This window comes from Natrix helvetica (assembly GCF_964273705.1).
Source record: "Natrix helvetica genome assembly, chromosome: 1".
NCBI lineage: Eukaryota > Metazoa > Chordata > Lepidosauria > Squamata > Natricidae > Natrix > Natrix helvetica.
Genome location: NC_138548.1, coordinates 302,148,108 through 302,220,196, shown reverse-complemented (window position 1 = coordinate 302,220,196; position 72,089 = coordinate 302,148,108). Strand labels below are relative to the sequence as shown.

The 72,089-nt window shown below is 38.6% G+C and overlaps 1 protein-coding gene across 1 annotated transcript; it reads left to right on the top strand.

Moving 5' to 3' along the window:
- The first annotated feature begins 26,103 nt into the window (after positions 1 to 26,103).
- Positions 26,104 to 58,337, top strand: RFT1 (RFT1 glycolipid translocator homolog). Its single transcript, XM_081935879.1, has 13 exons — positions 26,104 to 26,268; positions 30,378 to 30,463; positions 32,297 to 32,413; positions 34,129 to 34,318; positions 35,728 to 35,829; positions 36,423 to 36,557; positions 39,186 to 39,264; positions 41,310 to 41,360; positions 43,708 to 43,838; positions 46,475 to 46,619; positions 48,979 to 49,084; positions 54,115 to 54,364; positions 55,340 to 58,337. The coding sequence occupies exons 1-13, from the start codon at positions 26,170 to 26,172 to the stop codon at positions 55,505 to 55,507; spliced, it is 1,659 nt and encodes a 552-aa protein (XP_081792005.1). The 5' UTR covers positions 26,104 to 26,169; the 3' UTR covers positions 55,508 to 58,337.
- Positions 58,338 to 72,089: the final 13,752 nt, after the last annotated feature.

Below are 72,089 nucleotides of genomic sequence, written 5' to 3'. Positions count from 1 at the left end.
TAATCTATTGTGGTATTAAAAGAATTGCTTTTCACTTCTCTTTTCTTTCTTTCTTTGTTCTTATAAATCTTGATTTATTTAACAGTTTTTTAAAAAGTCAAATCTCTTATGATTTAAATCTAATTCATTTTCATGATTTCCCTTTGTTCTTGTTTTTTACTAAATTCAGCAGAAAGAGGACTCAGCTTTTCTTTGATTACTTGTAATTTTAGTGCTTTCTATCTTTAATTACAATCATTTTAATATGTTTCTAGGAATGAAAGCTGTCCTTTGGGAAAAGGGTTCTCTTTTTATATTATTTGGCTGCTAAGAGAGACAAAATTGCCAAAGTGTGACGGAAGAGAAGGAAGAATTAGTGCATAAAATTTAAACTGAATTATTATATTTATTTCATAAGTTAATTTGAATGCAGCAAATAAAACCCATTCATTTCCTATACAGATTCCTATTATCTTTCTCACAGTTTAAAGACTGCTTATTTCTACTGCTCTTTCTCAGTATAACAACTGAAGTCAGTTGTATTTTTCCTCCTTCCTCCTTCCAGTATTAAGGTCCTGACCCCTGCTTTGAATTTATGGTTTAGAAATGGCTTTAAGTCTTGAAAAATTAAGTCATCCTGATGATGCAGAGATGCCCTCAGGATATATTTAATTACCTATTACATATATATGATTTCTGAGATCCAATTTTCATGGGAGCTCTGTTCAATCTAACTCATCGTTTACAACTATTTTTCTTGCATTTCTTTTTGAAACAGATTCCATGAGGATCCCATTCTTCTACATAATATAATTATCTTCAAAGATACAGATCTTTAGTTGGGAGTCTCAACTGATTTTCAGGATTATTCCTACCCACCACCATTACCCCATCTTTGTGGGGGGGCTAATGTCAGAAAATCGGACAGGCTTAGAATTATTTTCCCTCTAGACACTCAATTATCATTCAGCAGCTATAAAAGAAGAATCAAGACCAGGAGAATTAAATTGGTTTTATTGAAAACACATGGATCTTCATAATAATAATAATAAAAAAAGAACACCGGGAAGGGATTTAGTACTCCAGACCGCTATATATGAGATTTTCAGAGTTTAAATGATTGTCTTTTTCTTCTGCCCTTATGCAATGATTATCTTGCCTATAATTTTTTAGCATGGATTTGGGGGCCACTATAGTTTTGGTGACCATATTTTTTTTGGAAAAATATAAAGGATAATCATGAAAACAGGGCAAATCTGAAAATAATTCATAAGTATAAATGGTTCAAATTGCTTATGTTTATAACTTTGCTTTACAAAGGAAAATTCAAGAGCAAAACCAAGAAAAACTTATTACAAAAATTCATATTCTTATAAAATCAATGTAATAATTTAAAAATACAATTCAATTTCCATATGTTTCACATGAATATGAAAGATGGTGCCTTAAGTGGTACTCTTTGTAGAGTAAAAATCTAAAAGTTCAAAACAAAGCAAAGCGAAGTTCAGTTTTTGAAAAATAAATAAACCTAAATTTTCTGAAATACAGTACTGTAAGGGACTAATCTTTGTAATAAAGGACACTGTAGGCACAATGTTTTGAAATGTTCCTGTTGAATCTCAATCTCTTCAAATTTTATATCTGCAGTGGCTACAGCTACAGCTTCCCAGACTGTCCCCCTCAGTTTGGTTCACAAGTTCATTTTAATATTCTAAGCCTAATTTATGACCTCAAATAATCTTTTTAAAAGTATTAAAATTAGGATGTTTCAAAGCATGAAAGGAAGAGAAAAGGTCTACATGCAGACTGCTGCAGGTTTTAAGTTTCATATGTTTCTCATTCTCTTAAGAGGATTCTATTCTGTAATAGACTTAAGTACTGTAATGTGAACAATCTATATGGGCATTTCTTATTGACTACAGTACAATATTCTAATCCTTCTGCATATTTCCCCATCCTTAGAATCTTAAAAGACTGCATATTAGAGGGGGAAAAACACCAGACACTCTCTTATGCTGTAGACTATTACGCTACGTGAAGTAATAGAATAGTACCACTATTCCATTTAATCCAGTTTTATCCAGTGCTTGCAATTTCAAAATGGATAGGAAGCAGCTAATTTTGCAAGAATTTTCCAAGTGTGAGCACAGCTCACCTTAACACTTGTACCATTTATTCCTGGTGGAATGTAACTTCTCACATACATGTTTATTCAGGTGTTTAGACAGTCTTCCACATAGCTGTAGGATCCCCTTCCCTCAGCTCTAAGCCAAGAGGAGGAAAAAAGCTGAAGAGGACAATACATAGTGAATTCACTGTGCCTGAAGACTTCTATCCAAAAACAACATTTGTGTCAAGGTTTGGCAATGTGTGGGCATCCCTTGGCCTCCACAAGCAGTCTTTGTACTTTGTACTGAATCAGTAATATCCAGCTGTTGAGAACTTTGAAGAAAGCTCTTTTGGCAATCCACAGTCACTTGTTCTGAATCCTTTGCTTTATTTTTAAATTGGAGCTAGGTAGAAGCTGCCTTTTCAGAATAAAAGATGCAGATAATAAAAATACATCCACCCATCAAAAAGCCTCAGATGTACAATTACAACCTCCACAGCCTCCGTCAGACTGTATGATGATTATAGAGAAGGGTACTCAGCTCATTGCTTAGGCAAAGGAAGGCACCATGTTCTCCAAACAATCAAACACTGGAGTCTAATTACTGGGATAGGCAGGATTTACTTTATTTTCAGAGCTATATTAGTCCTAGCACAGAAATAGTTATCTTGGTAATAATCATCTCAGAATTGCTGAGGTAATGATAGTAAGGAGTCTGATGGTACCTCAAAGATTGACAGGTTCTTGATTTGGGGAACTAAAAGCCACTGCAGCAAGATGTTTGATGTGCAGCTCTCAGTGGCATAGAACCATACACAGCGATCCTGCTGTATGCTAATTTAACATTTGGAGAGAAAAGAAACTCATTGTAGTGCCAACTGAATCCAAACAAAATAAAATCAATTTGGTTGAAACATTTTAATTTAATGCATAATGCATGTTGGAAGTTTCCTTTTCAATTTTTCAGTCATCGAGTGCTTAATTTTCAGGAAACCAAAACGTTCTCTCATAACTACCTTGCCATTTTGTTCTCTTTGTTTCTCTTTCAAAGCTTGGGAATAAGGGCCCCAATATTCAGAAACAAACTGATTGGCGCTTAGAAAAAATAATTGGGAGACTTACGGTAAATAATTAACATTATTTCTCCTGAAAAGGATTCAGCATTCTTGGGCAAAAAACTGAAATAAAAAAAAAACCACTGAAGCTTAGAAGTGTTCTACTGCCATGCCAATGAATGCGCATAGTATTAATTAAACCTGAAAATTCCCTTCTCACCCATATGGGTGTTCTGAGTCTTCCTTAAACTTGGGTGCTCTACTAGAGGGCTAGTAGCTTGAGGGTTCTGCACAGGATCTTAGCTATTCATAGCATTTCACTCTTCTGTGTGTATACATACATACATACATACATACATACATACATACATACATACATACATACATGATTCTTTTGAGACTAGTATAGATCTATTTCAAGCTATTTGGCTCTCATCAGATAGCCATACCCTTACTGGGAATCGAACCTGGGCTGTATTACATATCAGGCAGTTGTATTAGCCACTAAGCCACAGGCTCTCCTCCTTTATCACTAAGCCAGGGAAATAGGTATGTATTGTGTCACAACCCCTGGTATGCCCAAATATGGGAGGGAGCACACTGCTTCCCTTTTCTATCTTTCGGCTTACCCTAGGAGCCATCCAGGCAGAAAGCCTTTTTAAAAAATGTTGTCTTTGTTACATTTGTGTTGCATTTGTGCTGATAAATAAATAAAGGGAGACTAGTATAGATCTATTTCAAGCTATTTAGCTCTCATTAGCTAGCCATACTCTTACTGGGAATCGAACCTGGGCTGTTTTACATATCAGGCAGTTGTATTAGCCACTAAGCCACAGGCTCTCCTCCTTGTGGCTTAGTGGCTAATACAACTGCCTGATATGTAATACAGCCCAGGTTCGATTCCCAATAAGGGTATAGCTAGCTGATGAGAGCTAAATAGCTTGAAATAGATCTTTCCTAGAAATGATCTTGATTAAAACATATGGTTTAATAGTATAATCTAGAGGTCCTACTACACCTAATAGGATAAATAAGCAAAAGGATGTAGTGCAGAATTAAATGTAGGGATAATCTTTCAGGGATCAAGTGGATCCTGAATTCTCCAACTGTTGAACCACTGCTTCCAGCATCCTTCACTTAGTGGCATGCAGATTATGGCTGTCAAAATCTGTTTCAGCAATATGTGAGGGTTAGAGATTCCATGTATTAATATTTCCAGAGTGTTGATAAAAGTATAGCAAATGTAAACTAAGTTAAGATAGACTTTACCATAGTTACTTGCAGTCCATTTTCAAGGTTCTGACATCCCGTTTCCCCCATCACATGATCGCTTTTTGGTCACTTGGTAACCGGCTTGCATTTACAGCTATTTGCAGCATCCCATAGTCATGTGACCACAATTTTCAGTGGTTTTTTAAAACCAGTTTCTGACATTTACTTCTGGTTTCTGACAAAAAAAACCACTCCCATTGAGGAAAAATGGTTTGCTTAAAAACTGCAGCATTCACTTAATGACCATGGTATTTGCTTAACAACTGCCACATAAACATTAATAAAACTGGAAAAAAAATAAGTTAATGACCACCATGACTTACAACTGTAACTTACAATTATTGTAGTAAGCTGAGTACTATCTATACATCCAGTGGTATTTGCCTGCTTGGTATGATCTGGAAGATAAGCCTTTCTCTGAGTATATCAGCAAGAAGGACTCGATCAGAGTTCTTAGACACTGACCCTCTGTTTACAATACCTCTTTAACCCCAATTCTATCCAAACCACCCAATTGTATTAAGATTTGGCTTTTCCAGAAGACCTTCGGAAATAAAAGGGCTATAAAAGGGCTGCTGTCAGACTCAACCTTCACTGGATTGTTCTTACTTGTTGTTAATAAAGAGCTGTTGTTACCATTAAGCCTGTGTGTGCCTAACACCCAGTGGTGGGTTTCAAATTTTTTGGGAACCTACTCTGTGGGTGTGGTCTCCTTTGTGGGAGTGGCTTGCTGGCCATGTGACCTGATGGGAGTGGCTTGCTGGCCATGTGACCAGGTGGGAGTGGCTTGCCAGCCATGTGACCAGGTGGGAGTGGCTTGCTGGCCATGTGACCTGGTGGGAGTGGCCAAGACAGTGTCACTGAATCCTTTGCCCCAATGGATGAACTGCAATAAGATTAAAATAAGTACAAAAACAATAAAAGAGCTACTTACAGAAGAAAGATGTTTGTTCTTGCCAGTCTTCAGTATCACGGACTCTCTTCTCCTGCTCAAAGAAGAGACACAGAAATGAACTCTTTCATTGCATGCACTGCATTGGGATGTAACCAGCACACAAAATAATAGAAAAGGAAAATTACTGTCCTTTTCTGCATCTTCTGCACCACCACCTCACCACTTTGCTCCAACAACCTGCACAAAGGACAGACACAGAAAGCAAGACCTTAATTGCTTGCACTTCACTATCTCAAGGATGAACACAACACAGCACAGACCACACCACACCCAGCAATAAAGACAGCTACTTACAGAGGAGGGATCACTGGCTTGCCGGTCTTCTGCACACCACCTTATCGATTGACTTTGTTCAAAAAACCTGCACAAAGGACAGACACAGAAAGCATGACCTTAATTGCTTGCACTTCACTATCTTAAGGATGAACAGCACAGACCACACCACACCCAGCAATAAAGACAGCTACTTACAGAGGAGGGATCACTGGCTTGCCGGTCTTCTGCACACCACCTTATCAATTGACTTTGTTCAAAAAACCTGCACAAAGGACAGACACAGAAAGCAAGACCTTAATTGCTTGCACTTCACTATCTCAAGGATGAACAGCACAGACCACACCACACCCAGCAATAAAGACAGCTACTTACAGAGGAGGGATCACTGGCTTGCCGGTCTTCTGCACACCACCCTATCTATTGACTTTGTTCAAAAAACCTGCACAAAGGACAGACACAGAAAGCATGACCTTAATTGCTTGCACTTCACTATCTCAAGGATGAACACAGCACAGCACAGACCACACCACACCCAGCAATAAAGACAGCTACTTACAGAGGAGGGATCACTGGCTTGCCGGTCTTCTGCACACCACCTTATCGATTGACTTTGCTCAAAAAACCTGCACAAAGACAGACACAGAAAGCAAGACCTTAATATCTTGCACTTACACCTTACACAAGAATAACACAATGAAAGAGATACACTCAAGTACTTACTTGTGTTATTGCTTTTCTGGTTGTTGATATCTCCATACTGTTCTTAGGCTTCCAGATTCCTCTGTTGCAGCTTTCCTTGTCTTTACTCGTGGATCATCACCTGTGTGGTGGTGCGCTCTGAGCCAAACTTTCACTGTAGGAATTGGGTCCCCCCTCTCAACAGGTGTGCCAACAACACTTATCACCATCAGATTACTTATGTTTGGAACAATTAGGCTTGTTCTTTGCTCTGAACATATGAGGTTCATTTTTGAGAACCCCCTTTCCGCCTCTGCTGAACTAACAGCAATTGTCCTGACAATATCTCTAGCTTTTTGGATACTGTCAGGAATTTTGTACTTCTCTGGATTTTTCTTGACATTTTCCAAAAAATCTCTGTAGTCGTTAAATTAATTTCATAATTAAAAATACTGCTAAATGCATCCAATGCTTCCTCTGCATCAGCCCAAGGAACGACTACATCTTCAATGTTCCAGTAATCTGGCTCCAAATATGTGATAAAGTGTAACTTGTTTGCTGCTGGCAATAGGCAACCTGTTCTTAGATGGTTGCAATCCATCAGCCTTTTCTTTAAATTGGTGATGATGCTTTCCAAAAGTTTTCCATGAGGAAGGGCAACAAATTGTTTATTTGGAGCTAAATTGATGTTTTTGAAGGCTTGTGTTTTTAGCAATTCCACAAGTTGGTTTTCATATTTGCCCTTTTTCTGTCTAAGCACTTCAAAAGCATCGATTGTTCGCAATACTAACTTTTCGGCCACGATGATATTTGTCTCTCTCCCTTGTAGAGCATCTGACAGACGCGAAATCTCATTTAGGATGTCGATCATCAGGGCCAAACAGATCCGTCCAACCTGTCCAAGGAAACCCCTCCTACTGAACTGCGCAGATCAGGCAGAGCTACCCAAAAGCCCACCTACCTGCGTGACTACGTTACCAGTAGGATTGTTCCATTTAAGAGGGGAGGGGTGTTAGATACTCATACCAACTACAGTAGTTTACACCAAGGTCCTCTGTTCCAGCAGGAACAGAGGTTTAAATCCTATTGGTCGAAGGTCTGACAGCTCGCTATAAAAGGGCTGCTGTCAGACTCAACTTTCGCTGGATTGTTCTTACTTGTTGTTGTAAATAAAGAGCTGTTGTTACCATTAAGCCTGTGTGTGCCTATCCATTACCCAATCTAACACAAGCCATTCAGCATCACAACTGTTTTGGTTTGTTGTTATTGTCATTGTTGCATTCTTCCAATCCTGAATGTGCAACAAGAAAAAGAAAAGGGGTGGGCAGAGAAAACAGGAGACTGGGCCCTATGGGGTGAGGACGTTTGTAGATGCTTAAATGGAATATAATAATATCAAAGGCATTCAATAAATAAATTCTAAATTCTCCGAAACAGGAGCTTTAAAGTGAAAATTTGAGCAAGAGAGAGCTGTAATAATACTCCAATGAATGTATTTTATGGAGCATATGGTGTAGACATTACAGTTATGCCAAAAGAGAGGAAGAGTTAAATTACATACAGTAGATATTAGAAAAATAATGACATTGAAAGGTAACCATATAGTTACAGGCCAACCACTTAACACTAAATGAAAAGCTTATTACACATTTTTGTGGTCGTTTTGTAACATTTTTTTAAAAAAATGTGTTGCTTGCAGCACATATGGAAAAGATCTGTTCATGTTAATTGATAAGTAAATCTTTTAAATTTAAGAAGGCTCTCTGTAGATGTGTAGAAGGTCATGATGTTCCACTCTAGATGTGATTCATATGTTATTGAAGAAGAATGGGTGCTTTTTCTCCATTTCACTCCCACATCATTCCAGGAAGCTTCCGTAGCAAAGAGCTACATATGTAAGGTACGTTGCATGGTTCCTCTCCCTAAATAACCATTTCTGCGAAAAGGAATTATTCACCCTTGCCTAGAGAGCTTTCTGACAAAGACTTTGGTGGACCAGCATGAGAACTGATAGGAAAGCAACCCCATCAATTGCTCTGATAATGCATGAATCAACATTGAATCTACAGGGTGTCTGTTAAACAAAGCACAGTGAAAAAGCTTGACTTGCGCATGCAACATATCTACCCAGTTCCTCACGAGAGAGAACATTTTGATACATTCCCTTTACTGTTATTTGGTAAATGAGTTCAATGTGTAGTGTTTCCTACAAACTTTTAAGGATAACATTTATGTAACATCTGGAGTTTTCTGTAACATCTGGAGATCAATAAGGATTTAGTTTGGTTTGGCTTTTTAAAAAAAAGTCCCACAATGTTTTCTGCAGCTTGGGCTATAGGCATTGGTTTCTTTTGAGGCACACAATTTATTTCATAGCCATATAAAAATGAATTACTAGGTTTCCCACAGCTTAAAGTTGCTCTTACTGCACTGCTGGATCTGGTGGAAAGCAATTGTATTATTGACATGTAAAAATCTTCTTTCCCAAGCTGATAACTCTAAACACATTGGAGCTCAACTTCCTGAAATCCAGAACTAGAGCCTAAATGCTGGGTTTGAATTTTTGAAACCTGTAGTTTTAATGCATCTGGAAGGCATCAGGTTGTAAGTGCATGGACTGGTTGCTAGGAAAGCTGGAGTTATACAGCAATAAATATTTTCATTGAATTACATGTTCCAGAGTATTTATTGTGTATGCCAAGCAGTTCTTAAGATTGTTTCATATATGCACATATTTCATGTGTTTTCAAGATGCTTATGAAGTGACTCCATGGAAAAGTACGATATTTGGTTTCAACAGAGATGAAATAACATTTTGATCAATGCTGTGATTGTCCATTCATCAGTATTTACTTAGAGCATAATTCTACTTTTCTACGCAGAAGTATGCAATGACGTGGGATTTATTCTCAGATAAACAGAGCAAAATTGGGGAAACAAATCAACCATTATATCAGAGGTGAAGGATGTTGGAACTCATAGTTTAAGAACATTTGAGAACTTTTTCCCAGCAGATTCTTTATTGTTATGATAGAGGAATATATTATACTGATTTCAAAGCTAGTAGAAAGTAATAGTTTGATCTCTATTAAGTTTTTCTACTTCCATTTTTAACTATTGAAATTGATGGCCATAACCTCATTTGATGAATGAATTCCATAGATGAAGGAATGTTGCCATGTATGAAGAAAATGTCAACTGTCAAACGCACATAAATGCACATAAAATCCACTACTTCTGAAATACTACACTGTCTTCCACTTCTCTTAGGATATCCTAGGGCATTCCCAGGGTATAAATGTTTTGTAAATACAATTAAACTACCAGTATTTTCTGCCAGGAAAATAGAAATGTATATTTTAATAATTTAGAGCAATGTTAGAGGGGGGAAGTCTGTGTGTTTATAATCACGGCTGAATGGAACAGGCTGAACATTTGAAGGAAGAAAAGAGTTGTTACAGAATGAGGAACAAAATGATGGATCCTGAAAATGTAGAAAAATTGCTCTAAAAGTTTTCTTGCTCTACAAGAAAACTTGAAGAAAAAAAATGAAGCTGCAGGTATAGACAATCCTCAACTTACAACCATTCATTTAGTGACCGTTAAAAAGTGATTGAAAAAAGTGACTTTTAACCACTTTTCACATTTACAACCATTGCAGCATCTCCATGGTCACGTGATCAAAATTTGGGTGCTTGGTACTTGGTTCACATTTATGATGGTTGCAGGCATTGACCCCTGATCACCTATTCTGACCTTCTGACAGGCAAAGTCAATGGGGAAGCCAGATGCACAACTGTGGCAAGAAAGTTCATAAAATGGGGAAAACTCATTTAACAACTGTCTTATTTAGCAACAGAAATTTTGGGCTCAACTGTAGTTGCAATTCAAGGTCTACCTATAGTTGGTATGTCACTATTTTGGAGAACTAAAGTAAATGAATGCTAACTGAACTTACTAGTGTGTGAATTATGTCTGCCAATAACAAATTTCAAGGACATGACAGGACAGCTTCCAAGATTGCTTCCAATCATCCCATCTTGCTGATAGATTTGGAGACATACATCACTACAAAGAATACCTATGATTATATCGCCAAAGCCTTCAAAAATCTCATGCCCATGATGCTGTGTGATCAGGTACTATTATTGTTGATCTATCTAGGCAATGGAAGACGGAAAAAGGAAAGAATAATACAAGTCATTGAAGTCTAACATGTACAGGGGAAAAGTTTGCTTTTGGAACCATGGTGGATTGGACAGCTGTCTTGAGATGAATTGTACTTCACAAGGACTGGAAAATACATTTGGCTAAAGGACTGTGGAATGGGCTTAAAACCAATATCTGTGGGAGATGGAAACAAAAACTCTGAAGTAAGATCCTCAGAGATGTATACTATAGAAATTGGAATTCTGGTGAAATTGGCTTCTTGAGATACACAATCAGAAAAAATGCTGGCTCTTAGAGTATGTACCCTTCGTTTTGTGTCGTCTAATGATCAGAATATTAAATACATGTCTGGCTTCATGCTAGGTTCATTTACTCTGCCATAGTAACTTTTTTCTCCTGTAGCTTAGAAATCATACTTGAACATACAGATAATGTGAATCAGGCAAAGTTCAATTTAAATAGTCTAATTGATATGTATGGTATAAGACATATTTAATTATGTCTGAACAACTAAAATCTTGATTCAAAGAATTACAAACAAAAGAATATCCAGACTATTCCTGAGAAATGCATCAGGCTGGAGTGGAATCAGATGTGCCTTCTTGCACTCTTTGGAAGAAAGGTAAGATATCAATATAGAGTATACAAAATGATGGGTGGGAGAAGATTCTATTAACATAAATAAGGAAATTGGGATAAGATGTAAGTTCAATGATGATGATGATGATGGAGATGATGATGATGAGTGGTGGCTTTCAGATTACATCAAATAGTTCTAGTGTTGGATCTGGAAACTTTAAAAAATATTTGAGGACAAGATATGACAATATTTTCTTTGTTAGCATATAGCTTTAGGGACAGACAACAATTATTGCCAGTAATTTTTATATGTAATTGATACTAAATATGTAATTAGAAATAGATTGCTCTAGATCCAACTCCGTATTAACTACTAAAACAATCCCTAGAAAAATGATACAACAGTAATGGAAGGGCAGAAGTGCATTATAATTTCACCTTTGCTGGAACTCATTCTATTCCTTTAATGAAGTGAATACTTATTAATAATAAATTTGTTAAGTCTTTACAGGATTATTAGAAGCCCCAGGACTCTTTGGCTTTTTTGCTACAGCAACAAACTACAATATCTACCCTTTAGATTTTTAAAAATCTATTTAGCATAATTGCTGTTCCTCCTTTCATCATTTAGAGGGTTTTTCTCTTCAGAATGGGAACTGTGCAGAGATTTCTAGAATTGAACATCAGCAATTCTACTCCTTTGAACACAGTCAAATATTAGTTTTTCAGATGTAATGATGATTTAGTCTTTTGATATTACTAAGACACTGGTTATTAAAGCAGGATTCTGCTCTCTGCCTTTCCTGCAGATGTTCTCTAGATTTCATCTATTTGACACCCATATGTGGGGTAGCAATAAAGGAGAATATTTGTAGCTCAGGGTTTTGAAATGAGGAATCCTTGGTCCTCTCTGAGCATCAATCTTGACTGATGATGTTACCTAGTTTGGGTAAGGAAACTTCTTCAAGAATACAACCAAGCTCACCAAGCACACCAAGCACCAAAGACTCCCAATCTTCATGTCTTTATACTCATTCCTTAATTCTAGATAGTTCCAGGGCATTATATTTGAAGACAAAGAAAAATGAGAGCCACCTGAATTCCAAGTTTTTTGTTCAAATGACATTTATCAAGCATATTTTTCTCAGAATGGACAATAAGAAATGTTCTACATGCAGATTCAATAATATATATTCATGTATTTATTTAAAATTATGTTTTATTTTCTCTAGGACTAAACCACTTTATTGTTTAAACAATACAGAGTGTTTGTTCTGAAAAAACAGCAGGTACACTGAATTAATTCAAGGAAGACTAGAAGACAAACTACACAATATATCAGAATACATGTTGTGATTCTATAATGGGTTTCTTGAAAATATCCTTTTGGGAGATTGCAAATTTGAAATCCAGGAGCAGGAGGAACAATGATAGATCTTCTGTTGCAGGATTCGAAGTAAGTGGTTCTGAAAATAAATTCTACCTTTTTTTTTAACCTCATTTAGACTCCTACAGACTCCAAACAGTGGGGCAGAACTGAGACCACATTCTGTACCTTACCATGGCAAAGATGGATAACTGAGAATTATCACTACACTGATTGTATTTAACCATATGCTGATGGATATTCTCACAGAATGGATTCATATAGATGTTAAACAAAAGTGGGAAGGGAAAGAATCTGTGAAGCACCTCACAAAGTAGGGGGCTAGGGATAGACAGGAAAAAGGAGGAGAATCACTGCAACATTGCTTCCTATTACCGGTCCCCTGATACCATGGTTGATGGTATTGGAAGCTGCTAACAGATCTAGGAGGGAAATCCAGGAGTAATGCATTGGTACCTGGCCCCATCTCACTTGATATCCCTCACCCTGCCAGTGGGCCCACCATCCTGGACCCAACATTTGGGAAGCCAGGCTCTGCCTGTCACAAGCCAGGACAAAGGATGAGTGATGGAGGAGTAACACCTCCTTAAAAAACCTTAGTCCAGCTGGCCTGGCTGGTAGCACCTCGTAAGGGCCCCTTTCCAGGGTTATAGAAGAAGACGGTCAATGGTTTTGAAAGCGGAAGAGGGCTCTATACCCCAACAGTAGATAAAGCGGCAGAACCATCGTCTAGGGGAAGGGAAACTCTGATTACAAACCTCCACTACTACTATAGCCACTACTAGAAAAGGCTTCAGGAGTCAACCTTGAGGAAAAATCCAGAGCCAGAGTCCCGGAAGCAGTTCGTGACTATGCACAACCACATTCTGGTACCTCTTGCGACGCAGCTGAAACCAATCGTATTGGCTTTGCCTTTCCATTGGACTATTTCAGCGATGAGGAGATGGGGGATCTGTTGCTTGGGTGTCTATCCTCCATATTAATCTGTTGGTGACGTAGAAATGAGGATCCAGACAGGAATCAGGTTGATGGGAAAAGGCACCTGATGGAAGGCACCCTGAACACTTCAGGAGCTCCCTATTTATTGTAATTCTTCTCCACACAGCAAAAGCTCATTGGACAACATAATACATCTGGCAAAATCTGATTGGTACATAAACGCATGCTAGCCTCATGAACAACTCATAGTATAGCTACGTGACCCACATGTTTACTGACTGACTTCTTGTTCCCTGCTACGTGCTTCTGTCTACGTGGCGGATCTAGCATTCCTTCTGATAAGGGAAAGGATTAGTGGAAGAAGTTAGTCTTTCAGCGTGGTTTGCCAGCTACTGAGTAACCAATTACCTCCACATTAATCTACCCAGGTATTGTGCTGGAGAGGATACTCCAGCTTTGACTTCTTTCCAGAGCACGATACCATAGTCTTTTGAGACTGAAGGATGCCAATGCAATGCCAGTGGGCCCTCTCAAACTTTTCCCATTGAGTGCCATAGCAGAGAGACCCTTCTGTCTTACATGTAGCAGCCTGTAACATCAGTCATCATCCAAATATTTCCAGTTTTCCCCAAAACTTCCAACCTGCATAACTGCTACTACTTTCCCACTTGTAACCACTTTGAAACTTCCTTTCTTTCCTTTGGTGTGCAATTGAAAAAGTCTGGATCTGGGTGGAAAAAAACAGACCAGCCTACAACAATTACCATCTTCCATATGTTGTGAATTGCAGAAGGGCTAAAATGGCATCATTCCCCAAGATAAATCCTGCAGGATTATGGTTGTTTTTTTTAATATATATATTATTATTTTTATTTTTATTTAAAAAAGACAAAACAACACATACAGAACAAGAGCAAGGAGAAAACAAAAGAAACACAATTTCATCAAGCATGTCATTTGGTTACAAGTTTTTGTGCAACGGTTTTTACAATTAAGAATAAAGTCACTGATTATCCATTAAACATAGTTAAATGTTTCATTGAGCATTGTGTGTTCAAGTTACCATTAATATTCTTTCATTTGTGACAACCCTTATTTCCTTACATCCATAATTATCTACTAGGTAACAATACGTCTTTATAAAATTATATCACCAATCTCTAAGAAATAAAAATAAAGATTAAGTCAAAAAATTCCCATTAATAGGATTATGGTTGTTTTTATTGTACGTAAGACCGCCAGCCAATTCCCTCTCCCATTGCTGTCCAACATGGGTGTTGAGTCATTAGGTCCTCCACAGTGCTGAGGCTGGGGAAGTCCAGATCACCATTTTGGTTTTGTGCTTTTTAAAAAAGAAAGAATCTGAAGCCTGATAACCCCATCACTCTTACTAAGGTTCAATGCAAGATCTGCTCTGAGTTGTTCTCAACCAGAGGTGGCATTCAGCAGGTTCTGACCAGTTCTGAGAACCGGTAGCAGAAATTTTGAGTAGTTCAGAGAACCGGTAAATACCACCTCTGACTGGCCCCGCCCACATCTATTCTCTGCTTCCTGAATCCCAGCTGATCGGGAGGAAATGGGGATTTTGCAGTAACCTTCCCCTGCTATGCCCACCAAGCCATGCCCACCAGCCATACCACACCCACCAAGCCACACCCACAGAACCAATAGTAAAAAAATTTGAATCCCACAATTGTTCTCTGGTGCAGACCAGCCATCATGTCAGTTCAAGACATGGTCAGTTCAAAACAATACAGAATCCCCACACAACTTCCAGGGCTACTGAGGTTGCCACTTTGGGGCCCCTGCTAAGTTCATGGCTGTGGAAATTGTTGACGTATCATCCAAGGATTCAACAACATTCTGTGCAACTTGCACAGTACAGTGACAATTCCATGAACCAACCATGCACAAAACCCACACTCTCATGGCTCATCCTCAAACAATTTACCAGTCTTGGCATCAAAAAACATTTTTACCCCATGTAATATTCAATTTCTGAAGCCTTTTAGAAAATTAAGGGTAAAGGGTTCAGTTATTTGAAGCCACTTTCCCTCTGGACAATGATTTAACAAGTATGACTTTAAACAACAAACGTTTAGTGTTTTAAACGTTCAAAAAACTCAAAACTAGACCAATAATCCCTGTGCAGCAGTTTCATTCACTTTGTTCTTTGAACCACTGGAACACCCGTACCTCAACATCCTTTTCCTGTAGTTGACTGTGAAAGCAAAAAAGTTCACATGAAAAAGGGCTGGAGGACATTGTTGCTAACTCAACATTAGTCACGATAGAGCAAAATATCTACTTGATTGAAGGAACTGAAGGAATGGAGTGGGATGTGGTTGGTGCTTTAATCTATTTGCTGGATTTTGATGCATAAAATAACTTGCCCACTTACTAAGTCTAATTCCATAGTTACCCATCCAGCCACACAACTAGATACCTACAGTATACTGTATGTCAGGTTTCAGTTGAATGTGAAAACTTGGTTTCAAACATACTGTATGTTGTTAAAAAGAAATAATTTGTGGGACATTTGTTTATTAGTAAATAAATCCCAGAGAAAGAATACTTATTTATGTATTCTACTCTACCCTGGCTACAAAGATGAGGGGGTCAAACTATTTTCCAAAGCATCAAAAGGTAAGTCAAGAAACAATGGATGGAAAGTAATCAAGGAGAGAAGCAATCTAGAACTAAGGAGAAAATTCCTGACAATGAACCAAAGGAATAGCTTGCTTTTAGAAGTTGTGGGTGCTCCATCACTGGAGGCTTTCAAAAAGATACTAGAGAACCATTTGTTTCAAATGGTACACAGTTTCCTGCTTGAGGAGGGAGGGGGGTTGAACTAGAAAACCTCCAAGGTCCTTTCCAACTCTATTATTCTATGTTCCAAATGAGGCAAGGTTCATATAAAATTGCAAAGCTATAGAGCAGACCTGTACAACTATTGACATTATAGTAACTACTTATGGAAATCTGCAGACAATGCAAACCGTAGATAATTAACAATGAAGACTGGTTTTATAGCATGGTTCGATCACCCTTTTAATTTATAGTCGGAATGAAAGTTACAGGAACTAGATCAACAATAAACAGCATATTTACTTTTTATGCACATCATTATTTTCATTGCACAATTTCTAATTTTACAATGTATCAAATTTGCTGGAGTTTTATATGGGTTACTTATACAAAAGATCGTATTCCGGATGTACCAGAATAATAAAATCAGACTATACTACACCATTTTTCAGATTATTCTAGTCTACTTTTCCTATTGATTTTCTGGACTCCCACAGGTACCTAGTATGTTCTTTCCTCATTAAGCTACTTGGGTGGTAGTTTTCACCACAATAAATTATGAAATAGTGTGGATGTGCTATAGTACACGAATAACAATTAATTCTTATACAAATTTAAATAAAAGAAATTCATTTTAATTAAAAAGGAATAGCCAGTCCCATATCATAAAGTTTTTCCTGTTGACATATTTAAAATTTGAGGATTGCATGCTTGCAATCAAGAGGGTTCACGTCAGTGATGAGATTAATTTTTTTTTACTACCAGTTCTGTGGGAATGGCATGGCTTGGGGGGCATGGCAGAGGAAGGATACTCCACTCCAGGGAAAGGTTACTGCAAAATCCCCATTTCCTTCCCATCAGCTGGGACTCGGGAAGCAGAGAATAGATGCAGGGCGGGACCAGTAAGAGGTGGTATTTACTGGTTCTCCAAACTACTCAAAATTCTGCTACTGGTTCTCCAGAACTGGTCAGAACCTGCTGAATACCACCTCTGGTTCACCCTCTTTCGTTGCATCGCACAATCACTTATATATCGGAGAGATGCCATTCTGAAGTTTTCCCATTTGTTGCAAAGGAGACTACCATATCCTGGATTTACGTTTTTTTATTCATGGACCAGTGTTGGAAGAAATGTCCTTCTGGGTTCGGCTCCAAGTGGGGAAAAAGACACTGGAGACATGGAGGCTGCTTGGAAAGATGGTTTTAATGTTGGACAGGACCACATGGCCTGAGTCCTGAACAGCAAAGGTGATCACATGGTTCAATGTTGGTGGAGAAGAGAAGAGAAGGGAAGAGAAGGACTGAAGAAGGGCTTGCAGGGATTTTTATAATCTGTTCGGCCCCACCTATCTGTTTCCTGTTCCTGTGTAAGAAATGTATTCTGATTGGTTGCCAGACTCCCATGGGCCCGTGCAAGGGCAACCCTCTAGGGTGAGTTTTGAATTCAGGTTTGATTGAGTTTAGATGCCATGTGGTCAGTTGAGTAAAAGGCAATATTATCCTGCCTTCATTGCCATCCCCCCTGGAGCTGAAGGGGAGAACTCTTTATTATGTAAAGTGGACTAGCTTGGCCTTCTTAATGGCCCATTGACAAAGTGGGGATGGGCAGGAAGCTGCAGGAATTTACTCTGTGTTTAAAATGTGTTTCTCCCTTTTTCACATCCAGGAAAATATAATATTCTGCCTTATCAATATTTCTTAGGATATTTCATTTTTCTGGGAGAGGGCTAGGTGATAACTTCCTACACCAGGAAAAGAAAATATCTGCAATACTGCAGTTAGGATCAATTTTATTGCAGTCAAATAGGAGAGGGAGGAACATCCTTTCTGTCAGTGACGTGCGGTCAGTAGAGGCAAGGGAGGCAGGGCCTCACCTCTCTTCATGGAATAATAGTATATAATATTATATACTATATATATAATATTATATACATCCGTCCGGCCGCGCCTGGGAGGTGCGGAGGCAGAAATGTTGTCGGCGCCTCCGGATGACGAACCAGTCACTTGCTTTTGTCATCGGGAGGCTGACAACATTTCTGCCTCCGCGTCTCCCGGGCGCGGATGGACGAAGGTAGCCAGAATGGCGCCGAAGCAGTCCGGCGAGCGAGCGAGCGAGGCAGCGAGATCTTCGGTCACTCGTCCACCGGACTGCTTCCGCATCTCCCGGGCACGGATGGACAAAGGTAGCCAGAATGGCGCCGAAGCAGTCTGGCGAGCGAGCGAGCGAGGCAGCGAGATCTTCGGTCACTCGTCCACCGGACTGCTTCCGCATCTCCTGGGCGCGGATGGACGAAGGTAGCCAGAATGGCACCGAAGCAGTCTGGCGAGCGAGCGAGCGAGGCAGCGAGATCTTCGGTCACTCGTCCACCGGACTGCTTCCGCATCTCCCGGGCGCGGATAGACGAAGGTAGCCAGAATGGCGCCGAAGCAGTCCGACGAGCGAGCGAGGCAGCGAGATCTTCGGTCACTCGTCCACCGGACTGCTTCCGCATCTCCCGGGCGCGGATGGACGAAGGTAGCCAGAATGGCGCCGAAGCAGTCCGGCGAGCGAGTGAGCGAGGCAGCGAGATCTTCGGTCACTCGTCCACCGGACTGCTTCCGCATCTCCCGGGCGCGGATGGACGAAGGTAGCCAGAATGGCGCCGAAGCAGTCCGGCGAGCGAGGCAGCGAGATCTTCAGTCACTCGTCCACCAGACTGCCTCGGCGCCATTCTGGCTACCTTCGTCCATCCGCGCCCGGGAGACGCAGAGGCAGAAATGTTATCGGCCTCCCGATGATGAACGCAAGCGTCTGGTTCGTCATCTAGAGGCGCCGACAACATTTCTGCTTCCGCATCTCCCGGGCGCGGATGGACGAAGGTAGCCAGAATGGCGCCGAAGCAGTCCGGCGAGCGAGCGAGCGAGGCAGCGAGATCTTCGGTCACTCGTCCACCGGACTGCTTCCGCATCTCCCGGGCACGGATGGACAAAGGTAGCCAGAATGGCGCCGAAGCAGTCCGGCGAGCGAGCGAGCGAGGCAGTGAGATCTTCGGTCACTCGTCCACCGGACTGCTTCCGCATCTCCTGGGCGCGGATGGACGAAGGTAGCCAGAATGGCACCGAAGCAGTCTGGCGAGCGAGCGAGCGAGGCAGCGAGATCTTCGGTCACTCGTCCACCGGACTGCTTCCGCATCACCCAGGCGCGGATGGACAAAGGTAGCCAGAATGGCGCCGAAGCAGTCCGGCGACCGAGCGAGTGAGATCTTCGGTCACTCATCCACCGGACTGCTTCCGCATCTCCCGGGCATGGATGGACGAAGGTAGCCAGAATGGCGCCAAAGCAGTCCGGCGAGCGAGCGAGCGAGGCAGCGAGATCTTCGGTCACTCGTCCACCGGACTGCTTCCGCATCTCCCGGGCGCGGATGGACGAAGGTAGCCAGAATGGCGCCGAAGCAGTCCGGCGAGCGAGTGAGCGAGGCAGCGAGATCTTCGGTCACTCGTCCACCGGACTGCTTCCGCATCTCCCGGGCGCGGATGGACGAAGGTAGCCAGAATGGCGCCGAAGCAGTCCGGCGAGCGAGGCAGCGAGATCTTCAGTCACTCGTCCACCAGACTGCCTCGGCGCCATTCTGGCTACCTTCGTCCATCCGCGCCCGGGAGACGCAGAGGCAGAAATGTTATCGGCCTCCCGATGATGAACGCAAGCGTCTGGTTCGTCATCTAGAGGCGCCGACAACATTTCTGCTTCCGCATCTCCCGGGCGCGGATGGACGAAGGTAGCCAGAATGGCGCCGAAGCAGTCCGGCGAGCGAGCGAGCGAGGCAGCGAGCGAGTCAGCGAGATCTTCGGTCACTCGTCCACCGGACTGCTTCCGCATCTCCCGGGCGCGGATGGACAAAGGTAGCCAGAATGGCGCCGAAGCAGTCCGGCGAGCGAGCGATGCAGCCTGATCTTCGGTCGCTTCCAGAGCCGGAGCGGGATGGAGCAGCCACCGCCTTGGAAGTGAGTCGCGCGGACGGAGCTTTGGGGCTGAGGAGAGAGGCAGGGACGGAGGGAGTGGGGGGAGAGGAGCTGCCTCCCTCACCCCCCAGGCAATGGGGAAAGCTTTCCCGAAATGGGGGGGGTGTCGCGGGAAATAAAAAGGGCGCGCGCTGGGGGGGACGAAGGAGGCTTTGGCGTGCCTTAGAGGCGGGCGGGCAAGCAACGAAAGGAGCAGCGAGGGCGGGCGGTGGCTGCAGGCGGCAAGGCTTGAGCGGGGTGAAAGGGACTGGTGCCGGCTACGCCGCGGTCCCCTTAATGTTCACTCAGGAAGGCGGAGAACGAGACCACGTGGTCTGCACACATGGTCCGCACACGTGGTCCCATTCCCTGCCTTCCTGATGATGTCACTAGCCTCCCCAGCCATAACCCTCACCGCACGTCACTGCTTTCTGTCCACTTTGAGAGGAAGAAATCAAAAGTTTAAAGGAGATAAAAATGCCCAGAGAAATTCTATTTCTATGGCTCCTCCCTATGCCCTTTTCTCTCTTTCAGCAGCAGGAAGGAAAGATTTAACCAACAAATTAACTTACATTTGTTGCTTAAACTAATCCCTTTGACACCCAACTGCTGATAGGGCTAGGTACAGGGGTGGAATTCAGACGGTTTGGACTGGTTCGGGTGAACTGGAAGTTAATTTTAATCTGGTTCGCCAAACCATAGTTGAAGGGACTTGCTGACCCCGCCCCCACCCTGCCCCCCCAGGAGTCTCCATATAGCCCGCTAGGTAAGTGTATGTACTGGAAGTCCAGAAATGGGCCTGTTTCTAGCCTCCAGAGCCCGGGGGAGGCCATTTTCTCTCTCCCGGAGGCTTGGCAAAAGCCTCCAGAGCCTGGGGAGGGTGAAAACTCCCCCTGTCATGGTACAGGAAGCCAACTATGCCATGCCCCCATGGCCATGCCCACCCAGCAACCGGGAAGAGAATCAGGTGCTAAACATTTTCAAGCCTACCTGGTTAGGTATTTCCACATCAATTCCACCTCCTCCCATAACCCAGTTAACTGTGCCCTGCTAGTATATTCTCACATGCACTTTCTTCATTAGCAGGTCCCTGAGTTGGAACAACTTCCTAGATAACTGTGTTTAGAATTGCAGGTTTCTATCAATGACATGGTAAAAATTGATTGAAAAAAATTACCCAGAAGCAAAGATGTTGACAATTTTACATCCTCACTCTCATAAATTACCTTTCTACTTGTTGCTCTAAGGAAGGCCTGCCATCTAGTGGAACTAATACATAGATACATGTTATTGAACAAAATGCTTTTATTGTTGAACTAACCCTAGTCTACTTCCTGAATTATTATAATATTTTGTATTAGTATTCAAGTGTTAAAAAATAAAAGATATAATGCAATTATATAGCTCATCTAAAGAAAAATAGGCAAACGCGAGTTTTATATATACATTTTTGCTAGCATTATAAGAAAACTCTGAAGAAATAAGTATTATTCATTTTAGAGAAAATAACAGAAAATTACATAAACATTTGAAATACTAATATATGATTGCACCCAGTAATGAAAATGTGTGTTTGCAGAGTGTTGTATCATTTGGTATTTTCAATAATACTATATATAAATAAAATGTGCTTGGTAAATTGTATTTATCTGAAGGAATTGATCCAGATCCATTTGGGCTTACTGATTGTAGGCAATTTATGTAAACACATGTGTTGAAAAACAATTGGGGATGTGCTTTTGCTATATAATGCAGGAAAGTTTTAGTCTGAAGATGGGTTCAAATGATGTATTTAATTGTGCAGTTATAACTATTAGCAGATTACATTAGAACAAGATAATAAAAATGTTTTAATACTCTGTAAAATAATCTCCTGTAAAGATTATTTTAATCCAAAAGCTTTTCTCCCCAAATAACTGCATTATTTATTTAGCTTTATAAAAGCAATTCTTTAGAGATACTTGTCTATATTTGACAAATAAAAATTAAGGTAAAGTTGGGTTTGAAATAAAAAAACACGGCAATTATTTTCATGATTTGACATATTGCTGTAGAAGAAAATGTAGAACTATGTAAATTATAATGTGTTTGCGTAATTTTTTTTCATTATTTCTGCTTCAGGTCAAATTTGAATCCTGCATATTGTACTTCATATTGATCAGTTCTCTTTTTCCATATTTTTTATGGTTGTCATTTTGTCAATAAATGTACAATTATATATTCTTGTGACGTGCACTCCTCCACATAGCCAACCATGACTTTTAACGGGTGTGGAATTCCCATGTTGCCAATTCCAGTTTGTTGGAAAGATTAAGTGGCAAGGAATTCTCACTGGATTTCAGTTGTGAGTACAATTCATTCTTACATAGGCAGAACACCCTTCACCCAAAACCTCTATAGAGAGTTCTACAGAATTCCCACCTATTTTCTTTAGCCTCTTAATTTCAAGGCCAGATTACGATGTAAAGCTCACAATCACAACCCAAACCGTGAGATTTATATCCCTTCACTTGATACTGAGACACAATTACAAAGAGCTGGGGCTTGCAATGCGATGCTGCAATACCGTACATGTTTCATCATCTTTTGCTGATGCCGATGTCAATCACTTTTAGTTGAGGGTCACACAGTATTCTAAGCCACTGTTTAACCATAATATATTGAATGGACTACACATGTGTTATTTTCACAACATACCAAACCATGAATTATGGTTCATAAGCCACAATGTCTGGATTTACATGAGCTAAACCAAATCAAACCACTTTATGGTTTAGCTATAGAGAAAAAGTTTATAGTTATGACTGCATAATACATGAGGTCACAATCAAGGATTAATCAGTGTTCACTGTTAGTTTAGTTCCAGTCAAATTGTGTGAGTGGCTTAATAATTAAGCCTGGAAGCTTATTTGTGAGGTGGACAAACTTGGAACATTTACCACCTGTTGAAAAATTAGAAATCAAGGCTTGGTGTAATGGGCACTATGCATTAGAAATTAAGAAACAGTTTTCTATTCCACTGTTCATTATCAGCATCTCCCTTTACACAGAAGCTAACCATTGAAAGGGACAACCCAAGCCCACTGAGACAGAAGGCAGATGAAGTTCATGCACTGTGCTAAGGTATAATATGATTTATTTACTTTGGCTTGGCATGTTGTAAGGATTCACTCAAGCTTCCTTTTTTTTTCCTTATGCAGTTGACAGTGTTGTATTATCAAATTCAAAGGGGAAATGGTTCAGTGATGAAAGATTCACTTTTTAATTAATGTTCATAGTAATATAGGTGGTGAAATTACATTTAGCGCTGGATTGATCTAGGAGTGATACAGTAGATCTGAGGACCCAAAAATTGCTTTCCCATGGAGCTGTTCCTAGACAGAAGAACATAGAACTGTTCATTTCACCTTCCTCAGATGAAACTTCCCAATTGCCATGGCTATATTATATGTAGCACCAAAAGCTCTGAAGGACAGAGAATTGTTCTGTGTCAGGATCTTGCTACTAAAGCTTTGAGCCAAAACAGTGTCCTTCATCACCACAGCTGAGAGTGGCCTGAAGCAAATCAAAGCTGCCAAGGTATTCTCCACCAGCAAGGTATTTCTTGGTCAAAAGATAGGAGATACAGAGTGCTTTGGTGTAAAGGAAGCACATGTTTCCTTATGTTTGATTAATTTTCTTGGTGAAAACTGATCAAGGACAGATGCAACCTAGAATTAAGGAGACATTTCCTAACAGCGAGAAGAGTTAACCAGTGGAATAGCTGGCCTTAAGAAGCAGCGGGTGCTTCATCACTGGAGGCTTTTAAGAAGATACTGGCCAATCACTTTTCTGAAAGTATAGGGGCTTCTGCTTAAGCAAAGGGTTGGGCTAGAACAGTGGTCGGCAAGCCGCGGCTCACGAGCCAAATGCGGCTCTTTAAACATTTTAATGCGGCTCTTCAGTGTGCCGGGCGCCCGCTCCCCTCCCTCCTCTCGGGCTTCGGAGGGAAGCTTCTGCAAAAGCCGAGTGACAAGTCTCCCAGGCTGTAATTTGCCGAGCTGTACGCGCGCGCCTGTTTTCCACGGCGTGGAGCAGCGGCGAGATTCTGCGCGGCGAGCGATGATTCCAGGGGCCATCCGGGAAGATGAGGAACGCGAGGGGAGACCCTGCCCCCCCACTTATGGCCCCCGGAATCATCGCTCGCCGCGCAGAATCTCGCCGCTGCTCCACGCCGTGGAAAACAGGCGCGCGCGTACAGCTCTGTCAGTCTCTCTCTGATTCCCTCTCTCACTCCTTCTCTGTGTTCCTCTCTCTGTCTGTCTGTCTGACTCACACACACACACACACACTGTGGTCACCTTGTTGAGTGTTCCAATCACATTTGAAACACTCAACAACTGGCCTGCATTTATGGTATTTTGCAGCATCTATGCTGCAAAATACCATAAATGCAGGCCAGTTGTTGAGTGTTTCAAATGTGATTGGAACACTCAACAAGGTGACCACAGTGTGTGTGTGTGTGTGAATGAGACAGACAGACAGAGAGAGGAACAGAGAGAGGGAGGGAGGGAATCAGAGAGAGACTGACAGACACACAGAGAGAGACAGAGAGGGGGAGGGAGGGAGAGAAAGATAGACAGACAGAGAGACACACACAGAGTGAGTGATTAAGTGAATGAGTGAGAGACAGACACATACACAGAGTGACAGAGAGAGAGGAAGGGAGGGGAGAGAGACAGAGACAGACACACACACACACACAGAGTGAGTGAGAGACAGACAGACAGACAGACACACACACACACACAGAGTGACAGAGATGGGGGAAGGAGGAGAGAGAGACAGAGATACAGAGAGACAGACAGACAGACACCCAGAGAAAATGACAGAGGGAGACAGAGAGGGAGGGAGGGAGAGAGAGACAAAGAGCCAGAGAGAGAGAGAGAGAAAGAAAAAGAGAAAGTGGGGGAGAGAGATGAAATTAAAAACAACAACATACAAACCTGACTTACTCAAACTATCCAAGGAAATGCAAGGCCAATGTTCACATTAGTGGTTGTGACTTTGTCAGTCATTGTCAGGATGTAATTTTCTCTACATTGTAAGGCAAATTTTACGGAATTTAACGTTATCGATAAATAATATCGTTCTAAAGTTTTTGTTTTATTAGTTGTGTTATTTGTATCCTCCCGACCTATGTGGATACTTGCATGCAGAATATTCTCAATAAAAACTTATTGAAACTAAAAACAGTGTACCATCCTATGTATTTTCGGTTTTAAAAATGCGGCTCTCAAAATAAATTTCAATCGTGGTTTTGGCAAGATTTGGCTCAGTTGAAAAAAAAGGTTGCCCACCACTGGGCTAGAAGACCTCCAAGATCCCTTCCAACTCTGTTATTCTGCATGTTTATATGTGCATGAATACTAGAGCAATAAAATCTGTTTCCGTTTAAGCTGCCTGGGAGCAGTATGCATAAGATTAACCTTTGCCACGTTTAGGCGTATAGGCCATTTCAAAGAAAGCCGTCTAACTAGAAAAACATCAGTAGCAGGTAGTGGCCGCAAACTCAGTGGAGAGGCAACTCATCCCAAATCCCGATCTTTATTCCCAGTACGAGATAGGACTGGGGAATAAGGACTAGGGAAACCAGCCTCCCCTCCACCTTACCGCGGCAAACAACGCCGCAAAAACACCCCTGCCCAAGACAACCGGCCAGTTCAGAGAAGGAGCGCCTTCCGCGGCACGAGCCTTCTCAGCTGGATTCCCGGTTTTGCAGGTGTGAATCTGCAGGTGTGAAGAAAAAAGGCAAGGGCAGCGCAACGGTTTCGGCAGCGGATTAGGTGGAACAAGCGCCAATGCCGCCGCCTTCTCGTCCTCCCTCTGCGGCTGACGGGATCCGAGCGCGACGGGGAGGAGCCACGGGCTGCTTCTCCTCTGACAAGGCAGCCAGCGAGGGAAGGCAAAAAGGTCGGAAGGACCGCACGGAGAATCGTTTTGCATGGGCGCGAAGGATGGCGGGACGGTACCGGGGAAGATGGGCTCCCAGGACGTGCTCAGGGATACTGCCAAGCTGGCTTCCTCCAACGCCCTCTTGCAGGTACCCGCCCCAGAAGATGGGAAAGCGGGGATGGAGATCAGAGGGCGCGCAAGCAGCAGCCCTTTCGCTCTCTTTCCGCCTCTTCTGCCGGCTGCCGGCTTCTCCTTTCTCGAACTGGCTCTTTACAGGAGAGGTGGTGAATCTCAAGCTCCCGTTTAAGTGGACAGAAGCCGAACGGCGTCCACACACGTCCATCAGCTGCTGGAGAAGCCGGGAGGCAAAGTGACTTCAATAGGCAAAAATCAGTGGAGTTTCAAAAATTGTTCGTAGCATGTGTGACCGAAGTCTTTCCGGTTGGTGAATCGTTAAGAATCCAAATGTTGGAAATGATTTTTTTTCCCTACTGCAACCTGCTCTCCACTGCAGGAATCCACTGCTCCAGATAGCATCCCAGATAGATGGCTATCCAGCCTCCATTTAAACACTGCCAGGAAAGGAGAGCCCACCACCTCATAGGGCAGCCTGTTTCATTGTTGAACATCTCTTTAAGAAATTATTTTGATGATCAGCTGAAACTTACTTTGTAATCTAAACTTCGCGTTACTTGTGTCCTGGAACAACTCTGAACAGTTCTGCCCTGTCTTCTGTGGGACAGCCCTTGAGAGAGAGAGAGAGAGACTTGAAAATAGCTATTATGCGTGCCCAGAATATTTATCCAGGATAAACATATTCAACATTCCCCCACTGTTCCAGGACATGATGCCCTTCACATCATAATTATTCTCCTCTTGAATATATATCTATTGAGATTCTGAATCATTCAGGTCACGGTTGTCCCAGAGGTGCTTTTTCCAAAAGGCAACTGAACTCTCTTGGTGGGGAAATATTTATTTATTTATGAAAATTGTTTGCCATCCATCTCATATCCATTGACTCTGGACGTATTACAACAGTCATTCACCAACAGTCAGTTAGAACTAAAGAAGCTTCTTGGGTGAAAAGCAAAACATTTTCAAATGCCCCCAAGAAAGTCCAGTTGCTTTTTGAATAAAGTGCCTTTGAGTCTCCAATGGATACATTCTAGTTTTCAGTGTCATTCCTAAAACGATTCATCAAGACATCAAGTCCTTTTTGTCTATACTGCCGGCCTATATAGTCTCCCCTGCATACACTATATTTGAGGGTTTTTTTCCCCTTCCTGTTCAGCTGTTCTGTATTGCTTTTCTATTGAATTTCATCTTGCTGATTTCTGCTTCTTGTTCAGTTTGTCATCATTCTCCTGAATGTTGATACTGTCCTCTAAGATGCTTTGGTTTCCCTTATCTCTTTGTCATCTGCATATTTGACATTTCCCAGAAATCACTTGAATTTAATCTGAAAATATACTTCATAAAAACTATTTGTTGAAATAACTGAATAGTTATTTATATACCATAAAAACATTTATGGCAAATGGCACAATATGTAAGGCCTAACAAAGAATGTATGCCTAAGAGAAATTTGCTTGTCGGCATCACATTCTTTGGATAAATACTTACTATTGGATTTAGAGCTGTTCCTGTCTCTTCTTATGCTCTTGTTTTCTTTATTTCTCACATTGAATAGCTAATTTATTTAATCTTCAATTCAATGCAAAGAGTCAAATGGTTCTCATTTCAGAGAATTGGGTAAAGTTCTTATGATCTCATGTTATCATTTTAGTCACAATTGACAATGGGATAGGTACCATAAGTGGATGTAGTGATACATGCATTCAAAAGGTAAGCATTTTCCCTGATATTCTTCCTAGTGATTCATTTAATGTCAAGAAATGTAGAGTATATGTGTGTATGTATGTGTATGTGGTGTGTATGTAGGTGTATGTGTGAGTGCATGCACGTGTGTATGTAGTGGATGGATGGATGTGTGCACACGCACACATGCATACACACATACACATAAAGGGTTTCCAGTCACTGATAAATGTGGTTATTAATTTTGCTTTAATTAAGCAAGTTGTTTTGCCATCTCTGCAAGTTTTATTCTGCATTTTATTCAGGGATTCCTCCATTGAGGCTATTTCAGAGGCTTTTCATTTTTGTGCATATAGTGTGTGTGTGTGTGTGTATGTGCATACACACACACAATTTTATAGAAGAATATTTTAGCAAGATAAAAATGCAAATATTAGAAAAGAAACAAAATAAGGAAGAATAATGTGAAAGAAAGAAAAGAATATAAAGATTATCTTATGATCTTTTCACAGTGGTATAAATGCCTTTATATTTACCCTCTCTAAGATTATTTCATAATTTCCTTGTTCCCATAAACTATTCTTTCTCATTCTCGGTCTCATAAATCACAAGTTCATTTTTTTCTTTTTACAGCAGAAAGGCCAGAAGGGTTTTCCAGTTACTGATAAATATAGTTATTGATTTTACTTTAATTAAGCAAATTGTTTTGCCATCTCTGCAAGTTTTATCATCTTCATCAGGCATTCCTCCATTGAGGTTATTTCAGAGTCCCTCCCGTCCCCTCCTCCCCCCACACTTTTGTGTATTTTGTGCATGACTTGCAGCTACACTGTTGAGCTTCCATGTCTGGAATATCGTATTTATCGGCGTATAACACACACAGGCGTATAACACGCACCTTCATTTTAAGAGGGAAATTTCAGGAAAAAAATTTAAATTTCAAATAAAGAACTTTGAAGCAAAATAAGGGTAGCTCAGAACTTTTTTTAATTAACTTTTAGTCGGGAGTCCGGGGAGAGGAGAGACGGCTCATCCATTCTCTCCTCCTCTCACCCACACCCCGCTGTCTAAAGCGCTTCCTTTCGCCCGCCCGAGCTCTTCCGCGGGCGAAAGAAAGCATTTTAGTCGGGAGTCCGGGGAGAGGAGAGACGGCTCATCCATTCTCTCCTCTCACCCACACCCCGCTGTCTAAAGCACTTCCTTTCGCCCGCCCGAGCTCTTCCACGGGCGAAAGAAAGCGTTTTAGTCGGGTGTCGGGGAGAGGAGAGACGGCTCATCCATTCTCTCCTCCTCTCACCCACACCCCGCTGTCTAAAGCGCTTCCTTTCGCCCGCCCGAGCTCTTCCGCGGGCGAAAGAAAGCGTTTTAGTCGGGTGTCGGGGAGAGGAGAGAATATTCAGCCAGTCTCTCCTCCTCACGTCACTGCGGTACTTGTTAATACTGTAAAAACATGGCTTCTTAACATTATATCGGCGTATAACACGCATACATCATTTGCCCCCTATTTTTCGGGGAAAAAAGTGCATGTTATACGCCGATAAATACGGTAATCAAATCGAGCTATTTCCATAAAACTGCTGCTGCCTATAATCTGTAGGGCTAACCCAGGAAAAAAGGACTCTTATTAAATAGAAGAATTCTTTGATACAAGTAATAGAGACAGACTCAGCTTTAAACAACTGATGGAGAGTCATCCTGAAAAGGCTAAAGCATTGCCCTACAGATTGGGTTATACTCTAATCTGAACAAACAGCATAGTTCAGTAGCTGCATGGCAATAAATTAAGAATCATTACAGCCAAGGTGTAATTACAATATTGTGTGTAATTATTTTCTATTGCCATATATAGAACTTCATATAAAAGCTAATAATAATGCTCATACCTTTTTGCAAAAGCTTTTCATTATGTTCAGATTTTACCATTCTGTTCTACATCCTACAATACAGTAGGATTGCTCTTTTCCATGCTGTAAGGTTTATTTGGTAATGCAAGTTAATGATTTTATTTTGATGAATGTTGGTAATATTACAAATTAAACTAATAAAAGTTTTATTATAAAGTGTTTCATATGCTATAAGTGTGATTAAATCTAAAGGTGAGAACGTTAATTAGACTTAACTCCCTTATAAGGGCTTGCTCTCACATGTATAATCAATAAATGAAATATAACTATCTGGAGAGTTATTACTGAGTTTGTAGTAAAAGTTTATAGGCAGCATTTTTGGAGTATCCAACTTCCACTATTAGAAGAAGGAAACAATCCTTCTTCTTGAGTGATGACAAATTGAAGGGTTTACTGTTATTTAGTGGAAATAAGATCATAGTGTTAAGATGAAATTCTGAACAAAAGATAGGGCAAAAATCTAAACAAACAAATGTTGAAATCTTACAGTCTGAAAGTTAATGTTGGAATAATTTCACTTTTCTTTTTGCAGGTGCTATTCCGGCTAATTACGTTTGGCTTAAATGCTTTTACTTTACGTTATGTATCAAAAGAAATAATTGGTCTTGTGAATGTAAGGTAATAAATCATCATTTTATAAAAACATGACATATTAATGGTTATAATAGCTTGCTCTCTAATTTCTTTCTGGAATAAATTTGGATAAATTACTTAATTTTCTGCTGCTTGGCATGATTCTGCAAGTACATATTTTGAATTGTTTGGATGAATCAATGTCTGCACTCATGTATAAATGCAAATTTGAGTTTGTGATTTAGTTTTTTGAATAAATGCCTTCACCTCTAAATTATGTAAATATCTAGTGGTTTTGAAAATGTTATTTTTCCAAAGTTACTCCTGATTTTAATAGGTATTCAGTAGTTCTGAATTATTCTTGAAATGAAATGAAATTTTGTCGCATTTTTATTATTTCAAAATGTGAAATATACTGGGTTTAATTGCACACCAGGTATTGCCAAATATATTAGTTTTTCTACCTTCCCTTAATTCACAAAAACCTTGCCTGAAAAATAACAGTCATATGTCCAAAATATATTTCTACCTTTAAAAGAGTGCTATTGTGTAAGTTGATGCAGACATAGTGATACTTTAATACGAGGTATCAAACTGACAGCCCATGGGCTGAATGTGTCATGCACAGGCCACACCCACACCAGCTCTGCAAAGGGGAAAAATATCGCGATACATCACGTCAATGTGATGCCGCAAGTTTGACACTCGTGCTTTAATGTACTATTCTTTATCTGTGGTTATTTTAAATTACAGCTGAAAGAATAGAACTCCAGAAGAGACCTGAGAAAATATTGAATAATATTTTCTCTCTGCTTTTGCTTTATGATTTTCATTTTGTATATTTCCTGATTTTAATTTTTACTACAAAACCTTCAAGAAACTTGTCTTTAGGCAGGTGAAAAATAAACAATGAGAATATATATATAAATCTGTGGTATAAATTAATAAAAACTATTTCCACTTTCTTGATACTATGTGAGTTACAATTGCATACAAAATGGTAAAATATTGTAAGATTATATTTTTTGTAATTAATAGTGTTACTAAGAAACAGTATAACATTTAAATATAACTTAGATAAGATCCAGAGAAAAGAAACTTAAGCTAACATTTGGGGATCATTACCAAGCATGAATATAGATTAAACGTCTATGTCTACGTCTACGTTTATGTCTACGTCTACGTTCATGTCTATGTATTTGTATATGGTTTTAACATGACTGTACACTGCCCCGAGTCCTGCCTAGGAAAGGGTGCGGTCTAGAAATAAAAGTTTATTATTATTATTATTATTATTATTATTATTATTATTATTATTATTATTATTATTATCTGTTATATTTTGCAGAAATGAGATTCCCAATTCACAAAATATATGAAAGCAAAGTAAAATAGAAAAAACTTCACTGAAATTTTTGATATCATCTCAGATTTTTAACAACCACTGTAAATTTAAGAATTCTTTAAAAGCTATGTATTTATAAAAGATTAATTAAAATGTTAATTTTAAAAAAGATTAAAACTTAAATATTTTGAAACCTAAGTAATTTGAAAATACATATTGGGCAGTTCATATTTCCTCTGTTAAAAATAGGAAGCAGGTGGTAAATGACTTATGAGCTTATTAAAATTTCAAATGCCTGGTTTGTGTCTGACACAACTTCCATAACATTTTATGACTCTCACCAGGTTGCATGTGAACCTGGGTGAGTGCACAATTGATAACCCCTAAGTAATCAAATCTCCTTTGATACATATTATTGATAATTATAATAGTTATATAGTTAATATAATTATATTAATAATATAATAAAATGATCAATTGTTGAAATTCCTCTTTTCTTTCTTTCTTTTTCCCCTTTCCTCCCAAAATATTAGACTGACGCTGCTTTATTCAACAATAGTTTTCTTAGCCAGAGAAGCATTCCGTAAAGCTTGCTTGAGTGGGAGCTCAAGGAGAAACTGGACACAAACATTTAATCTGTTATGGCTAACGTAAGTTTAAATTACTCATTTGAACATTTCAGTTACTTTCTTCTGCAGTTCTTCTGCAATGTTGCTTGAACTTTTGAAAAGGTATAGGAGCTTGTTTTTGAAGTCATGATTTCATGGAGAAACAGGCAGTTGAGTTCCTCAAGGTAGGCTATGAAATTGTTAAGGGACTTAATACTTACCTAAATTACATCTTAGTTTATCTGTAATAGTTTCATCCTAATTGCATATATTAATTACCTCATATTTAATTAGGTAATTTAATTTACCTAATTCTAATTTAATTCTAATTGCATATATTAATTACCACATCTCCATAAACCACATTTGAGAAATTGAGAAAAGCTGCTATTCAGCTCTTGCATGAGAATGATTTGCTTTGAAATAATTCTTGCCTTACTGCCTGGGAAAAAAAAGCAATCACCAATTTTCAATGCTAATGTTCCAAAGTTAAATAAACTTTGGAAAGTCAGTGCTGGTAGGAAAGACTAGATCTTTTATATAATACTCTGATTTAGTCAAAGAAATATACGTGCCTTGGCTTTTTCAGTGAGCGAAGAAACAAAAGCATGCTCTATTCAATACAATACAATACAATACAATACAATACAATACAATAGTAGAGTTGGAAGGGACCTTGGAGGCCTTCTAGTCCAACCCCCTGCCTAGGCAGGAAACCCTATACCGTTTCAGACAGATGGCTATCCAACATCTTCTTAAAGACTTCCAGTGTTGGGACATTCACAACTTCTGGAGGCAAGCTGTTCCACTGATCAATTGTTCTAACTGTCAGGAAATTTCTCCTCAGTTCTAAGTTGCTTCTCTCCTTGATTAGTTTCCACCCATTGCTTCTTGTTCTACCCTCAGGTGCCTTGGAGAATAGTTTGACTCCCTCTTCTTTGTGGCAACCCCTGAGATATTGGAACACTGCTATCATGTCTCCCCTAGTCCTTCTTTCTCTTAAGCTAGACATACCCAGTTCCTGCAACCGTTCTTCATATGTTTTAGTCTCCAGTCCCCTAATCATCTTTGTTGCTCTTCTCTACACTCTTTCTAGAGTCTCCACATCTTTTTTACATCGTGGCGACCAGAACTGAATGCAGTATACAATACAATACAATACAATACAATACAATACAATACAATACAATACAATACAATAGTAGAGTTGGAAGGGACCTTGGAGGTCTTCTAGTCCAACCACCTGCCTAGGCAGGAAACCCTATACCATTTCAGACAGATGGCTATCCAACATCTTCTTAAAGACTTCCAGTGTTGGGGCATTCACAACTTCTGAAGGCAAGCTGCTTGTGCGTGTGTGTTTGTCTGTATTCACATTCATGCATATTTGCATATAACACCTGCAAAATTTGCTGTTCGTACTGTTCCTTTTTTGCTTTTTGTATTGGGTTATTAGTTTCCAAAGAACATTCCTACCCTGAAGCACAGGATGAAAAGAATAGATTTCCCAAATAACTATGTATGCAAAAACACTTTAAGTTGTAATGCATTCCAAGAAATATTGTAATTAAACTACAGAAATAATTTATTTCTGCAGATGTAGGAAAAAACAGATGCATGTACTTTTAAAGTTTATTGTACTTACTCTTGGTTTGCTAAAACTGGATGCAGATTTTTTTCCTAAGAATTCACACTGAAGAGAGAAAAGAGCAAGTTATTAATTTTGGCTTAATGGTTTATCTTCTTAACTTTTGTAGAGTTCCTTTGGGCGTATGTTGGTGTGTGTTCCTGGGCTGGATCTGGCTAGATATACTTGAAGTTCCTAACAAAAATGCAGTTCCTTATTATAATTTCGGAGTACTTGCTTTTTGTCTTTCCGCTGTGATTGAACTCCTGGGTGAACCTTTTTGGGTTTTAGCTCAAATACATTTACTTGTACGGCTAAAGGTTAGTGAAACTATATGAAATTGTATTTCTTGCTTCTTTTAAAATTATAGAAATGAACAGAGGTCTGAAGTTAAAAAATCTTTATTCTGACATATATTCTGAAATTTTCTTATAGGTAAAGTATTGATTTATTGATTAACCTACATTAACCTACATAACCAATTTCGTTGTATTTAAGTACAATGACAATAAAGATTATACTTATACTTATTAACTTAAATGCATTAGTCTTATTGATGAAATAATTAATAATAACCACATCAACAACAATAAATCTGAATATCTGGCTGACTGTGAATGAACCATACATAATACAAAGTTACAAAATAATCACAAGTTCAAGATCAGAAAATTGAAGTTGAAGGATTATGGCATAAACTGGCAATGATTGTCCCAATGGTTATTGCACATTGGGTACTATACCCAAAAGCCTTGGACAATATTTAGAAAATCTGCCTGTTGATAAAATCTCCAATGTCAGAAACAAAAAGCCACACTGCTTGGATCTGCACATATAGATTATGACAGCCTGGGAAGAACTTGATATGAATGAAGGCCAACATCAGCTAAAGAAATGGCAGCTTTAATTTCACATTGTTATGTATATGATAATAACATCACCTTTTATTTTTGTACAGTTCAAAATAATGTATGTACATTATGTACATAATTCTTCTGTTTCTTATTTTTTTCACAACAATAACACCGTGAAATGTGTTGGGCTGAGAAAGTCACACCTCTGGTCTCATGCTAGAATTCATAGTCTCTTGGTTTCTAGTCAGCATCTTAACCATTACACTAGACTGGCTAAGCAGAAGTGGCGGAAGTGCTGTTGCACTGACAAAATGAGGTTTACACAGAGGTAGTCTTGCAGAAGCCACATCTGCATAACGATGAAATACATGAAGATTCTTCCTTTTCATCTCTGGCAATTGTTTTTATTAGTTTCCTTTCCCTTTCAAAGTTGATGATGGTGTTGTTTAAAATAGAGAGCCATCATTGCAGACATGGAAACATTTGGGACTACAAGATTTCTTCCATAGCATTGCTTTACCTGTTCATCATTGAGTGATGAACTCAACTCAACTACATACTCAACTGAAATATATAGGATTTTTAATCCTGATAACTGATTTTCCTGAAACAAAGCAAGAATAATTTAATTGAGGTTCAATTCATTGTTTTTGGCACAGAGGATATGGATACCCAAACAAGTGAAAAGTTTCATCCTAAAGAAAAAATGTAGTTTGAGAAGTTTCTGCTCTTATAGAAAGTATTCATGGCTTTTCAGAGCTGCATATTTGTAGAAAAGTTTCAATATGAGAATTCTGGATTCCATAGTTTTTGAATCTGACACATAAGTATTAGGAAGTTGAGTTTCTGATAAGATCTTTGTATGTTCTTTACAGGTGATTGCTGAGAGTTTGTCAATCATTTGCAAATGCTTTTTGACAGTTCTTCTAGTAGTTTTGTATCCACACTGGGGACTCTATATCTTTTCTTTGGCTCAGGTACAATTTTCTCCCTGCTTTATTTCCATTTATTGGTTCTATCATATGAATTGGTTGTAGAAATTAGCATGTTTTCCTTAAGTCACATGTGGATTAATGGTGTTCACAAGCAAATATATTTATATCCCTGTGCACGCTAGGCACATATAACTTTTAATTTAGCATGATGGATAATTGGTATGGATGGAAAGTTTGTGTCTTATGCAGAAGTGTTAGTGTTACTTGCCAAGGAGGTATGATGAATATAGGGGATGGGTTAGCCTTGAAAATAATTTAATTCAGCATTAAATTTCCTATTTACAGCATTCCCCTCATCTTAAATTTCTTGGCCCAAGTTAAGGTGAGTGCTCACAAATACACATGAGGTTGAACTGAAAACTGAGGTTGATAGGTTCCCACTAGAGAAAAGTCATACTGCTTGCATCCTGTGGCCCTTGGCATCTGCCTCACCGTGTTGATCCTTAAGCAGGATCAGAGTGGATGTCATTGCGTGACTTTTGAATGTTGCCAACTCTTTTGTTGCTGTTCAAATAAGAATGTTGTTGCATTGCTGTGTTGACAATAAAACCTATATGAATTATTTTTCTTTGCAGCTTTTATACACTACCATTCTAGTATCATGCTATATAATATATTTCATGAAATTTTTGGGAACTCCTGAAGCAACCAAAAAATCATTTCCTATTACTAGAATGGTATCTTTTTTGCCTGCTTTGGGACAAAATGAGGTAAGTCTAACAACTTTAAAAAAATCAGATAACTTCTTGGCACAAGATGTTTGTTGTTGTTCATGATTGGCCAAATTTTCCTAATACATTCTTAGATTAAGTATGATATATTTACCAGTTACCTGTTAATCAATTTTAGTTTCACAGTTATTTTTCAGGTTTCAGTTGGTTACATTTTTAATATTTACATTTTATTGTTTGAAAAAAAAACAAGCATATGATACTTGAGATCCTGTGTGCATATTTTTGTTATATAGTAAGATAATTTATGACTTGGATATTCAATATTACTAAATAAAAATAAATCGGTACCTGAAATGGTCTGAGGCATTTTTGCTCTTAGGCTTTTTGTGAGACCTAACTATGATACGTAAACAAAGGATTTCCAAAATAATAATATTGCTATAAAAACAATATTTTTATCAAGGAAACCTAACAGAATCTTGCACTCTGATCAGTCTGTATTTCATCTTCCTTCAGTAATTTTGGGAGCCATTTGCTTGATTCACTTTCAAATGCTATCTGGGTATTCTGGACATAAAAATGTTTTGGCCCATTTGCCTAAGTAACATTTCCTGAAAATTCCTGTCAAGGCCATCTTTCTTATTATCTACGCCATGTGGCATATTTCTGTGCATTAAGGTTTTTCTATCCTTTAAGAAGTGACCCCTCACAAAGTAACCATCTGTCCATCCTATACTGTCCAGCCTACTGTCTACATATAAGATGGGAAAGAGGAAATGTGAGAAAAACATTTAATTAACTAGCATCAGTGGTCATTTGTTTATTGGGTAGTTTTTGTGGTACTGGAGACGTTATATGTTTCAGCTGTGTTTTTGCAAACTTTCTTTTTATAATATAAATAGTCCTTGACTTAAGTCTGATTGTTTAATGACTGCTTGAAGTTAGAACGACCTTGGAAACGGTGTTTTGTGGCTCATAAAGCTTTTCCAACTATCAGAAAGCATTGCACATACCCCTCCGTAGTTAAGTGATTGGTCTGAGTGCTTGGCAACCTGTACAACATATGATTGCCAAATATTCCACAGTCATATGATATTATTAGCAATCTTCTCTGCTGGCTTCTCCACAAAGTCAGTGGACCTTCCCAGGTCTCCCTCAATGCTTAAGATACCCTGTGCTCCTTACCTGGGACTCTGTCTGCTTAGTAACCCAGAATAACTGCTTAATAACTGCAAGATCTAACCCTATAAGCAAAAATCTTTCAATGATTTCACTGAACTTAGATTTATTTTATAAAACATGTTTCTAGTGGCTTGTTAGTTTAAATCCACAATGTATTCTTAATTATAAAAGTGTCAGCATTCCAAATATCATCCAGAAATAAATCAGAGTCCAAGGCAGAACTATCCTTAAACTTCCAATTTAATAAGAGAGACATGTTGGCACATCTGTGGCAATCCCGAATCTGAAAACTTCCTAGTTTTCACCCAGTTGAAAGTTCAATATCTTGCCCCCACACCCACAAGTTCATCACATGGTCCAATCTTCCTCTGCAACGCTGGCATTTCCACCCATCTAGTTCCGGTCAGGTGCAGAGGTGCAGAAGTGCAGAGACAAAGAATGACCTTGGGCTTCTAGAAAGGAATGACAACAACACATTCTACAATTCTACTCCTTACTATTCCCCCTCCCAATTACTACACTAATGAAACAGCATAGAAGTGAAGTTCATTGTTTTAATATTGGTGTCACTAAAATCTTTAGGGTGTAAACTATTCTTTTGATTTTAATGAAACTTGACATAAAACAAAACTATTAAAATAATTCTGAAATGTTTCAGAGAAGAAAAGATTGGGGTTGCTATAAATTATTGAGCGAAATACATTTGTAATCATTTTGATATTAGATTTAAACTTCATTTAGTGAATTTTTATTTATGTAAGCAAATATTTAGATCCAGAAATGATTCTACCTTTTAGAAATAATAATTATGTTATATTGTACAGAAAATGGTTTTTGCTAATAGCTGCGCTAGCTCAATGATCCTGCATGCAGATCATTTTTCAGAAAAGTGTTAGAAAACCTCTAGCCTAAAGACCGTTTATTTTACTATGGAAATATATAGTTAATTCTAATATGAAAACACCTGAGTAAGCTAAAATGTCTCTATTTTAATCTTCTGGTGAACAGTTCATATGTTATAATAGAAGACATTTCTATGAGGTGCATATTAAAATGTAGCTCTAAAAATGAAGAGTCTTCCACATTAACACTTGCAGAAAATATAACAGAAACTAGACCAGGAACAGACAAATGTATGTGTGTATTTCTATTAATTAAGACCTTGTTTTAATTAAATATAGTGTTTTAATTAAATAGTTTTTGTTTCAGAAGTTGTGTCATGTAATATTTTGACTGGTATATCAAAGTACAGTAAATTGAATCAAGCTTAACCCTCAATGACTTCCTGGGTATGTCCATGGGGTTTTCTTGAAAGTGGAATGCCATTACTTTCTTCCAGGATTTCTTTTTAGCCTTCTTAGCCCTGGTGTTCCAGAGAGTCCTGTCGTCCAAGTATTAACTGGGGCCAACTCTGCTGTTTTTAAACCCATACAAAATGGGACAGGGTATTTAATTATACCTAATTATTTGTATATCTTTCAGGATATTGTTAACTGGAAGGAAGCAAGGTTGACATGGAGTTTCTTCAAGCAATCATTCCTAAAACAAGTTTTAACAGAGGGTGAGTACGACACTTGCTTCAACTTGAATTTTTTATTCTCAGTCCCCTTCTGCCAACAATAGCAATAAGAATGTCATTGATGGGATTTTTTAGAATTATTGGAATGGGTTTAGGCTAAAGAGCAATGGGAAGCAACATGCTGATTTCATGAGATTGTTTTAATATATGTTTTGTCTCTGTTCATTGCAAAATGGAAGGTACTGAATTGTTTGATAAATATTTTGAGAATCTTTGAGAAATACCTGCCTACTACTTCAGCTTGCAGCGCCATATTTCTTTCTTTCTTTCTTTCTTTCTTTCTTTCTTTCTTTCTTTCTTTCTTTCTTTCTTTCTCTCTCTCTCTCTCTCTCTCTCTCTCTCTCTCTCTCTCTCTCTCTCTCTCTCTCTCTCTCTCTCCCTCCCTCCCTCCCTCCCTCCCTCCCTCCCTCCCTCCCTCCCTGGTTTACATAGCCACCAATCTCTCAACAATGACTCTGTGTGGTGCACAGGATTAAAATCAAACCAAAAGAAAAATAAGAAAAGTAATGTAGGCTGAAGACAAACCAGCTTCAATCATAAGAAAGACAAACATAGTGATGGGCACATCTAACTTACAGACTGTCCAAGGCAGCCCCATGTAAAGTGAGTTGCAATAGTCTACTCAGGAGATACCAAGGCATGAGTGACTATGAGCAGGGCTCCTGATCCAGGAAAATATGCAGTTGGATTAGCTGTTACCTACTCTTTGAATTTTACCTACGTTACCTACATCTACGGTGGCTTGGGCATGTCGTGAGAATGTCAGATTCCGGAAGATCTCCTGTATGGAGAATTAGTGCAGGGAAAGCTCCCCAGAGGGAGACCACAGCTGCGATATAAGGATATCTGCAAGAGGGATCTAAAAACCTTAGGAATTGACATAAACAGCCGGGAAACCTTGACCTCTGATCGTTCAGCTTAGAGGCTAAAGATGCAGCATGGCCTTCTCCAATTCGAAGAGACACTTTGCAGGCTGAGGCAAAGAGGCAGTCCCGGAACCAGCGAAACCTGGGGGCTGGGCAGGAGACAGAATGTATCTGTCAGTGTGGAAGGGATTACCACTCCCGAATTTTAGCCACACCAGATGCTGCATTAGGACCTCTTTCCAGAGCACGATACCATAGTCTTCTGAGACTGAAGGATGCCAATCACTCTTTTTTGAATAGGAGTTGCAAGTCCAGGAGGACTCGAAATTTGCACACAATTCTGACTAGGCAGTGCTACCCTACCAAGTACTAAAAATGGAAATCATCACAGCCAGAAGCTCTAAAATATAAAGACACTAGGATTGAACTGAACCTGTTTTTCCCTATTCAGACCCCTTAGCTTCCAGACACGAAGAATTAACCCCATTACTTGCTTATCCTGGGATAGAGATACATACCTGAGAATTAGCAACATATTATTGATAACCCTCATTGTAGTGTTTGCAAACTATCTTGCTCAGCTGCTTCATGTTGAATATAAATGGGGACAGCACAGAGCCCTGAGAGACCCTACAAAGAAGGGAGCTTGGAATAGATCTCTCCTTTCCAAGAACACTGGTTCTGAAATAAGGAGCAGAACCACTTCAACACTGTGTTCTTCTACTCCAACCCCAGAGTGGTTTCAAGATCCAAAAGTATACCATGAGTAATGGTCTTGCAGGCCGCTGAGAGATCAAGCGAGGAAGAATAGACACATCTGCTCCAATCAGAGGTCTTTCAGAAGGACAATCAGTGTTGTCTTGGGTTTATGCCCTGGTCTGAAACCTGACTTTAAAAGGTTATAATAAGATAATCCTCCAGGCCTCTCCCAACAACCTTTTCTAAAAGAGGGAAGTAGGAAACACGATGAAAACTGTCAAGATAAGATAGGGTAGAGTAAGGTTAGGTAAGATATAAGGTAACCTTTATTGTCACTTCTTTTTCTGTGAATACACTGTTTGAATTCAAATAAAGTTTCTTAAGCAGAGAAACTTCATTCCCAAGCTTGAGCAGGATCACCCCTTAAGAAAGAAACATTAATTTGAAATATTAATTCTATAGGTGAAAGATATGTGATGACTTTCCTGAATGTATTAAATTTTGGAGACCAAGGTAGGAAAAACTTTTTAAACAAAATTTACATGCATGGAAGAAATATATGTTAATATCTGAAAATAGTCTTAAAGCATTTTTATGTGATTTTTGAAAACGTTTGAGGTATTTTGTTGGTGTGTTATCTAATATCAGCTTATTATGAGACTAAGATTACAAAGTGTCACAATGATCGGAGTTGTGCAGTACTTCAATTTTAAAATCAAATGTTTTGGAACTGTCCAGACGCAAGTGGAGCATCTCTGTGCAACTCTTCAAAGTAACTGTCTCTTTTCTCTCCATATTGATATTGTGATATCAAAGTGTGGAATTTTATTATTTATTTATTTATAAAATTATTTGCCATCCATCTTGTAGCCAATGACTCTGGATGGCTTACAACATGAAAAACATTAATCATAATTACACATCAATTATAAAACAACAGATAAAACGTTATTGTCCGAGCAAAACAAATCTCAACACAAAATGACAACTTAATTAACATAGGTGCCTAAAATTTACAGTATCACTTTGAACTTTTGGACCTTGGAACTGAGTTTCCCATTAGAATCCCTCTGGCAGAGGCACTTAGAAATGCCACACTCATTTGGACAGTCAAAAGCCTCACATTGTTATAATGCTTTAGACCACTGGTGACAAACTGGCCGCATCATGTTGCCATCACGTGATGTTTCATGATGTTTTTCCCATTCGTGGAGTTGGGATTGGCATGGCCTGTACATAACGCATCTGGCCTGTAGGCTGCCGGTTTGACACCCCTGCTTTAGATTGTGGGACCTCTCTCTCTCTCTCTCTCTTTTTTTTGAGGAAGAGGGTGAGAAATTATTTAAAATGAACTAACAGGGAAGTGTCAAATCCCAATGCATGCATCATTCAATTTGCTTGCAATTAATACTGGAATATCTGGATATAAATACAGCAAATTAATACTTTAGTTATCAAGAAGGTCTGTTAATGTCATATATTTACAAAACTGAGGTATCTGTTATTAATCATAATAGTACAAGGCTTAAATTGAAGGAATAACACTAAGGCCATGCTAGGATATGGCTTTAATGTAATCACAGGAATATCAAATTTAGTGGGAACAATTATTGTATTCTCAACTTCATGAGGGATTCCTATTGCTTATACCGGCTGAGACTCTAAGAGCAGAGTGAGTGTATCCAGTTATAAATAGATCATGCAGAACTTGGAAAAAGAAAATGTGAAAAACAGTATTGTAATTCCAGAGGGTTCCTCATTTATTATCTAGCTATGTTCCAGGAGAGGATGGAGATTAAATTATAATCATGGATGAATCAATATTAGGGATCTCAACTGATGACCTGAGCAAAAAGGAGAAAGTGGGATGTAAACATTATCCCCAACTATTGATTTGTTTTCCTGTGGAATCTTTTGTGAATGCAGATGAATTATGAGGCAGGATTTTGTTTTCAAAAAGGAGGGTTGGAGGGAAGGAAGGAAGGAAGCCTAGGCATAGGCCTAACTGGTGGACAATATTAATGACTGCAGAGCTTGAAATCCCTGGGGAATGGCTGTCAGTAAAAGAGCTGTTGGTACTTCTGTGGAGAAATCAGAATTATGAGGAGTTGAAGAGTCATAGTCAGTATGAATTTATGAATAGATTGTGGCAGTTTCTAATTGTCTCCTAGTGATTCCATATGTAAACTTCAGTCTTGTAATGAACTGATTCTAAGTGTATACTTTCTCTTAATGATAATGACATATCTGATTCCATGTTAATGAAAGAACGAAATAATAGCTTATATGCTGCATTGGATAAGTTGAGACAATTGACTTTCCAACCTGGCAATATGCTGGTCTTTATTTGTCAGTGAGTTCCAAGAGCATTGAATTATAAAGAATAAGTCTAACACATCTGGAAAACATCAGATTGAAGATTTCTACTATAGTTCAATGAATGTGAAACAAATGCAAGGTCTTAGTGTTTTTAAAATTCTGCACTTTGAGAAGGGATCGTTTATTTTACTTGGAACTGAAAATGATTTTCCATTTGAATGAAATTAATTTGCCACAGTAATAATTGTTTTTTCATTAGTGTGCATGGAGTAGATTTCTCTATTAGGTTGATTGTTGTTATCATAATAAATTATTATATTATTTTTAAATTATATTGGCTCCCTGGGTTGCAAGTGTTATTCAAATAATTTATCTGAAACCTTGTAGAATGTTATTTTTAATATTTTTAATCTTAATATAATACTTGTAATATTTTTAATCTTAATAGAAACATGATTTAGATAGAGACTAATTTATATTGTGAACAGACATTAAGTTAGTAATAAATGTATTAACTTTATTTTTCTCCTCCTTTCCAAAGGTGTTTATGATATTATAAACAACCTTGGTTCTTTGACAGCTAGATTTATATTTTTACCAATAGAAGAGAGTTTTTATGTATACTTTGCTAAAGTTCTAGAACGTGGGAAAGATACTAAGTTGCAAAAGCAGGTAGGTTTAGTCTTATCATTTGTTAATTTAACACACTATAGAAGTAAAAAGGATGAAAGTATTGATCAGTGTTTTTTAAAGCATTAATACACGTTTTCACTAGAAAGTGAGGAAAACTGATAGATGTATAATTAAGCATAGAATGGAGAATGTAGGTAAGATTTTTTCTTCTCATGAAATATAGAACCTCTATATTATGACAGAAGGCTATTTGGTGAAATTGAATGGTGAGAAAATGAGGATGGGTAAAAGGAAGGAATATATTTGTTGCATTTCACAAATTGCTCTCTGAAGTTAATGGAAGGTCTAAAAGGCTGAGGGATAAGTGTATGGATGATATGCCTCAGAGTCAGCTTCCTCCACCATTAGTCCCTGGGAATAGCAACTGGAGGATAATGAACTCTTCTCAGAAAAATTTATTTGGCTAATTTCAGAACACAGTGCTGGTGTTCTGTCCTTCCAAATGCCTCTTTGTTTGTTAATTAGCTCTAAAGTACTTCACAGACTAAGTAAGAAAAATCTTGATCATGGTTTAAACAATATTAAAGGAAGCACACTGTCCTATAAGTGTGCAAATAAAGGTATATGTACAGAATATATGTATGTATGTATGTATGTATGTATGTATGTATGTATGTGTGTATATATATATATATATATATATATATATATATATATATATATATATATATATATATATATATATATATATATATATATATATATATATATATATATATATATATATATATATATATATTTGTGTTACAACCCCTGGTATGCCTAAATAGATCTATTTCGAGCTAATTAGCTCTCATCAGGTAGCCATACCCTTACTGGGATTAGAACCCAGTAAGGTGCATGGTCTTCTGTGATGAAGCCGAAGGACAGAAAAAGAGGGAGTGTGACCTTATCCCATATTTAGGCATACCAGGGGTTGTAACACAAATATATACTTATTTCCCTGGCTCAACTGATAAGGAAGAGAACCCGTGGCTTAGTGGTTAAGACTCCTGCCTAAGATATATACAGCCTGGGTTCTAATGGCTAGCTGATGAGAGCTAATTAGCTCGAAATAGATCTATCCTAGTCTCCCTTTATTTATTTATCAGTACAAATACAACACAAATATAAAAGGCAACATTAAAAATAAAAATATGGTTTTCTGCCTGCATGGTCTTCTGTGATGAAGCCGAAGGACAGAAAAAGAGGGAGTGTGACCTTCCTCCCATATTTAGGCATACCAGGGGTTGTAACACAAATATATACTTATTTCCCTGGCTCAACTGATAAGGAAGAGAACCCGTGGCTTAGTGGTTAAGACTCCTGCCTAAGATATATACAGCCTGGGTTCTAATCCCAGTAAGGGTATGGCTAGCTGATGAGAGCTAATTAGCTCGAAATAGATCTATCCTAGTCTCCCTTTATTTATTTATCAGTACAAATACAACATTATATATATATATATATATATATATATATATATATATATATATATATATATATATATATATATATATATATATATATATATATATATATATATATATATATATATATATATATATATATATATATATATATATATATATATATATATATATATATATATATAAAATTTGTTTTCTGAGGTGTATATGTATACATGTATGTATGTATATGTGTATATGTATATGTATATGTATTCTGTACATATACCTTTATTTGTATATATATAAATATTTAGCATATATAAATATGCGAAAATTATACTAGAATTTGTGATTTAAAAGCAAGATGTTATTTTCAATTAATTTCACTGTAGTAATTTTTTTTCAGTGAAAGTAGTCTGGATTGGATTGCTAGCTCTTGAATAAATATGAATATACATTTCATATAAGAGTTTATGAGTAAAATGCAAAATATTATATAGAAGTAATATTACATAATTTACCTACTACAGAGACCTCTTACTGCGGGAAAAAAACAATTGAAGGAGAGTGCTAGATGTGCTGTTTTGAATCCTGGAAAAAAGATCTAAATCTAAAACAAACAAACAAACAGTGCAAGATAATTAAGGCTTGGAAATCTATACGGCAGAAAGCTGGAAGATCATTAAATGGCAACAAAGATCATTTTCATTTGCAATCATCTGGATTTTTGTAGCCTAGATAGAGTAGGCTAAGTATCATGTTTATTTTAAGATCTGATTGATTTGCTGTAAAAGTAAAAAATAAAGTCTAATATAGTTTACTAGGAGTGTTGAGTGTTCTTGCTTTCCCTATATTGCATTTGAAGGTAGCTGTCAAATAGATTTACTTTCCCATAGCAGATTTCCTAGTGAAATTAAGATATTTTTAATGAAGCAATTTGTACAGAACAATTTACCTGTAAGTTTCAGCATATCATGTACATTTAAATGTGTCTACTATCAAACATATTCTATAAAAATGGCCTTTGATTAATTGTAATAACTTCACTGTGACTAAAAAACTAAACATAGCACCTTGTAAAGATGCCAAGAGTTCCCCATTGCCCTATAAATGTAATACAAATAGAAAATTGTATAAAATCTGATTATTCTGTGTTTACATTTAGCATAACAATCTTGAACAGTTTTATTGTTTATATTAAATAAATATATAATTCCTTTTTAGGATGAAATTTCTATGGCAGCTACTGTATTAGAATCACTATTGAAACTGGTGCTTCTGATCGGCTTAACTATTACAGTATTTGGTTTTGCCTATTCGCATTTGGCACTGGATCTTTATGGAGGATCAATGCTTAGTTCAGGATCAGGTAGTACTTATTTACTTTCTGAAAAGTACTTTCATAAATAAAAAAATGATGTTTTGAAGGCCTCTTTGATAGACTTTTATCTCTGGAAATGTACAGAATATTTGGAAGAATTAATGCATAGCAATCATGTTACGTGATCTAGTTGTCTAGATTTTTGCTGCCCAGATTTAGATTTAGTACATGTTGTTAGAACTGTGCAATGACCTGAATTCAAAGGAGAGAAATGAGTCAGAGTGTGTGTAGACATTCATGTCACATTTATCTGCCCTTCTTTAAATCAAGCATCTATTTTCAACAAGAACAGGAAAAGATGCACATTCTTTCCCTTCAAATCTGGTTTTCTGAATAGACATGCTTTGTGCATCTGGATTTTTGCTGTTATATTGAGACATTACACATACAACCAATGAGGTTGCAGTGCTATGAATACTGGGATGATTTTCTAGGTGCTACATCCAGAAATGGATTATCTTCCTTTGATGGAAAGATCAGCAACCATTTTGAAAGCAAATTCTACAAGTGGGAAGGGAAAGTATGCCTATGTTATATAACAAGAAGCAATGGGTGGAAACTAATCAAGGAGAGAAACAACTTAGAACTGAGGAGAAATTTCCTGACAGTTAGAACAATTAATCAGTGGAACAGCTTGCCTCCAGAAGTTGTGAATGCCCCAACACTGGAAGTCTTTAGGAAGATGTTGGATAGCCATTTGTCTGAAACGGTATAGGGTTTCCTGCCTAGGCAGGGGGTTGGACTAGAAGACCTCCAAGGTCCTTTCCAACTCTACTATTGTATTGTATTGTATTATATTGTTAGTGGTTTGCTTCTGTACTCAATTCATCTTTTATAATTGGAGAAGGAAACCTCTGTTCTCTAGACTTTGCTGAAGTAAAGCTTCTAGCTTCCTTCACCACTGGGCATACTGATTAAAGTTGCACAGGGAGCAGTAGCCCAATAACATCTGGTGGGCTGCAGGTTTCACCCTCATAATTTAAAATAAAGCCGCAACCTTTCCCTGATAAGTGAAAGAGTTGCTACAATTGAAATATCTATCAACCTATCTATTTATTTGGTTTGACTTTCTATGTGGTATCTTCATATACTACACATACATTTATATAGCTTTCAATGGCTGACTCAATTTTTAATATAAAATTAATTTTGGAATAAGCAGAATAGATTAATCAATTGTCTTTTGGCATCTGCCACTTTTGTGGAAAAGATGTATAATTCTGCTAATGGATTGCACATTAAAAGCAGCCATCTGGCTTGCAACAGGCTTTTTGAGGCCTTTAGTTTGGCTAGTAAAGCTTTCTCTGACATTGATGGAGACTAAGAAAAGGAGAAGCCCAGAGCTGTCTTACCATATATAGCAAAGCACAGCGATGGCGAACCTTTTTTGGCTCATGTGCCGTAAGTGAGGAGAGTGCAGGGGGATCGTGTGCAGGCGTGCTGCACCCATAATGCAATGTGCGAGCCCCCCAGTATGCATGCACGCACTACAGGCGCAACCCCCCCATTTTTGCATGCTTTTTTTGCCCTCCCCAGGCTCCAGAGGCTTTATAGGAGCATGGGGAGGGGGAAAACAGCCTCCCCCTGCCCCCCCCCCCCCGGAAGCCCTCCGGAGGCTTCAGGGACCTTCAGGACGCTTCCCTGAAGCCTCCGAAGCAGTCAAAATGACCCTCCGAGCAAACCGAACTTCCGGTTTGGAGGGTCGTTTTAAGTGCTCCGAAGGCTTCAGGAATCGTCAAGAGGCTTCCCTGAAGCCCCCAGAGCAGTCAAAATGACTCTCTGAGCAAACAGGAAGTCCGTTCCCGAACTTCCGGTTTGCCCATAGGGCCGTTTTTTTGCGCTCTGGAGGCTTCAGGGAAGCTCATGAAGCCTCTGAAGGGCCTCCGGGAGGGGAGGCTCTTTTCGCCCTCCCCAGGCTCCTATAAAGCCTCTGGAGCCTGGGGAGAGTGAAAAATGGCTTTAAAAACGGGTGAACTCAGCTGGCCAGCGCGTGCATGCGCGCTGGCCAGCTAACAGGGCAGCGCCTTGCGTGCCCTGACAAATGGCTCCGTGTGCCACCTGTGGCACGCGTGCCATAGGTTCACCATCACTGGCATAGCATATAAATTTAATAACTAAATAAAAATAAAAAAATGCCTCCAGAGTTTAACCCATATTCAAACCTAATTATTGATACTATTTCTTATACTATGTTTGCTTTGAAATTGAACATTTGAATTAAAGTAAAATTTTAAATTGCTAGATTATAAGTTGATTGTATTTTATAATTTATTAATATTTTTATTTGCATTTGTGTACAAAATTAAAGTTATGTGTGATTAATTTACTTGTCACAATGTTTAATCAGGTCCAACTCTCCTTCGTTGGTATAGTTTGTATGTCTTGCTGCTTGCTGTTAATGGGATAACAGAGTGTTTTACATTTGCTTCAATGTCTAAAGAAGAAGTGGACAGGTAATGTAAAATTGCCACAATTACCAAAACTTAATTTTAATTCTACATTGTTTGTAATTTTGAATGAGAAAGAACTTCAGAATAAGTAATAGCTTAAATTTGATAGCTACTCTCCCATGCATAGGAAAAAATATTCATTTACACAAGGAGCTATTCATGAACTGAAAGATCTAATATATCTGGGAAGTTTACTGATTGTTAGACAAGTAGTTTATGTACATAACTCACCTAGTCCCTGAAGATGCATCTAGATGTATAATCAATTGGAGTTGAAGAATTGATTTTAATTAAGCTTCTCAAAGTCAAGTTAGGGGTGTCCCCACTAAATGAAATTGCACACCTGGATATTGCGAGGGTTGAGTTTGAACATGATCCTGGGTATGAATCTTCTATTCTTCCATTCATTCCATTAATCCTACCACTTAGGCATAGGAGATATTCCTGAGTACAATTCTTGAAAAGGACAATGATTTGTGAATTATTTATGCTACATTGTTTTCTAATAAAGGTAGTCCTTGACTTGGGACCACAATTGAGCCCCAAACTTCCATTGCTAAGCAAGATGGTTAAGTGAGTTTTACTCCCATTTTACCACCTTTCTTGCCACAATTGTTAAGAGAATCACTGCAGTTGTTAAGTTAGTAACACAGTTGTTAGTGAATCTGGCTTCCCTATTGACTTTGCTTGTCATAAAGTTGCAAAAGGTGATCACGTGATTCCAGGACACTAGAACTGTCATAAATATATGCCAGTTACCAAGTGTCTGGATTTTGATCACGTGACCATGGGGATGCTGCAATGGTTGTATGTATGGAAAAACAGTCTTAAGTCATTTTTTTCATTGCCATTGTAACTTCTAACAGCCAGAAAATGATAGCTTATCAGTTGAAAGCTACCTCTATATCAAAGGGCTGAATTTCAAGTCTGTAGAATAGAATCCTAAGGTGTATTTGCGGGGAGGTGTTGGTTGAATTGTGTAGAATCTTAGTTAGTTCTTTGATGCAGTTCCTATGCATATTTATTTGCCTGCAGCAAAAAAGAAACTCATCCAATTACAACAGAATTTATTAACTGATCTTCATTATGTATAACAATATTTTTAAAGAAGAGTTAAGAACATTCTAGTTATAAACTTTTAATTAATTTGTATGTGCCTGATTTGTATTTGGAGCAGGAAAAATAGTCAATGAACAAAGGCTTTCAGAGTTGTTCAGGCCACAGAATCTTCGTTAGAATTTTTTAGAATAAAACTCTATGGAGAGGTATATAAATCTTAGTGCTATTAATATTGCTAACCTTTGGTACCTGCTTCTGAAAGTTAGCTGACCCACTCTGCTGGTTTCATTAAACCTTAGAAAAATTACCATGCATCCCCAAAACTGCATTCAAGTGATTTCCCTCCCACTTTCCTCTCTATCATAAAACTCCATAAAGTTTTCATAGAACTTTGGAAAACCTAAAGCAGCATTCTTCCTGTAACTTCCTATTTTCAATCTATAGGCTAAGGTTTGCAAACTACAGCAAATTCACACTGCTTCTTCTATGTTTCTGGTTTCTTTCTTTCTTTCTTTCTTTCTTTCTTTCTTTCTTTCTTTCTTTCTTTCTTTCTTTCTTTCTTTCTTTCTTCCTTCTTATATTGTCTTCATCAGTCTCTGAGTTCAACAATGACAGAACTTCTGATGTACTGCCTTCCCTAAAAAAATGGGATACATTCAGATATATCTGCCTTGAAAATAATCCTTGTTCAACTGTATAGCACAATCAAACATCAGCATATGAAATTTGGTTATTATGTCATAAACTCTTTTATGGCAATTTTAATGTCATAAAATGTTTTATAAACTTTTATAAAATTCCATGAAAGGCATGGGTCTCAGATTTTAAACACATTCTGTAAGTTATTCTTTTTGGTTCAAAACACTTTGCCCTATGGTGCACTGCTTTGCCCAGTTAAAGGTTACCGGAAAAAAAGAGCTTCAGTAGTATATAGATAGGCTTCTCTGCCATTTCCAGTCACCATTTAGCTGAATATTTCTTATATAGCAATAAACATACGGTTACTGCTAGATATGGTTCGGCGGTTTGAATCACTAACACCGTGTAATAGAGCGAGCTCCCGTTACTTGTCCCAGTTTCTGCCAACCTAGAAGTTTGAAAGCATGTAAAAATTCATGTAGAAAATAGGAATCACTTTTGGTGGGAAGGTAACAGTGTTCTGTGCACCTTTGGCATTTAGTCATGCTGGTCACATGGCCCCGGAGACATCTTCAAACAGCACTGGCTCTTCGGCTTTGAAACGGAGTTGAGCATCATCCCCTAGAGTCGGGAACGACTAGCACATATGTGCGAGGGGAACCTTTACCTTTCATATGATACCTTTGATATGGTCCATTATGTTTATGATAATTCTTTTTCAAGGAAGATATACATCTGACTCGGTTTTTTAGCAGTCAGTGAACACCTAACATTTGCTTATAAGTAGCCATCCACATAGCTAAAATATTCAGGTTTTCAAATATTCCTAGTGATCCCTCATTGAAGATTTTTATCTGTATGGTGTCTTTTAGTCATATTATTCTGAATGGTGCATTATGTAAATGTACAGGGATACAATAAAATGCTAGTCCACATCAATGGTTCGTAAAATGGTAGCAGGAACTTACTGATAGTCTTTTTAAATATATAAAGTGCAAAGTCTTAAAACTAAGCATGGCCATTAGGATTTTCTTCTCCACATTCACTGGTGTGACGAAAGAAATAAGATACCCTTGGTCTCAGTGGGCAAACTCATTCTGCTTGATCTTGAGTGCCTGACCTTTATTGATACTGATCTTTAAACCTTGTACTCACTCCACAGACTCTGCTAGAAGCAGAATAATTATTCCTGAAATTATAAGTTTCTGTGAAAGGGTTAGCCTTTAAAATACAGTGCAGCTCTTTCTTTTGAGAATAAGCTTCATCATAAAGGTCTGCTTTAGGTCTTTCGGTTATGGTTGTGAACTAATTTCAGTAATGCGACTGGCATAATAGTAGCTGCCAGCCTCCTGTTAACTTTGCTGTGACATCACTATATGTTGTGGAGGTCTTGTACATAAAAAAATAAAACTTTCCTTCTAAACTTTATAACTTTACTTTATAAGTAACACTTGTTCAGTGAACCTATTCTGTTTTTTTTCTGAAAAAATTCTGATGCTACATATGCTAACTTTATTGACTAAGGATATGTCTCTTGTATATTTCAGTCAAATTTAACTTTATAGAGAACTTATCCCACTGAAAAATAAATGATTAATTAAACATTTTAACATTTTGAATTACATATTTAAGATAATGTAGGCTTCTCTGCAAATTCCTGTCACTGTGCAGCTTCCATAATTTTGTTTTAAATTGACTTTTGATCAAGTAAAATACATTTCAGAGAGTCGTAAGATGTGATTAATTGTAAATTCCCAGTAAAGCTATCCTCTAGTGTGAAAGGCAAAAACCTTGAAGACGTTCATTATAGCATTCTAGTTCAAGATCGGAATGATATTGAATTAATCTTCATTTTCATGAATTCGTTATTAATTCCCACTTCCCATGCATGGGAGTCTGTGCATTAGAGGACTTTCTTAGACAGCATATGCGTGTGAGGAAAGTAGAGACACTGAAATATTAAAAGGTTATTTAAGATACTATTTAGTTCAGTTTGATCAGTGGCATAGCAAAACAGTTCTCTGTACATAAAGGTATGGGCAGAGAGAAAAGGTCCTGTTATTAAATATTCCATTTTAAATTGACATAAATAGATGTAACTATAAGCTTATCCACATAACAGAAATATTAATATTGACAGACAGTCCTCTAAAAACGCAATTACCATCAATGCATATTTGTGGTTGCCTTACTTTTCAATTCAGTTTTTAGACTTTATCAGCTTTTCAGCAGAGCCTTTTTTAAATTAAAAAAACCTTAATAAAACTTACGATGGCTGCTTGTGTGTTGTTATTTATATCATCCTTATGTCCATCTCATTTTATATCATCTGGTTTGGACATAATGCCAAACTACTTTTTTAGTATGACATACACAAACTTTCTCTCTCTCTGGAAGTATGTCAAGAGATCAGACATTTTTAACCTCTTGTTTAATTTACATATTTTTATCATTATAGCTAAGTCCAAAACTAATGTTAATCTTTGTAATAATAGTTAAGGGACTAAGTCAGGATCAGCAGCTGTGGTTGGTAATTGGTTTTCTATGCCATAGCTATATACCTCAGTTTGCTATACTTTGGATGTAATGATAAACTGTGCTTAAATTAAATACAGGCCTGAAAGCCTTTAATCTTTTTGAGGCTGCAACAAAAGATAGAAAAAAGAGAAGAAAAAAAAGATGCAAAAGCTCATAATTTAGTACTGAGACTCAATGAGGTTTGTACCTATAATAAAACATTTTCTCAATGTTCAAAGCAGTGCATACATTGTATCTCATACCTACTTACAGTGTGGATCTAATCTGTGTCTCTTTCATTATAATCATTTTATATGTATTTTTTTCCACAATAGTCAATGTGTTTTTCTTCTTTTAAGTTTTTGGAAGGTGGGGTCATAGATGGGAGAAAACAATAAAACTATTTTCTCTTCTAGCCATATCTGGAATATTGCTGCTCATAAACAAGATTAATAAATTGTCTGGAATAGGATTGAACTAAAGGATGGTCAATTTACAAAAGTCAGACATACAGAAAATGAGCCAAATACAAATTTGACACTTGAATAAAATTTCATGGTTTAATTTACTTCCTGAGTTGGTCTCAAGGAAGGGAACTGAAACTCACCTACTCCATATATCTACATTACAAGATGTTTCAGCAGTGCCCTGCTTTTTTTTTTTTGGGGGGGGGGGTTCCTAGCCAATGAGATCTGCATATGGAACAAGTTAGAGGTTTACTTAAAAATAGCCTAAAAGTAATTCCATCTCTAAAACCTTAAATTGCTGAGATGCTGAAATGTGTAAAACGTTTTTACTTCTTTCATTTTTGTTTTTAGGTATAACTTTGTCATGCTGGCTTTATCCTTTGCATTTCTGTGCCTGTCCTATTTCTTGACCTCTTGGCTAGGGAGCATAGGATTTGTCCTTGCCAACTGCTTCAATATGGGGATCCGGATTTTACACAGCCTCCACTACATCTATAGATACTTTGAATGCAGCCCTTACAGACCTTTGAAGGGCCTCCTTATTTCACGATTCCTGGTTGTTGTTTATCTCATCAGTGGGATGAGCACTAAGGTTTCAGAGGTGGGTGATATTTTTTCTTCCACTTTGTTTCATTTGGACAAAGCAGGTGACTAAACTAGCACTTCCTTTCACCGTTCGGAGAGTCGTTTTTTGAAGTGCCCCTTTAACCCGCTAGGTAAAAATAGCTGCATCTTCTGAATTTGTCAACTTAAAAGACCCTTTTCTGGGTTTCTGACCCTAAAGAAAACAGTATTGTTAAATAAATTGCATCATAGTCATAATAATAAACAAAGTGAAGAAATGACCATATTGCTGTTCCTTATATACAGATCATACTTGCAAATAAATCTGAACGAATGGGGTGTATGTTTCCATGTACTTAGTGTGCCTGCATCTACCTATGAAATAGGTGGCATGTGGTTCATGTTTTTAATTCCATAAATGGTTCAGAAATAATGCCAATAGGGGATCAATTACCTTTATTAAAATGATTCCAAAGGTTTGAATAAAGCTCTATACCTGATTATTATGCCTGCAGTGTCCCTAGCAGCTTCCATTCTGCTAGAGTTGTGAATGGTTTTGGATCAGACATAACTTTTAAGTGATATCTGAACTGTTTGAGCAACAGTGGCACAGTAGTTGGAGTGCAGTAGTGCAGGCTACTTCTGTTGACTCCCCGCTGCCTGCATTTGGCAGTTCAAATCTCACTAGGCTCAAGGTTGACTCAGCCTTCCATCTTCCGAGGTGGGTAAAATGACGACCCAGATTGTTGGGGGCAATATGCTGACTCTGTAGACTGCTTAGAGAGGGCAGTAAAGCATTGTAAAGCAATATATAAATTTAAGTTTTATTGCTATTGCTATATACGAGGCAATTTTGCTATATAAGACAATTTTGCAAGAAAATGATTAAGAAACAGGTTATAGTCTGTAAGTGATATCATCTTTCCTTTACCTTTGAATCAAAAGCATTAACCTGGTGGTAAGATATGTTTGCTTTCTTTGCCATAGTAATTTCAGTTTCTTTTCTTTATAGGTGTTTCTGTGCTGTGATAAAGGGTGGATGGCCAGATTAATTCATGTCACAGTTGGAGCACTTTGCCTTATGGCAACTCTCACGACAATATTTTTTACAGAGACAAACCTAATTCATTTTGTTAGAATGCATATTTTATCAAGATATTCCAAAGAACAATTAAAATAATGCTAAGTTATAATAATAATTATTATTATATATAATTAATAATGTTAATTTGATAAAGGGATTTGTATTTCAATGGATAATTATTATATAAAGATGTAATGTTTCTAATGATTATCTGATTGAAATTTTGAAACAGCCATACAGGGAATCCTCACTTAATGACCAGTCAATATTATCATTTAGCTACCATTCAAAGTTACAATGGACCTCCCCAGAACTACATACAACCTGATTTTGAAGTTCAGATGACTGTACTCTCCTCTGGGTACATGGGATTGCATTCTGAAGCTTGGCAACCAACTCACAATTATGGTTGTTTACTGCATCCTGTAGTCATATGGCATTTTTATTCCTGGTTTCCAACAACAACAACAAAAAAAAGCCCATTGGGGAAAACAGGTTTTATTTTACGACCATGGCACTAACTTAATGAATATGGTATTTGCTTACAACCGCAAACAGGTTGTTAAAAACAATCATGGTCACAAGGTGATCCTCTAAACAACAACTACCATGACTTAACCACCATAATTCCAGGTTTAATTAGATTAGTAAATTGAGGACTACCTGTAGGTGATGACAAAATTAGATTTTGAGCCTGATACATTTTAAATTGACAACTTTGCCAGGTGCCAGCTATTTGTGAATGGAGTTATTTTCTAAATATATTTTATCCTGGAGGTTTCTAAATATATTTTATCCTGGAGGTTACTACTTCAGAGGGTTCTGGTTGTTTGTGATGACTTTTAATGATAAACATGGAGGAATTTAAATGTGAGCCAGTGTGGTGGACTACGAATGAATAAAGTCAAGTCCTGCTCCTCAATTAGGCACGGAAGCTAGCTGGGTGACTTTGAGCCAGCCATTCTCTCTCTTTGTTTAGACTCGAAATTCAAAAAAATCTACTCAGACCAGTGGAGTAAAATATGGTCCATAACCTTCAATGAAGAGGATTTCATTGAAGATTCTGTGAGGACTGATGAAATGATTTGAGCTGATTATAAAAACGTGGTGGAAATATACTTTTTATCTGTCAGATGAAAACTGTTTTGTTAATGGGAAGGGATAACCAGATATTATTCATGAGTTAAAATAGTAAATTAACTGTACTGCTAAAGCAAGCATAAAGTAAGCATATGGGATTTTTTTTTGTTAAAAAAACATAATTGACTGTCAGGGATTTTACTTCATTTTTATACAAGACTTAAATATTGTAAATGCAAATATTAATATGTATCATAAATATTTGAAATGTAACATCAAGTGTTATTTCCTTACAGCAATTCTATTTTTTAAAAAACAATTCACATGATACTATGTTGATTGTAATATTTAATAAGGAAATTATTTGGAAAATTAGAACAAAAGCCACATTAAAGTGTTAAAAATAAAATATGGGAAAACTGATATACTGATATCTATAACTGTAGCGTGGAAATCATTAGTAACGTAACATTTAAAGATACTGATTATTTTGCATCAGTAAATAAAGCACAAATGTAAGTGTTTCTATAAAACATACAGCTAATATGTTTCCTTCGATTTCAGATATTACATTTCAGTAGCAAGGCCCAGGTAAATCATGCTTTGTTAAAGCCACGGGCAATTGCGTATCATTAAATCACTTGGTATAAATATCATTAATCTTTATCATGTTCAAGCTCCAAGAAACCTTGGAAGACACATGCGATTTGTTTTCTTGAGTAACAAGTGAGTGTTATTTTCAGAAGCAATAGGAATAGCTGATCTTCCCATGCCGTATTCCTGCTCAGAGCCATAAATGCTCTACAATAGGGGTGTCAAACTCAAGGCCCATGGGCTAGATCTAGCCCGCAGGGTACTTAGATGTGGCCCATGGGGCTGCCCTGGAAACAGCAAAGGACTGGCCCGCGATGCTTCTGCTAGCGAAAACCGAGCTCAGGAGGGCTACACATGGCCCTCCTGAGCCTCGTTTTTGCTTGCAGAGCATTTGGGTCACCATAGATGCCCCCAACATGAGTGATATCTAGCTGGTCACGCCCACCCAGCTTCCTGAGGTCAAACACAACCCTGATGCGTCCCTCAATGAAATCGAGTTTGGCACCCCTAATCTACAATCTCTCGCACAAGCTACTCTGCCATTCCACAGCATTCTTAGTTCATAGTTGTAACTTTAAGGGTGTGATGACGTCTAGGCTCAGAAGGACCTAGTAAAGCTAGTTCCCTCTCTGCCTCTTTTTGCCAATAATACAGGAGTACTGGATTATAGCAGCCATGTTTTGTATTTTTTATTTATGAATTTAATTCTAGTGTTCTGAGTTCATAACTGTTACATTAAATGATGTGTTTTTGATGAACTGAAGGCCTTTTCATTCCTGAAAAATGTTTCAGTATTCCTGTGAAAGATTGGCATGCACAGGATGCATTTCAATCAAAGGTTGGTAGAAATATTGGCTTCTGTTTCCTACTATAGAATATATTGCTGCTGCTGCCTGGTAAATTTATGACTGTCCTTTAAACAGCTTCCCCAAAGGAGAGGAATTCTCCAAATGTGTTTGATTTTAATGTCCATCATTCTCAAAAATCTGTCTACGTGATACAATCTAGTGAGTAACCTTTGGACAGGGTAGGAATTGTAAGGTATTACTTTTACAATTATGCTTTGTGGTGTGATCTAAGCAAGGCATTTAATGTTATTAAAAATGAGATTCCTAATTTCAATAGTTTTGGTTATTAAAGTGTCAGTGGGACATAAGCACAGACTGAAATGGGTTAGGCACAAATATTCAAATAACAAGAAGGTTATAGATTGGTTGTATGTGCTCTCTTGAAATTGCAGAACAAATAAAAGATAAAGGCTTCTATAACCAGCAAGCATTTTTGAATATATTGTCAATTAAATGAAATTGTAGTCTTTTTTCTCTATGCACAAGTCTGTCTGTCTGTCTGTCTATCTATCTATCTATCTATCTATCTATCTATCTATCTATCTATCTATCTATCTATCTATCATCTATCATTTATATAAATAGGTTTTATATAATTTTTTCACAAAATATATTTTAATAAAGCCCAATTAAAGATGAATAATAGCAGAAATATGTTTGGTGAAATTCAGAAGGGAGGCAGTTGCTGATACCAAATTGCATCTTCTCTCACTGTTCATTTGCTTAATGGCAGCCAGTTCTACTATTTCATTTTAGTTTTCAAATAAAAAGCCATGAAATATCAGGGGAATGCAGCAGTAATGAACCAAATTGATCCATTAATGAAATACTATTTTAATAGTATATTAAGAAGCTTGCTTTAAAGCCAGTAACAATGAAGGAAATTGGTTCAAGCGATGCCTATTCTTTAGAAGTAGCTCTCTTTTTACATGGCTAATTCGTGAAGGTATTTACATTTATTAACTTTTGCCCTTGGCAAATGTAGCTCTTGAGATGATCTGCAAACAAATCATTTGGCAGTGCTTGCACGGCTGAATGAATGCTAAGGATAGAATTTCTAGTGCTTCCCCCTCTTAAAAATTCATATGGCCATGTACTTTTCAAAAGTTAATTTGATTTTGAAACGAAGCAAATGATTGCTGGGCTCACTTGGATATGTTGGTACTAAAGAAATTACTCATGCAATTAGGAGGATCTTTTTCTTGGCTGTTGTGATCAGTTCTGCCCACTCAAGGTTGATGCAGTAAAACCTTTGTACCTGAAGCCCAGAGTTGCCAGGTGCTTTGCTAATTGCAGCAAAGAATTTGGCACACTTGCTCCTATTTGCTTGTGGATTTTGATAAATCAAGCAGTCACTACCGTTGGTAAGTAAAATCTCATCCACGTGTCCATATAGCTCCCTTCTGGCTTACCCTGACTACCAAGGCCATGACAGTTCATAAATCTAGGTGCACTCTATAAAGCACAATGGCTTTTGGCAGTGATGGCTAACCTTTCGGTCCTCGTGTGCTGAAAGCGTGCATGTCCACCCACACCCATAATGCAATGTGCATGTGACACCCCCCCCCACCTGGCCCATTTTGGGTCTAGCAGGCCTTGAAGCCTTATGAGACCAAAAACGGTGTGGGGGACGCACCACCCTCCCCCCGTCCTCCCCACATGTGTGCACCTCTTCCGCATGCGTGTCAGAGCCCTGAAAATCAGCTGGCCAGCGGGAAGCACGGCTGTATGCGCGGTGGAGCTGATAGTGGCTACGGCTCGCGTGCCCGCAGAGAGGGCTCTGCATACCACCTGTGGCACGCGTACCATAGGTTTGCCATCACGGGCTTATAGGTTCAATACCCAGTGTAGAGGTATAAAGAGCAGATCTTTTTTTTCTTCCTAGTATTTTCTTTCATAGCAATTTGTGTGTGTGTGTGCTCAACCTAGTATTGTTGGTTGTGATAGGAATTGATGAGTTAGTTTTTCAACTGAACCTGATGTTGCTGGTTGAGAAAAAGTGACTGGTCCAAAGTCACCCAGCCAGCTATCATGTTAAGGTAGGACTAAAACTCATAGTCTCTTGGTTTCTAGCCTAGTGCCAAAACTAGTAGGCCAAATTCATTTTCATACAATATTAACTATAATGGTTATGCACTTGATGAGTGCCAATAAAAATAAACCAAATCATGCATTACCTACTGATGATAAAGAAATGTGTTTAAAACTAATGACTGAGGCTGCTTATGCAGTAACCAAAAACAATTCAGCATTTAATTGATTTCACATCTGGAGGGTAGACTCCAGGTTAATATCTCTATTGTAGTTACGATGATTTTCAATCATTCTTTTATTAAATAAGTTGAATGTCATGGATTGCTTAGAGTAGCTTAGCTCATAACAATTCTGGCAGATTTCAGAAAAAAAAAGAACGCCTATTGGAATTTTAATCCACTTTGCACTCACAGCTTGTGTATTCAGCTTGATGCCAAACATGTCTCTACTGAAAATGTAATTATTCTTTTGAATGTGCTGGTTTTATTCCTCTGGTGGTTTGCATCTAGCAAAGTCTTCTTGAGAGGAGCCCATTAAGTTCAACAACCTATGTAAGGCTGAGTTAGGCTAGAACAGAACAGGTGCTCAAGAGCTAGTATCTAATTACAACAACGGGACGCAGTTATATAGAAACAAAAAACAAGCTAAAAGCATCAGCACAAGAAACAATGGAATCATTTACTCAGATGAGGACAGTCAGCTTAATTTGTGGAAAATAATGGTCTCCACTGGAACGTCATTGTAGCTGAAGAAAATAGATACTGAAAACCTGCATTTCAGGCACACATTTGCAAATAAATAGCTTTATTTCTCATTGAACTAGTTAAAAGTATCAAGGAACTGAGATGTCAGCAGATCCATATACAGCTATCTTCACTGATCTTGAATTCACCAAAGACAGAGCACAAAGTAGTCCTAGCTTTCTCTCTGCCCCCCACCTCAAACTTACTCTGAAGAGTTGACTCCCCTGCCTCCTGGCTGGTTTGCCTCAATGAAGAACCTGCATAAATGTTATCTTGGTTCTTGTTGTTTGTCACCTTCTCTCTCATTTCCTCTGCCACTTGCAAAAGCTAGAAGAAGCTTTGGATCAAAGGCTACCTGGATGCAGACACATCTTCCAGATTTTGCAAGCACTAGAATTTCTCATGTTGGCTGGGGATTTCAAGGAATTGAAGTCCAGAAGCCACAAACTTGCTAAGGTTGAGAAACTTTAAGGATTCTTGGAGTGTCGGAAGAAAGTATTGAAGTCAAACAAAACCAGTAAGGCAGCCCATATTAGAAGTGAGCAAGATATTAATGGAAGGTTTGTATAGCCCTAAACAACGAGTTTCTGTTTTTAGACCTAGAGTGTCATAGAATTCTAACGTTGGTGAAACTATAGTTAGAATGTAGTATCTTAAAGACCATTTTACTTCAAACCCCCCAGCAAGGCCATCTGGTTTTTCTGCCTGCTTTCACCACCACCATGCATACAGGTGATAAGGAAATGGGGAGACAGAGTCTTCTCCCATGCTACCCAAAGTGGCTCTGGACACAAAACAGTTTTAAAACCACAGTGTCTGCCTCCTAGCAAACCTGGAATTGGCCTTGGTTTCCTATATCAGATTTCAGGTAACTATCATATTGTGGGTCATGTTATACTAGACTCTATATGACAAACATGTTTATAGATTGTAGTGGGCATTGCTTTTGCCTAATCTTGTAAATATTTGGAAGTATAAAATAAATCAGGAAAAAATTGTTTAGGAAAAGCACTAGTAAAACAATCGTTACCTTTCACTTCAATTATATATGTCCATGATGGTGAACCTATGACACACATGCCAGAAGTGGCACACAGAGCCATCTTTCCGGACACGCAAGCCATTGCCCACTGCTCTTCTGGGTTCTTGTGCTGGCCAGCTGGTCTTCAAGCGTGTGGGAGCTCTGGAAATTGGAAGAGCAGCTACCCGGTGCATATGTGAAAGCATGCAGCTGCTCTTCTGGTTTTTGGCACGCGTGCATATGCGAAGACCAGCTGGCCAGTGAGCATGCGCACACCAGAAACAGAAGATCATCTTCATGCGCACACCAGAAACAGAAGATCATCTTCACGGCACACCAGGTGACTGCTCTCCTGGTTTCTGGCATGCGTGCGCATGTGCGCTTGTGCTCCCATTTCAGCACTCTGTGCTGAAAAGGTTCACCAACACTGATAATGTCAAGCTGGCCTCCTTCAGTAACCAAGAAAGAAACCACTTAACTCCAATTTGCAGAATTAAGAGTACTTTTACTGGTTATGAAAAGATAGTAGCTAAGCAAAGCAAGATCTGAGGCAAAAGCGCGCGAAATCATATATATCAATACGTGACCAACCCCCACCCCCTGGCAACCCTCATCCCACTGTCCAATCTGTAAATCCCTTAGGTGTCATGTGAGTTCCATCTTCAAGGAGCATCATCAGGTAGGTATGCTGACGGTTGGCCTTGACCGAACCAGCATAATCTCCAGCATATGCAGTAGACGGTGAGACCAAAACTCCCACTTTACAATCTCTCCTGTACTAAAGCTTCCCCTCCCAAATACCAGCCCCCCTCCCCGTTTCAATGGCAGCCGAAAGCAAATAACGAAACAGAGGCTGACAGATATATGTAATTCCTTGCAGGTACTCAAAACTTTTTGACTCATTTATTTTACTTTAAATATATGCTTTATTTGATGAAGTTGTAACACAATACAAAGTAAAAATCCCAGTCCTACAGTCTGCCCTTGCTATAACTACTGGCGTTGTACTAACATTTTCAATATCCCACAGGGTTATTGCTGGGATAAATTAGAGGAGTGCTCTATATGCTGCCTTAAACTTCTGGAATAAATGTATGTGTATGTGTATATGTATATAACATTTATATATTCATTTTATAATTACAGTAGAACAAGTAGTGATAATACTTGACTTTTAAAATGATGGGTTCACATATTCCTTTTCATCCTCGCAACACTAATTAATACGTGCAAGATGGTATCTTAAAATCTCAGTGTGATCCTTCAATATATGGACCCATGAGTAAAGTTTGGAGTGAACCAGTCTGAGCATATTCCATCTTATAATGGTTTTTCCATTTTTCTTGCCAGAATTAGTCCTGATCCTTTTAATGTTTATGAACTGGTGTTACCCTTAAGTGCTGCCTTTCATGATGAGCCAACTTTTTTGGAAAAGGGATGAAGGCATGTGATCCCTGCAAATATTTATCTAATTGTAGCCTATAGGTTTTTTTTTTTTTTAATTTGACAAGGCAATGTTTATGTAATAACTGAAACCGAGACCAAGAAAATGATGTCAAAGGGTGCTAAGCAAATAACACTATTCTGATAACAAATTGGTTCAGCCACCAAGATTGAAGTAAGATGTTTAAGAATATGTGCCCAATCATTTTAATCGATTTCATAAATTGCTTCTGTGGATTTGTTTAAGTTTTTCTGCACCTGTGAAATAGGTGTGAAGAAAATGCAGCCACTGAATATAATGTGGCTTTGTCATGAAAGCAGCTGATGCTGTCACTGAATTCTGGATGGAATAGGAAAAGGGGAAAAAAAGGTAGATATAATGCTCCATCTGTAATATGGCAACATTTGGCTGGAAAAACTACTCCCTGATTTAATTGTTGATCACCGTATGTTTTGGAATATTATCTATTGATCAGATATTTTAGTTTTGCTGAGCAATACAATCTGTGAGTTATAAATAAGTTTGCCCAGTTGTATTTGCAATATGTGTAAATTGCCACTAACCATATATATCATTTTCAATATGCACTTATTGTCAATTGCATGCTGCTATCAAATATAAATATCAAGGGTCAAAGTTCAAATTTTGAAATACAATATATGAAAGCTATCAAGTATTTATCTGGTGGTAATTTACCAGGAAAAAAAGGGACAGAAAATATTTTGCTTTAGATTGGTTATTCTGTGTCTTCTTTACCCATCTCGCCCAGCTCTCTTTTCAACAGCATTGCCTGAATGCTAAGGCTAAAGTCGACTCGAGGAATACTATCATCAGGAAATTGATGAACGACACATGGGGAACTCAACCATCTACCTTGTGCACATCAGCTTTGGCCTTGAGTGTCTCTGCAGCAGAGTATGCTGCTCCAGTGTGGCACGCATCTGCAGATGTGAAACAAGTTGATATCGTTGTCAATGAAACAGTACTCTTAGTCACAGGTTGTCTTAAACCTATACCAATTAAGAAAATATGTCCTTTCACTGGCATTTCCCAACCTACAATCAGGAGAGAAATAGCAGTAGATGCCGAGAGAACTAAGCAAGAGAATGATCTTCAATATCCTCTGAATGGACATATGCCCCAAGCCCACTGACTCAGATCTAAGAACAGCTTTATGGCAAGAACAAACATTCTTGAGGATACACAAGAACAAAATCGAATTAAAAGGTGGAGGAAGGAGACCATTGAGCAAGGGATAACATTACTGGAGGATATGGCTGAAGGATCTGACCTCCCTTATACTTCTTGTAGGATACAGATTGGGTTGAGAGTTGGAGTGCCTAAAAGTAAAACCAATATGTTCAAGTGGAGAATCTTAGAAGATTACAACATGCTGTGTGAATGTGGAGAGACACAGAACCTGGCCCATCTGCTGGTATGTTGGGTACTACCAGAAACCTGTACCGATAATGACTTATTTTTGGCCAATGACAAAGCCAAGAAGATGGCTTCATTCTGGCAGTTTTAAAGCTTGATCTAGCCACAAAAGAAGAAGAACCTGTCTTGTATGTTTTACAGGCGGCTAAAAACATCCCCTAATCCAGGGTCAATCAAATCCAGGGTAATCAAACCTTTTAAACAGAGGGCCAATTCATGGTCCCTCAGACTGTTGGGGGCCTGGATCAGGTGGGTGGGCGTGGGTAGGTAGTCATGTGAGAGTGGGCATAGCTAGACGATGTGACTAGCTGGGTGTGGCCAACTTAACAGTCCATTGAACACTGCACACAAATTAAACATTAATTTGTTTTGCTCCTGGGGTTGTTTTATTTGCTTTTGTTTGCATGTTGCTCTTTTGGTTGCATATTCTTTTTACTAGATCGTTTTTTCAGTTGTTTAGGAGTCTAGTGGTCCACTTCAGGAAACTCAGTTTTGCAGCAATTCTTCTCAGCCCCAAGAAGCTTGAGAAATCACTCTCTCTCTCCCCCTCCCTCCCCCCCCTCCCTCCCCCCTCTCCCTCCCCCCTCTCCCTCCCCCCCTCTCCCTCATCTATCTACTTGAAGTGAGGGACTACAGGGCGGGTCGGGTCTACAGGAGGTGGCCCAAGCTCCGTCTGGAACTTATCTGGTTCCATCAGGCGCTTGGGGCGGAACCATCTAATGCCTTCCGGTTCCGCCTCCCTGCAACGGGGGGTAGCACCAGGGAAGTCAAGTCGGAGAAGTGAGTGATCCGACCATGACAAGGGAGTGATAGTTAAATCCCCTATTCCCAGATCACTTGTCCATTCTGAACAGTTGGTTCAGAATGCGGCCGCGCGGGTGATTATGGGGAGGACTAGGTTCTCCCATGTAACATCTCTCTTGCACGAGCTGCACTGGCTTCCTGTGGTCTATCGGGTGCGTTTCAAGGTTTTGATCACGATCTTTAAAGCGCTCCATGGCATAGGACCTAGTTATTTGCGGGATCGCATCCTGCCCCATACATCCCTACGACCAATCCGCTCACACAGAGAGGGACTTCTCCGGGTGCCGTCCGCTAAACAGTGTCGGGGGGCGACGCCCAGGAGCAGGGCCTTCTCTTTGATGGGCCCAGCCCTGTGGAATGACCTCCCCCTTGACATCAGGATTACTTCCGATCTCTGCTCCTTCCGTGTAAAGCTCAAGACCCACCTCTTTCAATTATCTGGCCTGGCTCAACCGTAGTTTATCCTCCTCCTGACAGTCCTTTTTAAATTGTATTTTATCATGGGCTATTTTAATGGCTAATTTTAATTTTCTATTATTATTATTAATGTGATATATGTTTTGATTACTACTTCTTCCATGTATGTATATGTATGTATCTGTATGTATCTGTATTTATCTGTATGTCTATATGTATGTATGTATATTTTTATTGTACGCCGCCCCGAGTCCCTTGCGGAGAGGGAGCGGCTAACAAATTAAAAATTTGAAAAAATTTGAATTTTTGAATTTTGGAGGTGAAAAAAGGCTGTTTATGTCCTGGGGCCTCTGTTCGCCCCATTTTTCATCCCCCACCTCCAGAAGCATTCTGCAGGCCAAAAACAGGCAAAAACAGCATTTTTGGACCAAAAATTTCTTGCCCATTTTTTGGCCTCTTGGGGTGTCTGTGTGCCTCATTTTTCACCTCCCCCACCTCCAGAATGTCTCTGCAGGCCAAAATTGTTGACCTTACCTTTTAGTTCCAGCCCACGGGGCTTGCGAACGTAAGTTGTATGCTTGGCTGAAAGATGGGTGGGCAATGTGGCCGGGGCAGCCTTGTGGTCCTGCATGGACAGAATTACTGGCTTCGGCGGGCCGCATGCCCTAATCCCTGGCCAGCACAAGCCAATTCCAGGGCTGTCTGTGGTATATGGAAGAATAATCCTTACACCCAGACCCCACCAAGTGAGGAAGATGTATGCATAAAAACAGTAGCAAAATAATAGATGTATCTTGAATGGATTGACATGTTTTATTGTTCAGGAGAAAATGCTTTTGCCTTGAATTTGCTGTGTTTGGTACTCTGCCTCTTTTCTACAGTCACTTCCTCTCTGCTAAGAGCAATGGCTCTTTGCCATCTCCAGTTCTCTTTTTGGCAGTAGTATAAATATATATTGATTGAAGTCACATTTTTTCTCTTTAAAGTCAATAACCTTTGAATAACATTAGCTGGAAACTGTAACAAACACGTCCAATAATGATGGAATGTTTGCTGAGGTGAAAGAAGCATTTTATGTAGAAACTTCCATGAGTAAGTGTGGATGAATCCTAGATTCTGGGCTGCGAGTAACCCAGAAGAAGAGGGTGGGATTCGATATGATTTATTGGGATTCTAGTCTGGAAGCAGACAGGGGTGTCAAAATTAATTTCATTGAGGGCCGCATCAGGATTGTGTTTGATGTTGGGAGGGCCGGGGTGGGCGTGGCCAGGGTGGGCATGGCCAGCTTAATGTCACTCGTGTTGGGACACCCGAGCTCTGTTTTCGGCTGCGACAGCCTCCTGCAACTCTCTGGCAGCGAAAATAGAGCTCTGGAGGGCGGACTATGGCTCTCCCAAGCTCTACTTTTACTGGCAGAAGCACCAGTCCTTTATTGTTTCCAGAGCAGCCTCGTGGGCCAGATCTAAGCACCCTGCAGGTGGGATCTGGCCCCTGGGCCTTGAGTTTGTTTCCCCTGCACTAGGATCATTGCATTGTGAGGGTATTAAAATGACTTCCATTTCAGTGAATTTGGCTGAAGGCAAGTAGACTATTTGGAGGTAAGTTGTGGCCTTGTTGGGTGGAACATCCAGCTAATAGTAACATTTTCCTCATGATGTATTTCCTGGGAAATAGGAATTATAGGTAGGACATTGTGGGCCTATCTATATGTCAGAACTATGTCAGGAAATATAACTGCTCAGGCCTGACATTCTTGTCAGCAACATACCAAATTTTAAAAATATTCCTCTCTTACTATTCTAGCATTCACTTGAATGTGCATATATTAGCATAGAACCTATGCATATAAGCATGTTATATAACATTTTTAAAGGAACTGTTGTTTTTGTTTCAGTAGAACTTACTGTTACCAAAGTGATGGTGTTACAGTTTCCACTAGCTTAATTTCACTACCTTTCATATAAGAGAGATTTGCTTTCTAGCACATTGTGTGTATTTTGTAAAAAAAAAAAATTCTTTGAACACGAGGATGGAGCAGCTTATACACACCTCTCTCTAATCCAGAATTTAGCTTGTTATCAAGTTATCAGGTTTATTTTCCCTCCGCTTCCACCCTGATGCTTGTGTAATAAATGCTAAGAATGTGTGAAATTGCAGGAAAGAGATGGTGGCTTATATCAGCCTGTTCTTTTCAATTTCTACTGAATTTTTCATATCTAACTTCAATTGGCCTTTGGTGAAATTGTGCTGTTGTCACCAAGATCAGGAAACAAAACTCATTCCAACATCCAGAGTTGGTGTCAGGGTTGGGTTTGGACATTAGACCAGGAGTTTTCACTTTAATCAGTGCTCAGCCATGTAGCTTGATTATTGCCTTTCAAACAGTCACAGCCTTTGAATCCAACCCACGTTACAGAATAGTTTGAATATAAGAGGAGGATAATGGATAAACAATACAGTACAAAATAACTATTTTTCTGAATGTGTATATCTTTCTTGATTCACCACTGTATGTTTCTGTACCGGAGAATATATATTCATCTTGGTTTCTACTTAGTAGTATTACTGCTCTGAGCTTTTCTTAGAGATCCTTGACAAAGAGTAGCATTTCACCTTGAATTTATTATGTTGGTTTGTTTCATTCTTTTTGCCACTCGCTTGAATTGCATTTATATAGTAGAAAGTTGATCATTTGAAACACAAAAGGAGCATTCTGTTTCTTCTTACCGATTCTTTTTTTTCCAAGACAAAGTTCATTTACTTCATTATTTTATTTCATAAAATAACTGCATAAGTTACCACAATAGGGCTGCAATAAATTACATGTAGTGAAAATAACGGTGATTGATTTCCAGATCATTTGGCTGCAATGTTTTCCTATATATATAATAGAATTATTCAAACATCCACCAACAGTTTACACGCTGTACTAGAGTGAATTAAATCAATCAAAAATTAATTGCTTCCAAAACATCAGCACAGTCTTCTGGGATTCGTTGAATTTCAATAAGTCACAATAAAGTCATATTAACCAATGCAGCATAGAATGCAACAATTGCCAGTTGCTCATAATGTTTAGTTTTATTAACTAAGCAGACTGGGTAGAAAAATGAATGAAAAGGGGAAAAAAAGAAGGTAAATATCAGATAGTAGCTTCTGATATTAATTGGAGATAATACATCATGTTTATTATTTGCTTGTTTAAGATTTTTGTGTCTGGAGATGATTCATAAGGGATTGAAAATATCTATTCATTCTCAGAAGCCTCTGAGTGTGAGTACAGCATTTGCGGATTTTATGCATCCCGTACCCATCTGCAGAGAGCTTTTTCATTATCTCCAGGGCTTCCAATTTGTTTATTCACAACCACTACTATTCATAAAACCATTGAAGCCCTTGCTAGAAGTTTCCCTGTTTTTCTCTGCTACCACTTACCTGCTGAAGGATGGATAGAAATGGCACTAAAGAAGCTCTTTCAGCTATGTTGTTACGGCTGTCAGAATGAAAAGATGCTGCAGTAAGACTCATTTGCAGGCTTGTATATTCATCCCACTTGAATCTATTACACCTATGGAATCATAGCTATATAGGAGATCTATTACTGCAGTGGTTGGACATCTAATTTCTGTTATCGATACATTTATTGTTACTTGCTCTTGGAAATGCAATTATGTGAAAGCTGCTCCATATCAGGCCAATCAAGAAATAACGCTGTAGATCTCTTCTAGGATTGAGCATGAAAGGACCAGCGCGAGCTGATCAATACCTTGAAAGTTGGGGGTCACTAAGATGTCAGACTAAACTATTGCTTACCCCAGAGGAAATACTTATTTATTTCATACTCGTAGTTTCCCTAGAAAGACCTGAAGAAATGTAGTCTGCATTGGACATTTGCCACATGTTCCAAGGGACTAAACCAGGGGTTAGCAACCCGCAGCTCTGGAGCCACGTGTGGCTCTTTCATCCTTCTGCTGCGGCTCCCTGTCACTGGTTGGCGGCACAATTGATAGAGCTTTTGGTTACAACAGGTAGATGAAAAAGGATGCCACGCTAGGAGGAGACTCTATGATGGGGGAACTGAACTTCCGGTTGGTTCCAAACTTGAATGGGGGCTTCCGTTTAGGACCTTTGTGGCTCTTTGAGTGTTTAAGGTTGCTGACCCCTGGACTAAACTGACTGGCGATTAGTGCCTTCTGATATGTAGTCCTTTGATGTTTGATATTGTATTACTAATTTGATTATGTAAACAGACATTTGATTATTCACTTTGTTACAGTAGAGAATTTATACAAGGTTTTCTATAAACAGGTAGTCTTCAACTTAAAATGCTACAACAGTGTTCATTCAGTGATGGTTCGAAATTACAGCATCACTGAAAAAACTAGTTTATGACCATTTTTCACACTTAGGACCATTGCAGCATCCCAATGGTCACGTGACCAGAATTCAGATTCCTGGCAACTGGTTCATATTTATGACGGTTACAGTGTCCTGGAGTCATGCGATCCTTTTTGTGATCTTTGTGATCTTCTGACAAGCAAAGTCAATGGGGAAGCCAGATCCACTTAACAACCCTGTTACTAACTTAACAAGTGCAGTGATTCACTTAACAACTGTGGCAAGAAAGGTCGTAAACAAATGTCTTGCTTAGCAAATGAGATTTTGGTCTCAGTTGTCATAAGTCGAGGACTAACTCTACATGAGTTTTCCATTATTTGAAAATGTTGGGATAAAGTTGGCATAAAGCTATTTCCTGCTTTATGAAAGGGAAGAACAAATCCCTTATAGTCCCTTATAGAGATGAATTACTTGGCTTTTGATTTTATGTCCAAAGCTGGAATCCCATCTCTTTCTGTGTTAATTAGACTTCAATTGATCTTGTTTGGGATGTTTGTGTGGTAATGAAGACATACAGCTGAATTACTGAAGATCTGAGAGTTGCAGCTAGATATGTGAGGTTGGTGAAAGGATATGTTTGCCATGTATGTTTTCCAGTGGTGAAATTCAATTTTTTTTACTACCGGTTCTGTGGGCATGGCTTGGTGAGCAGGGGAAGGATACTGCAAAATCTCCATTCTCACCCCACTCTGGGGCCAGTCAGAGGTGGCATTTGTCAGTTCTCGGAACTACTCAAAATTCCCACTACCGGTTCTCCAGAACCTGCTGGATCTCTCCCCCGATGTTTTCCCACCCAACCCTACAAGACTCATTTGCCTATTGAAGGCTTAAGAGTTTCTATTTGAATAACCATTTTTAAAAAGTTCTTTCAGGTTAGTTTTCCCAAGCTAGTCTGAAACTTCAACTTTGAGTCAGTTCATTTTTTTTCAGCTATAATAATGACTTTATTTTAATTTTGGTGCATTATGCACAAAAATGGAAAGACACTTTGATCCCCACAATGGATGAATGGCTGCAAAAGTTGATAGAGTTAGCAGAGAGGGCCAAGTTGACTCCTTTGTTCAAAGAAAAACAACAGCTTCTGGACTTTGTGCTTGAGGTGACAAAAAACCCAAAATTTTGGTTTTACTGATTAGATAGATTTGTTGTAATAGAAATGGATAATTTATATTACTATGTACAAATAAAAAGTTTAATTTGTTAGTTACTGCCTTTTCTACTGCACCAAAGGAAGTCAGAAGTCAACACCTTTTCCTTCTTTTTTCCTCTTCTTTTCTACACTTCTCCCTTCCCTTTTCCTTCCCCTATTTGCTTTTGAATTTTTTGTATTTTATATCTTAACTAATAAAAAAATGGTGCAATATGAAGTTAATTTTGCCATTCCCCACCCACCCTTCCAGATCAGACAAATGGCAGCTGAATCTGCAGAAGGAATGAGGGTGTGGTGAACATCTCAAAATGAACCAACCCCAGTTTATTGGTCTACATAGGTGAGGTGGGAGACAGGTACATTCAGACTTGCAAGATTCTGTTAATATAACCTTACAATAAAGTTAGAGCTAGTTCTTCTGGTTGTGTTTCTTGTCTGGTCTACCGCAGAAAGCTGAGAGGTATATTGCTAGAAATAGCAATAGCAATAGCACTTAGACATATACTACTTCATAGTGCAGCCCTCTGTAAGCAGTTTACAGACTCAGCATATTGCCCCCAACAATCTGGGTCCTCATTTTACCCACTTCGGAAGGATGGAAGGCTGAGTCAACCTTGAAATAGTACATTACTTCCACCATCTTAATCCCTTTATTAATGTACTATAATGTTTTCCCAAAATAAGACGAGTCTTATTTTCTTTTGCCCC

Bases quoted from the DNA above. Each gene is read 5' to 3' on its own strand.
- RFT1 (XM_081935879.1), top strand. From the start codon at position 26,170: ATGGGCGCGAAGGATGGCGGGACGGTACCGGGGAAGATGGGCTCCCAG. The intron at 36,558-39,185 runs GTAAGTCTAACA...TATATCTTTCAG, and splicing joins CTGCTTTGGGACAAAATGAG to GATATTGTTAACTGGAAGGA. The intron at 46,620-48,978 runs GTAGTACTTATT...ATGTTTAATCAG, and splicing joins AATGCTTAGTTCAGGATCAG to GTCCAACTCTCCTTCGTTGG.